Raw genomic sequence first — 53,874 nt, forward strand, 5'->3', positions numbered from 1 at the left:
ATGAAGACAACTCTATGAGCTGAGGAGTTAATGTACAAAAAGAAAAGGTAAAAAGCCCTTGCACCTGAACTTTCCTGCTGATTACATGTCCACAGAGAACAACTTTTGGAGAGGTTTGAGGTAATATGGCCCCAGCATACATGATTATGTTTAGTGGGGAAATACTGGCCTCTAAAAGGGTGAACAGTGGAAATGAAAAATAAAATAGGTGAAATATGTATGATGATCTCAAACAATCACCCAGATATACTAAGATGGGGGTATCAGCTGCATAACAGAAGGTAATATGTTTGCATATGATCTCACCTAATGAGAGCATAGTTAGTGAAGTGATGTGAAACCAACTCAGGAATGTGGGTCTAATGACTATCACCCAATTTACATAGCTCACCTAATGAGCCTATTTGGACTAGGGGTGGCGTGAAACCAACCTGAAGGATAAATTAAGAGTTTTCATACCAGCTTTCTCTTAAACTGATGAAGCTACTCAGATGGGTAGTGAAACATTTCAACCTAAAAACTAGAAGTCCAGTTGCCATGAATCCACCTCTAGATAACTTCCCCTGGACGACTGAGAATCTCCACAGATATATAGTTAAAAGAAAGTGCTGAGTACTGACCCCTGTATATCTAATGCCAAATTAAGTCCAAAAAAATTAAAATGCAATACTAACATCAGCAATAAATAATCTAAAATCCTAATTAGGAACATTTCCATTCTAAGGTTAGTGCAAAAAACACAGAGTTTTTCAATAATATTATCATTATTAATATGCAAGGTATTGGAATAGCAAAGGCCTTTTCTACAGTTTTAAATAAAAAGTGTACATTCGCAACTGGTCTAATATTTTCTAGGAGACCAGGATTAAATGTGTTTTTTCATGACAGGTCTGACAATGGCATGTTTACGACTAGATGGAAAAAGCCAGTTAAAGAGTGGTTTAGAATAGATAAGTTGTGAAGCAACAGTCTGAAACACCTCTTTCAAGAATCCATCTGGAAAAACGGCATAGCATGTGGTTGCATTAGCACAAGAGAAATATGTTGGAACTGAGACATGAAGTTAGGGCACTCTACAGATATTTACCAGCTCTTGATAGATGAGTGATACGAAGCATGTTTATTCTTATTGATAAAGTGGTGAAGAAATTGTTCACATTTGTCACTAATGCCTACACATGATGACTTGTGAGTGGACTGATCACAGGTTTGACATAAAATTCTAGGGTTCTGGAAGGTATTTGAAATCAGCAGTGAAAAGTATCTGGTTCTAGCTACTTTAATTGAATCCTGACTGTATAACACAATAACAGTGTTTCCAAACACTGAAATTATGAGTTTGTCTTTGTTTGCAATTCTTAAAGAAGACATGAGGGAACAAAAAAAAAAAAAATTTGTTCTGCAGCAATTGTTTGAGACTCTTGTCTTGTCTCTTGTCTCTGGTGAGGCAGGGTCCTAAGGCCAGCAGCAGCCAAAATGTAGGCCACAGCACACAGTCAGTGAGTCTGGGATTGGGGTTGTGGAGCACATTATTTTCGGTCCATCTGTCTCTATATGTTCCAACCCCCCAACTCTGGCCTTTCCTTCCCCATCTCAGTTTAAAGGCTTACTATCTAGCACTGGTCTAGATCTAATCTGCCTTTAAGCCAGTCTGAGCAGCTCTCTCGCGCTCTCTTTCTCGGTCTTCTTCCGCCTGAAGACTGGCCTGCAGCTTTACAAAGACACAAGCGTCACCATTCCGTAGAGCCTGAAGAAAGAGTTCTGTATGTTCTTTCAGCCGGTCTATGTCGTTTTGGGTACGACGGTTCTGCCTGAGGAGCTCCTTGGTGCGGAGTGTGATGTCTAGTAGGCCAGATTTACTTAAGATGTTGTAGGTGTTGCAGAAGCGCTTCCTTCTTACATCAGCATCACTGTCACTGTGGTGATTTTCTTGTGATTCGAGGTTCTCATCTGTAACCATGTTTCCTGGGCAGTCTTGACTTTCCCTTGCAAGACCATTGTTACTACTGGTTTCTGTTGTGGGTAGAGAAAGTTGGCTCTGTAGCAAAGGAGACATGGGACTGGGGGTAGCAGGAAGACTAGAAGTGGTTGAGTCAGAGTTACTAACGCTACCACACAGACTTTTTGGCTGCTTCTCTCTTTGACAGTGTTCCAAGTGATTGGAGGTCAGAGTGCTACCTAAGTCTGATCCTGAAGAACAGGAGGAGGAAGAGGTTGAGGAAGATGAAGATGAAGAAGCAGTTCCTCTCCCTGAGGAACTAGAACTGTCTCCAGGATGTGGAGCAATCTTGGGATAGGATTTCAGGATTGGAAGATATTTCTTTGGGCGTCGGTGTCTAGCAGTGGCTTCCTTGGAAGCAGGGGAAGCTTGACGAGAGACCACTGGCTGAAGGAAGACCACCTGAGGCTGCTGGACCACAGGCTGAACCACCTCCACTGCGGGACTAAACCCCCAGGGTTTCAGAGCAGGAGGATTGTCTCCAGGCTATAAATGCAAGAGTCAAAATTGACAGCTTTAAAATGTGGGTCCCTATTTGAAATGTTTCTTTCACTTAAAAAAACAACAACAAACAAATAAATTTAACTGCAACACTACAGACATACAAAGTATCAATAAAACCAACCAATAAAACCGTGTGCCCTGTAAAAGGTTTCTCCACTTTATGTGTACAAAATAACTAAAATTAGGGCTAGTATTTTAACCCCCTTTTTGACCCTTCAGTCAGCTTACCTTTTGCTGCTACTTTTTACCATTTTAAGCCACTATCTTTGAGGTCTCTTAAAGATACTGTGGCCCATTTGAAACCCTCTGCCTGTCCCACTGACATCATTCCACCTCGGCTTTTTAAAGAGGTTTGGGACACAACTGGGACTAGCGTTCTGGAGATTATAAATAGAAGTTTGTCAGTTGCTGTTGTTCCCTCATATTTTAAACAGACTGTGGTGCAGCCTCTAATGAAAAAACCCAGTTTGGATCCTTCTGTGCTGTCAGACTACTGGCCCATCTCTAAGCTCCCTTTTGTATCCAAGATCCTAGAAAAAGCTGTCCTTCTACAATTGCAGCTTTTTCTAGCTATTCATAGCATCCTTGAGGTGTTCCAGTCAGGTTTTAAAGCTTTTAAGAGTTTTTAATGACCTTTTAATTACAACAGACTCTAGTGACCATGCACTTTTCCTGCTTTTAGATTTGTCCTCAGCAGTTGACTGTGTGGACCATGATATATTGAACTCTCGCTTGGAACATTGTGTGGAGATCAAAGATGCAGCCTTGAAGTGGTTCAGGTCATAGCTATCTAAGAGGAGTTTTAGAGTAAGCCTCGGGGGCTCCACCTCATCTCCCGTGCCACTCCTGTGGTGTTGCCCAAGGCTCGAGTCTTAGGCTCATTCTGTTTTCTTTATACCTGCTTCCCCTTGGCTCCATTTTAAGAAACTATGGCACCTCTTTTCATTTTTATGCTGACGATGCTCCCCTGAATGATGGGAGCTCTTTTAAAATGCTTTTAGATTGCTTTCATGATATTAAAGCCTGGCTAGCCCCTAACTCTTTAAAATTTAATGAGAGTAAAACAGAGTTAACTGTTTTTAGCCCTAACAACACCTCATCTGTCTTTCTTTTGGACCTGGGCCCACTTAAGCCAAATGTCAAGCCTGTGGTGACAAACCTTGGTGTGAAAATTGACCCTCATTTTAAACTGGATAAACAGATTATCAATGTTGTATAAGCTGTTTTTTATCAACTGCAACCAAAGTAAAACCATGTTTATCTGTCAAATTTAATCGGTCATACACGCTTTTATCACAACACGGTTCGACTATTGTAAAGCCCTGCTTACAGGTGTCAGTCAGTCCTCACTCTCTCGCTTACAACTGGTACAGAATGCCTCAGCCCGACTCTTAACTGGTACCCATAAGCGTGAGCATATTACACCTGTCCTAGCTTCACTTGTTTCTGGTTCATTTCAGAGTTGATTTTAAGATTTTGTTGTTTGTTTTTAAAGCTCTTAATGGTCTTTCCCCCTTTTATATCTTTAAATCCCAATACCCCTGCTCGGTCCCCCAGGTAAACTGATCAGCTGCTCCTGGAGTTTCCAAAGACCAGACTCAGGAGCACAGGAGATTGTGGGGCCTATGCTTTGGAATAAACTTCCAAGCTATGTACAGCACTTTAGTCAACCTGGTGGTTTTTAAATGTGCACTAAAAATAAAGTGGATTGGATTATTTATCTTAATTTCAGTCAGGTTTCAGCACCACCAACCACAGAATACTGTTATGGCCTCAGTACAAACAAATGAATTGGTCTATGAAAAATAACTCCCTTTTCAGAGACTGGTGTGCTATACTGGTCTACTGACTACATGTCAAACCCGCCCTGAACAAACTCATTAGACAGCTATTCCAGGTCACTTTCTGGTTGTCACCATTATCAGAGACTCCTATCTGCAGTGTAGTTCAACACACTTTGCTGTTAAACCACATAAATTTTATTACATAATTACCAAAGAATGGATTGCTATTATCTCTCTTTAGCTTGTTTGCATTCTCTTGCTTTTCCACTTGTGTGCATATTAATTCCCATTCATAAAGTACAAGTCACCAAAAACAGACAGTGTGACCCATTTTCTACCCAAGTCTGGGGGAGTGCTGGATGATGTGCTCCAACACCCAGTCAGTTCCATTAAGCAAGAGAACACTGCAGATGCAGGATTGACCTATCATCTGTCAGGATAGAATAGAACTAATACCACTGTAAAATACTAAATAAAAACAACATAATGCTTGAGAAACACTGTCTATTCAAGTGGCAATTTAATGACATGGAAGCCAATTAGAGGACATGTTACAACTGGATTTTAATGGTGCAGAATTGTTTGGATGTGTCAGAATGGCAGTACGCTATGTGTTTAAATCAAAGAAAATAAAAAGGTTTAACACTAGAGTGATACCAATGAATTTAATTCATTAAAAGTTTAAAAAAAATGCTCTGCTCAAACTGTAACAACCTCTTTTATACAACCTTAAATTAAACCACTACAAAAATATAAATCAACAATTTGGGTTTGCCTATATTTATTTTTAGGTAAAACTTATTTAATTTTGAGTCATGTCTACTTTTCTATCTCTTCTGTCACTCAGCAAGAATTTGCAAGCCAATTTGAATGGTCAGTCTATTTTTGGTGACAAATTCCAGAGAGCTGTGACTGTGAAGATTCATTCAAAGTTAAATGCTGGATTCTGCAGGCATAGTCTAGAGTTCATACGTGAAAATGGTTTTAGAATTAAGGTTTTACAGTGTACCTGCTTAAGGAGGACATTGTTCATGATGATCATGGGAGAAAGGTTGGAGTAGGAGCCTCCCACCACAGCCACGCGAGATGGCTGGGGACCTGAACGAGAAGGCTGTGACCCCTGCTGCACAACAGGGTGGGGCGAATCCTCTGAGTCTGTGGTGTCCATTGTGCTCATATACTCTGAGCTTGCATCTATGGAGTGAAACAAAAGAACACCTGAGGTTCAGTTATGTGGCATCTTATAAACAAAACACATATAACTGAGGCAAGGGCAGGGTCGCACCTGAGAACCCAGAGTCTTTCTCCGATTCAGCCCGGGAGCCTGCAGACTTCATGATGAGTGGTCTGTTTGCTACCCTTGAATGACTCTCTGCCTTCCTTTTGGTGGTCATCTTCTTTGCTTGGTAATGTCCTTGGCCCAAAAAGCTCATAGAACTACCTCATCAGCATATCAAAGGATAAATCTGGAAATCAAATAACACCAACTACAGTTTACATCAAGAACAGAATATGGAATTGTGTACTGATATATTGAGATGTATAATAAATTATTTCACCCAGGTAAGGCATAACTTTCTGACTTTACTGTAAAGCTGCAGATGAGTGTAATGAACAATGACAGGCTATTATTATTATTATTATTATACATCATCATCATTATTATCATACTAGTCAAGTGTGCTTTACACAGACAGCACTCATTATACGTTACTAGTTTTGTAAGATTAACATAGTTTTATGTAAAGACCAAATATAATAAAATACCTATGTTAGAGCATTAGTTACAATAAGACAGCTAAAAATATAACGTCCCTAAATGTTGTTAGCATAAGGCTAACGTAGCTAATATTCTTAACTTGGTTACCACGAAAAATGAGTCTGCAGGGCATAAGAAGGAGAAGCTAATGTGAGTTAAATAGCGTAAACATTTAGTAGTTAGCTGGCCTAACTAGCCAAACGCAAATGAACACTTCAGGAAGGCAAACAAGACGCACAGTGCAGCGTTAAGTTAGCACTGTTGTTAGCTGCGTTACACGCTAATGCTAAAGTTAACAGCGGTTAAATGGAAAACCGTCGTTAGCTCAGTAACTGAGAGTAAATAAACAAGCGGCTGAGAAAAGACAAAAGAAATGTGCGTACCTTGTCACTGGCGCTGCTCCACCGACTCTGTTGTCGAAAGTGAATGATAACAACCGGTGCGAGGTGTCCGTGCGATCCCTGCTCCTCGGTGTGGCCGTCTCTGCTGCCCAGCGACGTTAACTAGAACTCGATGTTCCACGGTACTATACACGAGACAGACCGCCCCTCCCCTGTCTGCTCGGTCACATGCGGAGCACGGTGGCAACAGCCGTGACTCGCTGCGGTTGAACTGTCTTCCACCAGCGTCAACACCGCAAATAAAACACCGACTGCCCGTGGGGTTTCACTTGTTGACAGACGATCACTCCTGGTCGACGAAGAACTGAAAAGACCAGATCCTCGATAGAGACCCACTGCCATATTTGGGCATGGGGCGTGGTTTGTGTATCGTTTAGCCAACGTCACGCAATGTGACCCGCCCACTGCCCGACTTTCTAGTCTCTAATTGGTCGGTGCAGCCAGCAGCTAAAAAACGTGACCGCTGCCAAATGTGTGGCAAGTTAAGGACATTGTGTTCAGCTGCGAGGTGTAGCATACACTACAGTACAGTGTACACATCTCAACTATATCGTCGGGAAATCCAGTGACGTGAGGTTTCAATGTTCTGCTCTGCTGTATTACATAATAGGCCGGTTGGCCCACAGCTAACCTAAGCTGAGCAAGTCTCCTCTGCTGCATGTTTGAAGAAATAAACAAAAAGAACAAAAATGTCCTCACGTGCAGGCATACTGCTCTTAACTACATGATTTTTCATCCCCCCACAGCTCATTGCCATGCAACACACATGGAGGATGAGATGGTATGGTTTCTGATTATATGTTCTTAGGAAGAGAAATAAAAGTCCTGTTTTGTGAAATCCTATAGTGCAGAAGTTTTGCTGTTGAATCTAACCACAGCTCTGCCATCTCACATGTCTCCATCCAGAATGCAATATGAGTCAATGGGTAACAGTAACCACTTGTGCTTTAAAATGTGCTTACTACAGAGCATTGCCAATTGTAATAGATCCTAATGGTCTGCACATGTAAATGGAGATATTATAAATGGAGAGGTTCTTTGTAGTAGGAGTAAGTTTTATTTTCATTCATTTAAACACACACACAAAACAATTACAGCGTGGAATCAGGGTTTGCTGCTACAAAATAAAAATGTTACATAGCAATATGTATTTTTCCATGCCTGCTGCAGAAAGAAGCAGTTTCAAATTAATTATAGCGATATGATTCATGGAGCAGGCTTATCTTTGTAACAGTTGCTATTGATCTGACAGTAAATCACTGACTTTACTTCAGGATAGATGGAGGCTCTAGTTATTTCTACTAGTAAATGATAAGCTCAAAGGATTGTGGCAATTATCTTTATGCCTAATCTGTATTCTAAGCCTATTTTTACAACCACACACAGTTAATTTGCAGATATGGAGTTTACAGATATAGTTGTTTTTATATTGCATCCATCCAGAAAAATCATGACAGGCAGGGGGAGAACATACAATCTCCACACAGCAAGGCCCCGGGTCAAACAGAGGTTCATCCCATAACCTTCTTACTGTGAAGCAAACCTCCACCATGCCGCCATTTGCAACACAGAAAAAAAGTAATGGATCAGGACACCAAGATTGCACAGAAGAGCAGGGTTGATTAATTCACATATACTGTTGTTTCCCTCTGGACAGACGTGTAATTCAGTGAAGAGTTATCTTATTCTGAGACAACTGGCACCTGAAAAGATACACAAAAAGTAAGTTAATTTGATGTTTATGAAGAACATCTGTTTCCATCTTTCTTTTTTCAGACATTGTTTACATTTCAGATCTTCCAATGCAACCAGGGTAAAAGCCTAAACATTCACTTTGAGGTTGTCACAAGAATGAAGCCATCATGACATGAGAAGGAGTGTTTATCCTCTCAGCTCTTATGTAGGAAGTTAATTCCAGTTTAGTTTATGTTCAGTACTGACATCATACAATTTATGCCCCCTGAAGCTGCTGGAAGAAATTAAAACTCATCTGCAACAGTGTGGTCCTTTGACGATAAATACAATGTACACGGGTTATGAGATAAAGGGCCTATGACTCTAAACTATCATTTACGAGGGAACAGGGGCCAGTACGATTCATGGTGTAGCCTTAACATTACACTTGACCAACATCATCACACAGGTTCATACACAGTTCCAAACCGACAGACCACCACCAAACACAACCTTCTCCCGGAATGACCCCAAGTCCAAGATCTGGCTTTTAACTGGGCTGATTCAGTGAATACATTTCTTTCCAAGTCTGCAGGATAAGCTGTCCTTTCACACTCCTTAACAGAGGACAATTATACCCAAAACCCTATTATCACTGCTTCAAACAGCTGACCTACGTTTTAACCAGATCTCACCTATTTCAAATTACTCATTGGCCTTTGTTCATATATCAGTGCTTCAATAACTGAGCCACCAGTGACGGTTTGGTTACTGAACATGAGGATCTTTGCTGAGGGCTTAATGGGGTATTTCTATAATGTCAGTCCTATGAGACAGGCTGAACAAAGGATGCCAAAACAATGGCATAATAGAGGCTCAGCTTTTCTGCTGTTTAGTCCAAAAGCCCTGTCTCCTACAATACCCATAATGCAACTGGACTACAGTATTCATGAGACACTACCCTGAGACCTTCATCACTGTTTCACAGTCTCCTAGAGGAGTACGTCTAAGAAATAAGTTAACTGATCTTTATTTCTAGCATTTTCAGTGCTTTACTTTAACATCTTAATTTTTTTCTGAAATCTTTTAGTTGCATTTTAATTCACACATGCTTATACAACATCCAGGTCAAATAAAAAAAGGGAACAAACACTGAGACACACATGTTGCTCTTTTGACCTGTCCAGTATATAAAAAAAAACAACAATTTCAACAACATTTACAGCAGCAGATGCAGGAGCAGGGCTATAGACTATTCTCACATACAATAACAACTTCATACTACAGGTATTACTACTACTACTAATACTTTAATACTTATACTTGTATCAGTGCACATCTGCACTTTCTCTGTAATTTGAAGTTTTTTAAAATTCCTGCTTAATTTTGCGATTCTATTGTTATTTGTTTTATTTTTGCTTAGTTTTAGATCCCAGTGTTTTTATTTCATTGCTGTTTTTACTACAGCCTCAGTAGGGCCTTAAGTCTCACATTTTAAAAAGAGACCAAAGACAAATACCTCAGTCTCTGCACAGATAACCCTTGCTCCTGTCTATAAATAAGGCACCTGATTTTTCTCTGGAAGTGCACTGTCAGAGCCTAAAGGTTCATTGGGTTCTAACTCAAAAAGGTTTTGTCACATACACACAATAGATTTAACTGCACCACGAATGTCCAAAAATGATGAAATTGTGTGTGTTTGAGCACCGCCGGGGGGCAATCCATCACTTACTTGTCACAGCTGTTCGCTGTCTTCTTGCGTTTCATCCTCCGAGGTTTGTTCTTGATTGACTCGCCTCTTCTGTGGAGGCAGAGAAAAGTGCAGTGAAGATACTGATGTGTTTGAGTGTCAGAGAGACGATGTCTTACTACTGACCGTTTATGTACTTTGACTTTCGGAAGGAGTCTAAAAACAGGAGGGGGAAAAAAACAACAGGAACAGCTCACAGTTAGATGTAATGCACAGTTCAGTGTTGAATGAGAAAGAACTGGCGATCAGTCATTTACCTGCATTCACATTTCAGGTGCTCCTCGAACACGAGTTCCACATTGGTTATAGACCTTAAGGGAACAATCCTCATCACCTGACAAACAAAGGAAAGACTAAAACTTAATATAGGACCTTGTGTTTAATGTAAGGAGAACCAGCATTTTTTAACATCTCTCTTTAGGTATATCTTTTTAGAGATCTTGCTGCACCTCTGCAGTGATGTTGCGTTTAAGGGTAGGATGGCATTCCATGTTTTCATCCCCACAGCAACCAGAGCATCGCCGAAGCGCGACACAAGGAGGCATGTACATGTACTCCACTTCTCCAGGGAACTCTTGCTCCACATCCACCAACATCTCCATAGGCTGGCACATGCTCTTTGTCCACACCTCTTGGAAAGTGATTACTGTGCGACAAGTTGAATTGTTAGTGCAGCTTTCACCTGTGGGAGAACTCTCCTCCGGAATGGGTGAAATCTGCAAAATACATGGGAGAACGGGTAAAATGTGATATCAACAGAAATGGGTTCTTCAGTTTCAGCCGATGTAATAAAATAACAATGCTAAACATGTCTGTAATGATGCAGAACCTGCTATGAGACAATAAGAATCTGATTTAATTAAGGACTGAGCTGGATGAAAGTGGTTCCAAATAGCAGAGGGCTCATTCAGTATTTACACAGCACCCTCTTGTGGCAGAGAAAAAGTCCTGCACAGAAAATGATCCAGTAAAAACAGTGATGTAGCAGGAGTACACCAGGGTGCCACTTTTTGCAGATCAGCACAAAAAAAAAAAAACAAAGGAAAATAAGCTGGCCAACAACAAAAGCACTTTTGATTTCTCAATTTGTTGTAATACAATACGGTTTATTTTCACAAGAAGCAAAAACCTCAGAACTACGCAAAGAATAACAGGACAGAAGAGCTGCTGCATCGACCCATGGGGGTTTAACACACAATAAACACAGATAAAACAAAGGCAGTACTGAGAAGTATCATGACACAGCATGAATGTTGTTCAGTTCTCACAACACAGCCTTCAGTCTCACAGTGGCAACATTCCCCATCCCTCAATGACAAATTGAGCAGAAACACAACTCCAGAGTTGATCTTGGCTATTTCTCTCTTTTGAAGATCAGCTATCTCTTTCTGACTCCTCACATCCCTCCTGCTTTCCTCTCACTCAGAGAACACTGATGGGAACATTGTCATCCAAGGCAACGGTACGTCTAACTGTGGGATTTTAATGTTTACTGTACGTGTTTTTACATCTGCCAAATCCAGCACACATCCAGAATCCATAAATACAAGAACAGAACCTGATGCAAAACCAGATTTTCTTTTGTTGGAAATAATGACTTTTTATAATAACTATCTGATGCATTTAGTGCTTTTATAGCAGAGGGGTGGCAGGAGGCAGGTGAGAGAGAGAGATGCAATAAAGGTCCCTAACCCAGATCCAAACCGGGGTCTACTGGAAAACATTTGTATGGTCACAATAAGTTATTTTTCTTTTTTGCATATCTGCAAGGGCTAAAGTTTTCATTCCTTAGGCTGTGTAACTTTAAACCTTCACATACACAGGGAAATATATTCTGGATAATAAAAAATACATTTCTAAGTATCAGTAAGCTCACCAGAAGAAGATGAAGAGTATTATATCCACATCACTTTTACATGAACAGGACCTGGAGCTGCAGCGTCTCTGAAACCCAACTGCTGTCTCATGTCAGGCAGCAGCTGCATGTGAGACCGTCTGTACACATGACTGTAAACACTGTAACCCCTAGATGCAGACGGTGCCTTCATGGTGGGGCACAGCCAGTCAAAATACACATCGTGCATAGAAAGGCTGGAGTGAGGATCAGATGTGACCCCTCAAACTGAGACATGACACATATTGTCATGTTGTTGCACAACATGGCAACAAATGCAGCATAAAACAGGATGGAAATTCAAATTCTATAGAAATAAGGTGGACCTATTTAAAATCAGCTCCACCTTTACCAGTGTAGAATAATGCATCAATAATCCACTAACATGATATACATTAATGTGAAACATAATGCCTACTTTTCTGTTCTGGCACCTAAAGTAGATTTGATGCTGATACTTTTGTACTTAAGAGTTTGAAAGCAGGACACGTTACCAACATCCCATGGTGTCTGGTGAAATTACCTGCGCAGGTGCCAACTGCAGCAAAAGAATCAATAAAAGATGCGAGAGTCCGATGAAACGCTGCATAGTAGCGAGGATGAGTTACCTGCTGGCGTCTGTCAGAGAGGAATGAAAAGTTTAAGACGCAGAGACAGATAGAGAGAGAGAGACAGAGAGCGAGAGAGAGAGAGAGCGAGAGAGAGAGAGATAGTTATGGTCTGGAAGCGACTAGTGCTTAGATTGGCGCGTCCTGCAGCTGTGCCAAGACGAGCTGGGATGAAGAACGCACGACTGCAAACGTGAATATATACCCACGGGTGGTGATCAATAGGAAACACTTGCAACACTTATTCAACCGAAATGATTATGTCAGCGACAAATGTGTGTGACGCTCTCTCACGCACGCAGCCGTCTATCCACCACTGCGGAGGACTTTACATTGACCTCAACTCATTTCTGGGACTTACCATAAACACTTGACTAACGTTAAACTTTACCCGACTTTAATTCCAATAGTCAGCTAATTAAATTTCACAATATACAGAATATACTGAATAGACAAAGATTTTTCTAAGTTCCTACATTTTTTGTCCTATCCTGATGAACATTACACAGATATGCTGCCTTTCAGGAACTCAGAGTATTTCCACAGTGTGATTGCTGCATACTGTAACTATATACATTTATCCCTAGTAAACATAACAACTGGTCTCTTATGGTTTTTATCTGCAGTTAATGCCAATTTCTGATCATGATCGCTTCCCAAAATGACAGACCAAAGCATATACAGCAGCAATATTGCAATTCTAGTTTTCTGACTTTGGAGAGCATGGACGACAAGCACCCAGGTGCCCTCACATTTATTAGGAGGGCTCAGATGTGTTTCCACAGTCACTGTGATTTATGGGACAATTGGAAATACAGCCAGGAAGACCAAGACAGATAATGCTTTCCCTCTCAGCACATTGTCCTCTAGTTTGCTGCTTGTGTAGGACAAATCTTTTCATATCCTTGTACATGATGTAAGATTGGACATTCATCACCATTCACGCTGCTGTGGTACATTTAGCTCCGAAAATACTGCAAGAAAAAAAGAGCTTGCACAAATCCATAAGAATGATCCTGTAATCTAATATGAAATACAACTATCACCTCTGACCTCAGCATTTAATCTCACACCAACAAAGAGTGATTATTCTGATAGAATAAAAAATAAAGAAAAAAAAAATCTGCCAGCATTCCTTACAGACAGGGCCCACCCATTGTTCAGGCTCCCAGACTGATAGCCTGAGGTCAGATTGACAGCTGCAGCTTCTTGCCGCCTCATTGGTACTGCAGTCCCAGTCTCCATTGAGGGAGGATGGAGTTTCCCTCAGCTGGAGCAGAGGCAGCAGGTGGGAATGCACAGCTCAACAGTAGACTGCAAAACAGGGTCACTCAACATGTACGACTGCTCCGATGTGGCCACGGCTCTAAATGTCTTGTATTTAACTGTTTAGAAAAGAACAATCTAAGTACATAGTCAACTGGTAAGATGTAATAAAAACACTAAACTGCATCCATTGTCATCTGACTAACAAAACATTTATTTTCCTTCAAAAATGCTAAATAAATACATTTTTTCACTCTGCATCACATGGAAACAGACGTAAGTGAAATGTAGCCAGACTGTACCATTGAAACCAAAATGATTCACCTACAAACTACCAAAATCACATGTACTATGAAAATGCTTCCAAGAAGAATATTAAGATTTTTGAGACATTGTTTGGCCTTGAGGTTTGCTGGGGTTATTGTTAACACTGAAGATAATAAAAACACATAAGCATCACAATTAGTCCAGTTGCTTTTAAGTTATGGAAATAGTGCTGTGGACTGTTTCATCACTGATCAAAAGGGAGTACTGTTCTACGTTTAGGGTTGTGTCAGTTTACACAACAGCTGTTGTCTTGGCTATTTCTATAAAAAAAAAAAAAAAAAAAAAAACCCATCTGTGTTATCAGTTTTTATTCTAGGATAAAAGTGACTGAAAAGCATGTCTGATTCAAATTGAAATATTTATTTGTTGTAACAGCTGAATTTGAGGCTTACAGAGAGAAAAAAATGTCATTGATGTTTTTGGGATGTTTTAAAGCACAGACACAACAGGTGTTTTCAGTTATTTAGTTTGATTAAACCTCTTCTCAGGACTGTATGTGTCTCTTCATGTAATCATCGTGGCCTAACCCTCTTATCAGATTTGATGCATCTGCTAGAGTGGGACACACCTACACATCTGTTGCTCATTTAACTTCAACCTGAGAAGATGCTAATTAGCATGAACTGAGAATACCTGTGGGACTGTAAAGAGCCGTTCACACATTTAAAACCACTTTACACAGGTGAATGCAAACAATAAATACATAAAAAAAAAAATCTCCTTTGGGAAAACTCCAGGGTGCATTAATGTCAATATGGTGTTTCCAAACTTCATAATCACATGGGGCATGACATTAACCTTCTCTAAAGCTTAGCAATGTTTTCTGTAGAACAGTGAAAAATAGGTGACTAAAACTTAAGTCATCTGAAACATTTCTGCTGAGCACATTGTGTTTTTTCCATAAAATCCACAACAAACTGGAGTGACAGTGAGAGTAAACACGTAAAGGTTCAGTGTCTTACCCAGTGAAAGCTCAACATGGCTGCATTTAAGCACAGAGACTATTTGACAATTTAACACAAAATGTCAGTGTAAATGCCTACATGCCAATTTCTGCTCAGTCTGTTATGGCCAAAAATCAGCTCATCCCATCATCAAACAGTCCACAATCATGCACACAAACACGTAGGTGTGACTAGGCATTAAGAGACATTAGTATAGTGAGGTTAACACAGTAATAAGATTTGTGTTCAGATGTTACATTAAAGATTACTGAGCTGTTCCATTAGGTAGAGGAGTGGAGAGTACATCGTTTGAATTATACTAAAACATGTTCTACTTCTCTGTGGAGAAAGCTCTCTTCATAAGTGGAGGAGGGGTCTTTCCTGCTTCATATAGGGACTCCGGTGGAGGGGAGCTTAAGCAGCACCAGTCTGGGATGCGACCTGTCTGGTTGTAGTAGTCCCGTGATACAGACCTACTGCCCAGGATGTCCTGAAGGGCCCCAAAGATTGCACCTGTTGTGCAGACGACAATATGAAAATACAGCGAGGGATTTCCAAATAATATAATATAATACTTTTTTATTGTTTGGGGGTTTTAAAGCGTACCGATGTAGGAGAAATGCTTATTAACAATGCTGTTTTTCAAAAAGCCTTCAATCCTGCAGGTAATAACAAATATTTCATATTTCATTAAAATCTGACATCTGACCTCCGAGCCACGCGGTGCAGTTGGGCTTGGCAGGTGGAGCGTGTATACGGAAGTTCTTGCTGGCCAGCACGTTACTGTATTTAGGTTTCTCCACCAGGAGGCGTATCTCGGCCAGCAGTCGGTGCAGGAAACCCGGCAGCATGGCCGTGCCGCCAATCACCACCAGGTTCTCAGAGAGCACCTTACGGGTGTCAATGGGGCACTAAAAGAGAAACACAAACAAACATTGTGTAAATTAAATAATTTGCATTGGTATTGCCTGCTTTTATAATCCTGACATGACAGACGAGAGGGACTTCAATGACTACAGCCTGCTGTTTCTGTGCAGTAAATTGGTGCAATGGATTAAGTCTTTCTGCCATATATTTCGTGCAGGAAGACAGTATTTTCTGGTTATCAGGACAGTTGCAGAGAAAAAGTTGCTGTGGACAGCTTTACTGCAGACTTATCTGTGCATAAGGAAACTGGAGGAAGCTGGCTTGTTTCAGTACATCCTACATAGAACCCTGCACAGACGTACTGCTGTTTCAGTCAAAGTCTGAGTGTGTGTAATGTCTGCTAGTGCTGTACTTTCTGAGCTTAATTAGGCTGCTCTTGGCTGACTACATCCCCACATGAAACAACAAAATTGCTGTCAGGGAGAAGGCGAGTGTCGCCATAGCAACCACTCTGAATAAAACTACACTCAACACCATAATATGGAGATGAAAACTGGAGTAATCACACAAACACTAGCTGTTAGTTTATTATGACTGCAGTAGTTTAGGTATGTATAGCTTTCTACCTTGACCAGAGCATCAAGTATCAGAGAGGCCACACTCTTTTCCTCGTTGTCTTGTTCAAAAAGCATCTCCATCACAGAGTCCCTGAAAAAAGGAGAAACTTTCAAGTCACAATCAAATTTTCTCCAACATGGATAGTTCAGGGAAGAGATGAGCAAATATTCTACAATGGCATGAAAATCATCAGAGTGGAGGAGCAACGAGAAACATGGCTCATATTTAAATTCAAACACACCTACATTCAAATGTTAACACACAATTTGGAAAGGACAAGTGGAAAAATAAGGAATAACATCAAATTGAACATGTATGTTTTGAAGAACTACCTGATTGGTCCTTTGACATGTAGGATTTTCTCTCCATCCAGAGGGTAATCAACATCTGGAGGAGGAGCTGGACGCTACAAACAGAATACATTCTATGATGCAAAAGTCGGTTTACAGGATACCTGACGTTAATAACCTGTGTATAAACAACTCACCTCTGCTGTACCATCCAGGTTAAATTTGGCTTCCTGGATCTTGAAGCCTCTCTGAAGGTCACTGACAAAGCATGTTCTGACTGCAGGAAACAAAACCAAGCCATATTCATACATCTTGGGTTTGAAACATCCACAAGGGAGTGCTGTAAATCCTTGTGAATAAAACATGCATATGTCACTTCTGCTAGGACAATATTCTATGATGAAGAATGATAAATGAGGAAGCAGCCACAGAGAGATGGTAAAATCATGAGGGCTTTTTCTGTTTAGATGAGTGCAAATTCTGATGTCATTGTCTCAATAATATTTTGAATTTGTTTATGCTACGTTCATGTTTTGGGGGGCAATAACAACAACAAAAAGAAAAAAGATCCGTTACCCTCACAGGAACAGAGAGATCAGTCATGACCTGAAGTCTAGAAACTCAGTGAAACCTACCCTTGACATCCTCTACAGTCTCTTCTGGGATGATCCCTGAAGAAAAGATTAAACAGACTTAAGAAAAGTTACCCTTCTTTGGTTCACTTATGTACAAATCGATCATTTCCTTTATTTCACTTCCAAGTTGGCTTTATGTTGAGGCTCATGAGGAAAGTATAAGCTGATACTGCAGCAAAGTACTGCTCTGGCTGCTTGGTTTCAAACAAATCCAGGTCCAATCCAGATCCCAGCTGTTCTGAGCTTAGTGGAGAGATGCAGTTCGTTCAACAGTACAGTCAACTGGTTGTCTGTCTTAATTATTGATGTACACAAGTGTAGCTTCTCTCACTTGGCTGCAGCTGTAGATCTCACTACATAACACTATGATCCAGTTTCCTCCATCAGGAAAGAGTTTGGAGGAAACTAAAATAGACTGTATGCATATGTATAATTCACAAACAGAAATTTCACATTGAAACAGTTCTTCTTATGAATAGTACATGATGCATACTGGAATAAAGCCACTATGTTTTCTGCTCTTGGATTTGCAAAGCATATGATAAGGGCACATCAAAATTACAAGTTTAACCATTACTAAGACTAAGGCACACAGTGCACCATGTTTTTCTGTAATTACCAATGGCAGCTGGAATACTCTGGCCAGTGGTGGTGTCTGTGTCCACAGTGCATTGCTCCATGAGAAGTCCATCTAGTTCCCTACAATAATTACACACGTGCGGTTATGGGAAGAAACAATATCTATGGGTTCTAGTTTACAGCCACAAATTTATGATCAGTACCAATGTGAAATACAAATGTTGTTAAATAAATATTATTTATTTATTTAAATATAAACAAAATATGACAGTGACAGTACTTACTTATGGATAGCTTTCCCTCCTAAAGGCAAAGCCTCCCAAGCAGGCAGAATAGGAGTGCACTCATAAACCTTATTTCACTGTTAAGGTGGTAATATATAAATCCCAAAGTTAAAACACTATAACATACCTTCTGTTTTCAATTACAAATTGACAAGCGTCACATAAATCTGTCGGCAGTAAGAAAAACGTTTGTATTCCAGTGTCCATTTATCAGTGCTGTGGCTGCTGCTTCTCAAAGGTGAGGTAAGCACCTCAGAAAAGGATACAGGCAACACCAGTGTCTCTGTGTATCCACAATCCATCACCAGAGCAGAGTTGATGCCCAAAGTCATGATGGCCATGAGGTGACTTGGGGCAAACAACACAGAGGGCACCTGGAAATGCCAAAGGAGACTGATAGGTATATTTGAATAATAAACTTGTCCTGTTATGTGACAGACATGTTTCACCATGAGACTTTTTTCAAACATATTTTCTTTTATAAAACACAGACTTGTTTTGCTGTACTACCTCAAACTGTTTGAAGAAAACCTTGGTGAGAGTCTCCCTGAAGTGAGATGGGCATAGGATGGACTCGATGATGACCACTCTTCTGTCGCGAGGGTTCACCAGCAGGTGCCTGGTTGAGACAAATTCAAAGACAAACTTTGATTTGATAAGTCTGAATCACTGCTTTCAGCTCACGGTAGTATATCTTCAGTATACAGGGCATCTATTCATTCATTACAATATCAACATATAGAATTACTGAACCTTTTTCAAGATGAGAAACACGTGTATTGTTTTTAACAGTAACGATGACCAGTAAATCCAGCTGAGTCTTACCTGAAGTACAGTATATGGATAAACTCTTTGAGGATGACATAGAGCTCTTCTGTGTTGATGTTGTACTGAACCACTTTGATGGCCTGAGAGGAAGACATTGCATACAGGTCAACAACATTTTGTGTTTTGCAGATCCACATGATTACATTTGCTAGAGCGCACACACACAGACACACACAGACCTGTTGCTGTCCCGGTTTCTGGATCTCGCTCGGAATTATGAACCTGGGCCCCGTTTCCCCTGCAAAGCCACATCTGCAAGAAAAGCAAACTGTCAGCTGAGCTGAGTATGTGCAGAAAAGATAAAGATTCCTCAGCAACACCAATATAAAATGTGTAATGCTGTTACACCAACTACACCAAGTTAACTTATTACTTACATTTTGTATTGCTTAAAGGAACAGCTTTTATTTGCAGACAAAACATTTTTAATCAATGGAGAAGGCACAGTTGCACATATTCATGTGCAACTTTATATGTGCAATGGTAGACAAAAACACCATTATTAAAAGAGAGAACAACAGTCCTCTTGATCTTCATGTGACTAACCTCAGGCCAGTTTCTCTCTCTTATCTTTACTATACCATAACTTTAAAATTTCTGCAAGATGACAGACATTATGTAGCACTGAAACCATATACACTTCCAGTGAAATGTACAGTATGGTTATTTATGGTTAATGTCCAGTAACAGTGGAATAATTAAAGGCTTAGTGACTTTTTGTATCAGACAGATCTGATGTTACCAGCTGGTTAGAGAAAGCCAGTTTTCATGGAGGAAATTTTCCAGTCACTGTCTGGTCTGATGAAACTACATTTAGAGCTTGGTCCCTTTGAGGTTTAACTTTAGCCTTCCATGGGCTAATAGTGTGAACTCTATTCAATGAAGCACACTCAGACTGCTCAGAAACTTGGCTATAATGCTGCTGGAGTTTCCTTGCCTTATTGGATTTGATGCTAGCTCTAATTTGGCATTAACCTAGCTAACGCTAGCTCAACGCTCCTTTAGCAGGTTAGCATTGACTGAGTGGCTTAATGTTACTAACAAACAGCCCTGTAGTCTTTGCTAACAGTGTATACAACTATGTTTCATGTGTTCGTGAGGTGTGACACCGGTGTTAAAACCCAAAGAGCCAAAAGTCGAGCGGTTAGTTTGGAAAACAAACAGACACGTTAGCATGCTAAGCTAAGGTAAGCTAATAGGTGCGTTCTTGCTAAGGACTGGTACTCACTTTGTGTATGCTGCTCCTAAATCAATGACAATCGCAGTCTTCTCTCCTCCGCTTCCCAGCCCATCGAATAAGGGCATTTTATCACCTTTACCGCCTCGAGGCGAGAAAAAGTCAGGAACTAGCGTTAACAGTCGCAAAACTGCATCGTCTCCAGAGGTGTACAAATCTGTTGTCTTCCTGCAGGGCTGGGCCACAGCGTCAGAAACGCGTTGACGTCACTTAAGGTTGACCTATAATATGTACATACGTCATCACAGCCGCCATGTTGGGACAGGTAACGTCCCGCCTCGAATGCATTAAGGCTGGAGGTCTGTCCAGAATTGAAATAACCATAACACCCTGAATTTACAAACGATCTTCCTGCAGCGTGTTTCTCACAAATGCCAGAAAAGTATTTATAGCATAGGATAATAAAAAATAGATAATTGCTTGTTCTTATTCTACTATATAGAAACAGTTGGAAATATGGAAATAAAACTGACTAAAGATTCTGCTTTAAAAATTCTTCCTTAAAATAGTGACTGTCTAGATGCTAATGGTGTAACTACACTGTGTCACCACACGGGGTCACTGGAACTCAAACTACACAGCTAGCACTAGTAATAACTCTTTCTTTTGCCATGTTGTTTTCCACAGGTTTTCATCGATCTATTCATTATCTATGTATTTAGGGTCACGGGGAACATCCTGGACAGGTCACCAGTCATAGGTTTACATATTAAGGCTGATATCTCTGTCCACACTAGAGTCACATTTCTTTGATGCAAACACAAGCAAAGTTATTATATCATTTGGTATATAATTGCTGTCTGTGAGTCCTTCCTCATCATTACTCAGCTATAGCAGTGAATGAGTTAAGTCCTATTTCGCTTTATCATTTTTAGCAGTGTGACTGTTTCAGAGCTGATTTCCTAGAGACACAGTCAGGAGGTAGCATACACTTCAGACCACGCAGTTATGCAGACCCAGTGGTCGGCTTTTTAGTCGCTCATGTGTGCAACTGCTTGGATGCCATGCCATTTAGAGATAAAGACAAATAAGATGCATATGGAACACATAACTCATACAGAAATAAATCTTCTGTCCACCAAAGTTTCTACAGGTTCTATTATAATCTATACAGGCTCAAAAACCCATAGCATGTAAATGTTCAGCTTACATAGAGGCCTATTGAGCTCTTACACCAAGTTTACATAGAAACTTGAACACATCCCATGACGCCTTTACTCAAAGTGGATTTTATTATTATACATTCCTATTATTATCCACAAGCAGTAAGCTATGGCATATTTACTGAAAAATTCAATTTTTATAATAGTAGCCTAACCAATATTAATTTACCAACAGTCCATGGCCTATGCATTTATGGTATTTAACACTACATTAGCTAATTTACTTTGACAGTCTCAGTGAACGATGTTTATTTGACAGTCGTATCCAGCCCTGGTCTCCCCTGCTCTGTGACCTTTAACTTTAAGGAGCTGTCTATTCAGCACCACCAGCCGCCCGATGCAACCCTTCGGGAAAGACAATGAAAAATATACATATGTAATATTAAGCGATACAGGCGAAATATAAACTAGTGTTTTTACACCCTGGTATAGACGATCCTGAAAGGAAATGCAGGGTTATCATCAACCCGTCAGTTTGAATAAATCCTGCAGATTTGTAGCATGTGGTGGCAGCACTTCAGTGTATAGCAGGCGGACATACGTAGAGAAGACTGAGACTTTCAGCCAGTGACGCTGAGCTGCACAACAAGCAGCCTCTCTTTCAGCTTGCTTTGCTTTCCACACTAGTCTACTCTGAATTTGTCTCCGTACCACTTGTTTTTTTTTTCCTTTTTGCACACTGCAAGAAAATCTCCACGTCCTCCAGGCACAGCAATCCGTCATGAACTCTGCAAGGTAAAGGCAGCTTTATTTTTAGCACTATGCGACTTCAGTTGTTACCTTACGTAAAATTTCGCTTTTAGTGGTAGAATTTGATGGTTGATGCAATTTGGGGGATCTATTCTAATCTATAAAAAGGCTACGATAAATCTGTGCAAGCAAGACTGGACGGCGTGAATTTGTTTACAATCCAAATGCTCGAGCTATAATGTTGTCAGGTGGTGGACTGCATGAGAATACTGGGTGAGTGCATTAACTGTATTGATCACAGGGGAGGGGCGCAGTCAGAAAAGTGGGTTATATTGGGGCATTGTTGGACTGTGCATCATCAGGGGCTCGATGATGATCCCTCTCAGATGCACGTCTGACTCAGTCAATATGTAAAAGGGTGTCAGCCTGATAATACCAGACATGTCGTTTTTCTACTCCTTCTTCAGCAGTGATATTTGACATCACATTATGTGAAGCACCTATTGCTGCACACATAGTTGCCTGATTGGTTTTTTTTATCCAAGTGTAACATTTGAGAATGTGTACACCCTGTTTGTAAATTTTAGAGAAATGCAGCTCTGTGTAATGCAAAAATGTAAGATTCATAGCTCATGGTAGAGGATTCTAGAGGCTGGAAAGGATGGTGCTATTTATAGGTGCTGAGGGGTGCTAAGGATTGCTGTGTCAGATTCTCACTCTCTCTCTCTCTGTCACTTTCCTTTTGTGTGTGTGTGTGTGTGTGTGTGGGTGCCCAGCATTTCCCTCTGTTTATATAAAATGAAAATAGGAGAGAGATTAAAAAGAATTTCATCCAAATTATTCAAAACAGTGCAACTACAGCATCAAAGCAAAGGGAAGCAGAAATGCTGAGTTAATCCTGTTCTCTGTGGTCTCCACAGGCTGTCTGAAGTCCTCATATTAAATAGCGTGTACTCTGCATTCCAGCCATTTAATCTGCTCTTGTTCCTTGACACCTATCCTCCAAACACCATCACCTCTCTCTGTCTCTCTGTCTGACTGTCTGCAAAGTGTAGAAATTGCAGGCAGGGACTGTTGACACATTTAAAATGATCAGTATTTTTCATATGCATCCACACTCAGCAGGCGCTGAGAGGAGACAGAGATGCTGATGTCTGAGGTGCTCCATCGCCTCCTCCTGGCTGGGATCTGTCTCTGTGTCTATGGAACCCCTGTCCGTCTCCCAAACTTCACTCCCACGCATGATAGACAGTGTGATGCACAGTGTGCCGGCACGATACCAACCGTGGTGTCAATGCACGCCACTGATGTAAAGCCTGAGCTGTCAGATAGAGAACATGTGACTGGTCTGATGCTGGATGTAGGAGCGGCTGGCCCACATGGACGACCTGAGGGGATAGATCCAGTGACGCAGATAGAAAATGGGGACAGCCTCGATGGAAGAGCTGGGCCAAGTGAGGCTGGCAGAGAGGCATGGAGCCAAAGGAGCAGGGGAAAGAAGGTCCGGAGCACATCTGAGACAGGAGATGCTGAAAAACAGTCAGAGCCTGCTTCAGTACTGTCTGTGGAATCAGAGAGTACCACTGAAGACAAAACTGTCATCAGTGAGTATAAATCAACAGCTACAGGTGAAAGAAAGCAGCTGGACATAGACATGAATACACCAAGGCTGACTGCAGATGGGTTTTCGACCCCCTCTACAGTGCTACCACAGCTGAGCATCACAGCCAGGGGGAGCAAAGACCAAGGTGGGGAGGACAGAACAAGACTCTCTGGCGAAGATAATTCCCACTGGGATAAAGACCCAGAAACAAGCCTGCCATTTTCAATAGAGCCTCCCAATCCTTCTGCTCAGATCCATAGACTGACCTCGCACAGTCCCAGCCCGCTTCCTGTCTTTGTCCCCCCTCGGACCTCCACACCTTTGACAATTTGGGGTCATGATGGAGCTACAGTACCCTCCCTCCCAGACCCCCTGTTGCCTGAAATAGGACCAAACCTGATGCCCAGAGAGGATGGACCAGAAAGCCTGTGGACTGAGGCAGCAACACCTGGAGGAGGTAAGTGAGAAAAATTAGAAATGCATAATTAGTGCTGACTGAAAATGGGAAAAATTAGACACATGGACTTGTACTGGGGTGAAAGTCTGCCCCCCTTCTACTTGTCATTACTTCCCTTCATGCAAACTTAAGTGGTGTAATGGTAATGTTCTGAAGTCATGACCACCCTATTCAAATTCCTGCCATAACAAACCATATTTTGTGGCTTGCTGGGTTTCAGGAGGCTTCATTAAAAAGTGCAGTGGAAATGAAAACGGCATGTCTAGTGGCAGAGATTGCCTTTGATGATTGGAAAAGAAGGCGCCCGCTTTTCCACGCTCCACTTTGAACCCCAGCTGGGACCTGTGGCAGTCTAATTACTTTCTATTCCTGACTTGAGCTTGAAAAAAAAAAAAAAAAAAAAGTACACACACAACTGCCAGGAAAAGGCTGGTGGCAGGGCGTGTTTTAGGTCTTTAGAGGATTTAACCTCTCTCTCTCTCTCTCTCTCTCTATCTATATACTTGCCCCCCCAAACCTCTTCCCTTTCTTTCCCACCCTTCACACTCCCCATCCAGACTATTGTAACCAAGCAGGTTATTATGCAGTGAGGCAGGAGGAGGAATGGATTAAAGGAGTCTGCCTGAGCCAATATGTGTTCCTGCCGTCCGTATGGGGATTCTGTTTGATGAAGCTTCCTCCCAATAGAAAGGAAGCTGACAAAAAACTCAATTCCATAACGGTATTATATAAAAGGATTGCAGTTTTTATAAGCATTTTCAAGCCTAGTTTAGAAACCCTTTGGACTAAAGGAAATGCTTGAGATATGCAGAAACTGTTTCTCCTGTGACAGGGTCCTCTGTGGTAGCTTCTTATCTAGAAAGAACTGTTTTTTTTCCCCAAACAATCCCACTTTCATTGTGTCTCAGCTGCACTGTGAACTCAGCTCAGAGAGAGTGCTTCTAATGAGCCACATATCCAAAGAGCTACCTGTTTCAAAAAAATTGTATACTGTCATAAATACTAAATAAGCTATGTATATAAGAGCTGCTGCTATGCAATAGAAAACGTATACATTTTTCATTTTACTTGTCAGCAGAGGCATTTGTAAAGAAACTGCTACTCCTTAATGACTTGGTCATCATTGGTTTGCACCAGTTTCCTAACTGGATGCCATCTAAAGGAGCTGGAGTATTTCACTGACTTTTACCAGAAGGACCAAACAAATAAGTCCTTTGGAAATTATATTCTTATGCAACAAAGCCTATCATGACCTTTATTCTGTCTCCTTGCTTGTGTTGACACAAACTGCAGCAGACACTGTGGTCCCACTATCTCAAGATGAAGCCACAGAGGGCACCATGTCATCTGAGGCCCTCCCTCTAATTTTTGAGCCTTTTGAAGATGTCGCACCAGAGGGGGCGGCGGCGGGAGCAGCGGTCACACTGATGCCCGGCAGCGCACAGCCTCCTGCTGCTATGGCGACCAGAGGACTGCTTCTGTCAGAGGTGGACCTGAATCAGCTGGTCACCGTGGAGACAGACAGCGATGATCCATCGCACGCCCCACCCCTGCTGATGCCAGACTGGGCGTCACCTTGGCAAACATCCGGCGCAGAGCTCCTGGAGCCAGTCAGCTCTTCAGGTCCGTCTGTTTCACAGCAACATCGTGAAACTGAACCTGAGGATCATTCTGAGAGGGGTGAGGTGTCAGGACTTACCACCTACCTGTGCGCTATTTTAAAAATGCATTGGTATAATGGAACTACAGCATTAATTTAAAAGAGGGATCAGTCATCAAAACATTTAGTACTTTGCATGCTGCATATTTGTACGTAAATTGCATAAGAATATGCTTTTAAAATCCAATTTTAGAAAGTACAATGATGTAGTCACAATGCAAAGTGCTATTAATCCACTAACACAATTCCTACAAAATATATTGGCAGCATTCCCGCACAGCACTACCATAAATATATAGAGTTTGCCACTTGTTGTTCAGGACTGTAGGTAATCCATCAAAGTGAACATTTCATCAGTGTGACGATTGGCAGTTTGTGTGTTGAACCATCTTAAACAATTAGTAATGTTTTTTTGGACAAAGCTACAACATCCTTATGAGCAATGATGATAAAAACATAAACAATAAAAGCATGAACTTTTTCAAAAGTCATCTGGTCGGTGGGTTTAAGTACTGTGGAAAAAGTCTATGACTTAAGAGGGAGGCAGCTAGCATCAACCAGTGTTCGTGTCTTATTGGTTCATTTTAAATTGTAATTTGACACAGATTGAAAGGCAACTGGAAGCTTATTTTAATTGTAAAGTGTTTCCCACCAGCTCTTGCACACATCAGCCAGATGTCCTTCGAAGACAATTAGTTTGCAAGGATATTGGAAGAAAACATATTGCTGACTAAAAGGTCCATGTAACAGGTTACTTATTGTTGCCAAGTCTTTCACATCACTTTGACATTAACAGGCCAACAGTTGTAGCAGATACACAGTCACTGACCTAGGAAATGGCAACACTGTTTGTATTGTATGGACACTGGATAAACTTTGTGAATGATTACAACAAATAGAAGCAATACATGTTCACCCTATGACTAATAAGGGACCTCTCATGTTTAAATAGGACATGTAAAGCTGCAGCTGTACACTGTGTGACCATCTACTCTCTTGCTTTCTCACTGCACTATATGCTTTGTGACATGTAGCTGCTGTAAAGATGCCAAACCTTGAAGAGAAACTGCCCACTGCTGGTCCCTCCCGTTCATCCTTCCAGCACGCTAGGACAGCTGTTACCATGGCAACCCATCAGCCTGTGCACAAATTCAGATCAGGGTTAGAGGAGATGTCTGAGGGTAAGATGAGTTTTATTACCCCGTGTACAATTAAAAATGTTTTTTTTTTTTTTTCATTTTCTTAAATGTGAGTCTTTGTTGCTGCTGAGTAGGTCATTTTGTTTCCTGCAGAGGAACCTGACGAAGATGAAGAAGATGAGAACTCAGACGAATCGGTGGAAGAAGAAAGCGACGAGGACTTAACAGAAACTCCTAAAACATCCTCAACGCAACCTCCATACAGCCTCATCCCTCCACCCCCTGTGTGGGTCCAGCGTAACCAGGGGCTGAGTACGAGAACATGGTTTTCATTTAAATAGTGCTCATCCTTTAACTTCCTGGCAAAATAAAAAGCCACACACACACACATTTAAACTACTACCAGTTTGTAGGATGTTGGCTTGCTAAATCTATGACTCTGTCCTTGCAGTGCGCAGCTGGGTAGAACTGATCAGAGAAAAGGTAAGACTGCCCCCTGCTGTCCTTCACAAGTCTTAGATGTCAATCAAAACCAGAGTTTCTTGGCTCCTTCACTAAATAGTGTTGACACTAAAGCTGGTCACATTATTTCTTTTTCATATCATCAACAATCCCATCAACAGGCCAAAACTAAATTTTTACTGATCCAGTTCTTCAAAGTCGGATGTGGTTTATTGTGTAGTGTATTTTCACCAAATGTTTGAGTAACATTTGGTAAAGCCTACAGTGACCAGCTGAGTAGGAAAACTGTTGATCATTTTAAAAATGAATGATAAATTGGTAGCCTGCTTTCAAAGATGAGCATAATGTCAGATGGGCTTGGTGCTGAGAGCCACAGACTGGGTTGGCAAGTCAGAAAGTTTTGAGAGAATTTGTTTCTTTTATGGAATTTGTTGACAATAAGTGTAGACATTTTTCGTTCTTCAAATTAGCCATCAGTATGTTTGATATTTTGGGTTATAATGGATTTACCTGGATTACATGTTTTTGTCTTCCCCCTCGGCAGGCGGGTTATGTGTCGGGGATGTTGGCCCCTGTGGGCATTGGCATCACAGGGGCCCTACTAATTGTCGGTGCCCTCTACAGCATCAGGATGATTCACCGCAAGAGGAGGAACAGCTTCAAACACCAGAGGAGGAAGGTCAGACAGCCAGAGGTCAATAACCCTACTTATATTAATAACTCATTATTTCACTTATTATACATTCAGCAGCTACATCTTTAATTTGATGTTTCTATCAAATGCATTAAAGTTTTATGTTCTTTGTTTTTTCCTCCCCAGCAACCTCGAGAGCCCAGCACAAGCCGCCAGGACCAGGCCATGCTGCTGGCCGACAGCTCTGAGGATGAATTCTGAGAAGACCTTTTTGGGGCTTCTTTTGTCAGTGACCTACGATCGGGGCACGGCAAACATCACCATTACTATGAGTACCGCATCTCCAACCACTGAGGGCGGTTCGGCTATGACTCATCTGATCCACACAGTGTGACTGAGTATAGGGCAGAATTCGCTCAGGCTGCACAATGGCAGGCTTTGTTTCCCCCCTCTTTTCTAGCAACATGAGCACTTTATTGAATGTTGTCAGGTGACTCTAATGGCCTGGCAGTGCTGGTGTGATGCACTTTGTCATCAGAAGTAATATCACTGCTCGTAACCACAAAATGCATTAGCAGAGTACTGGCAGGATGAAAGTGTTGCTGGTAAACAGGATATTGCTTTGTGTGGTAGAGAGGGGAGTGTAGATCAGAAGGTGTACTGTCAAGTACTAAAAGGGCTGTAGAAGAGTTACATTACATTCACAATGTAAATACATGTACTGTATATGTATCTGACTTGGGCTCAGTAGTGTCACTGTAAATAAAGCGTTATCTATTGCTAAAAATCTGGATTTGAAAAGGAATCATTGGACAGTGTGGACAGACCAGTTCAACACCACTACTGTACTTACCCATTAGTTGGAGCCTGCAGCCAGATAGCTTATCTTAGCAGCAAGCCTGAAACAAATAGTTACAAAACTCTAAAACTGTGTATTTAATTTACCCTATCATATGTAGTTTTGCCTTTCTATTGATTTGCACAGCCTGTCACACTTCTATGCTATTTGAGATTTTTAGTGTGACACCCTAAGATTTTCACTGCCCTCCCTTAAGAAATATTTTCTGCAGGTGCCACTGCCAACTAACAAACCAGCAAGATGTGACATGTTATATAAGTTTTAGAGGTGCTGCTAGGAAGAGTTTGTTACCATAAAACAGATCCAGGCTAGCTCTTTTACACGTCCCCAGTTTTTATATGTTAAACTGAGCTAATTGCCTTCTGGGCGTTGACGTATTAGTTTCATGTTTATTTGATAGGTATGACAGTGGCATCATTTAACTCTCAGCAAGAAAATGAATAAGCATATTCCCCAAAAAGTAAAACTATTCTCCAGGCAAGTTTTCCATACACTTTTGGAAACCGTCATGTATGAGCCATTTGCATTAACATTTGGTTTAAATGTGAATTTTGTGAAATGTTAATGACCAATCATTTGTTCAGAGGTTACTGCAAAATACCATCATCCTATAAACATATGTAGCACCATATAATTGATATGAACCTATTTCTTAGACACTTGCTAAATATTTCTTTTTTTTTCCCCTAAGTGCATGACCTCTATTCATACACCTGTTGCTGAGATTAATTTTTTTTTTTTTTTTTTTTTGAATACTTGATTCTTCGGGATGGAAAAGCACAAATATGGAAGTCACTGAGGCAGAAGTTAACTCAGCTCAGTTTGCACAATAGTGGGTTTTATGTCTCAATCTGCTTCAGACACTGGCAGACAAATATTTTTCCCAACAGGTTTGGCTTAAAACATCACATTATTCAGATGTCATGACTTGTAGCCAGATCAAGTATTAAGTCTTTGCTTTTATAGAGAAAATAAGAGGAATTACTTCATATCTACAAAACATCTTTGCTGTAGTCTAGACTGAAAAGATACAAGTGTTTGAACATTAACCATTTGAGCAATGTTTGTAAAACCAATGACGTTAACACAAGGTCACGTGTTGTTTAAAGAAAATATATTTTCTGTAACTTTATGGGCCATCTGATATGCGTAATGAAAAAAATGCCTGTTTATATGTAACAATACTATTTTAGGGTGTAATGTAAAATAGTGATACTTTTTTGTCTCTTTCTGTAGAAATAACACAGGATGTGATCAAATAATTGTTTTCGATGTCTGATTCTGACTTCAGTGTGCATAAGGTTTTGAAAACCACTTGTCTTCACACAAGATAACCCAAGTTTACAGCATTAAAAAAATCAAATAATTTATTTCTGTGTTCTTTTTTCCACATTAAATAAAAGCTATTGGACACTTCCAGATTAAAATCAAAAGAGGGGACAAGGAAGAGGAATGGGGGGGACAGAAATCTGACATGCAAAAAAAAAAACTTTTGATCTCCTCTTTGCACACTTCATGGATGGTGGTGGAGGCAGTGCTCCAAAAAAAAAAAAAAAACAAACAAACAAAAAAAAAAAAAAAAGCCCACAAAAATGCCCCTTGGTGTTGGTTGTGGGGACTACAGCACATTGTGGTGCAGCACAAATGTTTACTTGACCAGCCAACAGGTGTCTAAGGGAAATTAGACTCACAAATGCAAAATAGTCGACATCCCAGAGAAGTGGGGTTGGGATAGTTAGAATAAACTACCTGGAGAGCACAACAGCTTTCCAGAATAAGGAAGAGGGAAAAACTGCTTCTAACATCTGTGAACACTGAACTGGCATGTGAAGTCAAACCTGATTCCAAATGCAGAGGAGTCACTGCCAGAGAAAGATGGGTAAAATTATGTAACACCACAAGCCATGGCTGCAAACTGATAGATGACAAAGCCCTTCAGTCCATGATGGTCTAAACTGAGCCCTCTGCTTCAAAGTGACAGGCTGTAATGTAAGCACGGGATCCGTGGCCAGAGCTTGACAGAATTAATGCAACAGAAAAACAAAGCCAGCAGGTTTTTTCCTTCAAAATCGGAAACACTCAACATGGTGACAACTGGTTTTAAAGAACAAGTTAAGTTAATTTGTTATGGTTCAACCCATCCAGTCCACCATTTAGCAGTAAAAGAAGACCTAGACAGTGAAAGGACACAGAAAAATGGAAATAAACCCTTCAGAACCAGGGAGAGTTTGATATCTGAAATCTAATCGGTGTCAGACGAGCAGCAAAGACAACAGCTGGGTCACCTGAGCTGTTCAAGGTCTAGATAGCTTTCAGATGCTCATCATTCTCATTACACCTCTGGATGGGCTAAAGTAGCACAGAAATTAACAATACAACTCAAACCTGATAAACCAAACCCAAACCCTTTCCCAACATGTGATTCAGAAAAAAAACATGCTCTCAAAATATCCAATGAATAGAACAACATTCATATACAAATCTGTGGAAAAAAATGAAGGAAAATAGGTCATATGATCCACTGCTCTGAATGCACAGACACAAACGTACATACACAGGCTGCTATGTGGGTGATAACTCTGTAAACATCTACTTTCACTTCCAGTCCTGGACTCCTGGGATGAAATATCTCAGCTGAAAGGGGAAATAAAAGGGGAATAAACCTAAAACATGAACAAGGTCCTGTAGTGTCATTCATGGAGACTAAGTCGTCTATCCTTAAAAACTTGAAACGTGAAAGTGGAGATGTGGTTTGCACTTAATATTCTGTAGCTGATTTCCCTCTGATTTTCAACCACATGCAGTGATTTCTCGTTTGAATAGTGTATGTATGGTAAAAACGCATAGATATCTAACGGCATAAAGAAAAAGAAAACTGCATTTACAACTAGTGATGTAGTTTTTTTTGTTTTTTTTTTGGGCCAAATTGACTAATTGGCTTTTTCTCCCCATAACTATCATCCAATATGTCTCTTGCCTTGTCTATCACACCGAGCAATATCTTAGAAACTGGAAAACTAAAATATGTGTGTAGTTTTTATCCCATCACTAACACTGTTGTCCTATCAAAGCCTGAACAAAAGACAGCACCAAAAAGATTCTGGTTTTCCTGTAGGGGGCCTCTGAAAGTAGAGAAATAAAGATATATCAGAACAGATCCACACCACTGTCAAAATAAGACACATTCACTCATAAATGGCAGTAATCTCCAAAGAAGTGCATCTGACCTTTGTTCATTTTACTTTTAAGAAAAAACCAAAAGTAGATGAAACAAGCTTTCGTTGCCATAATTTGTAAAACCTTGTGGTGCATATGTGACATGTTCCAGACTTTAGATCTTAAAATTTCAGTGAGGCTGGATGTGCATCATATTAGGGCACCTGGGAAGTGCACAGTGGACTGAGCTGCTCACAGCGGCACGATCTGATACAGCTCTAAATTATACTTAAACAAACTGAAAGCAAACAAAAGAATAAAATCTAATTTGCTAAGAATACTTGTCTATTTTCCTTTTTTTAATCAAGAGATAAACACACACAGCATACTCAAACAGGAATCCAGCATATGTAACACTTCGTCTCCGGTCTGGTGCCATGGCCAGGCCAGAGACGGGCCGAGGCAGCAGCCTGTCGCCTGCCGCTGCAGCAGTGGCTGACAGTGCTGAAGGATTGAGTGGCACTTGCAATGAGAAGAAACAGACAAATAATGTAAGAGTAGTAAACTGAGACAGCTAGGACGTGTTTGTCTGCACCGTAATTGGCAAGGAGTCTCTCTGAAGACATTTTCTCCTTTCGGGGAATTTCGCAGCAGCCGGCAGTGCATTTGGGGAAAAAGTTCAGATCTGCAAAAATAGTATTATTAAAAAAAAAAAAAAAAGCCTCACCCATACGCTGTCAGGATTTGATGAGCTATTTAGTGAAAAACAGTGAAGCAAAAAGGTGGCAGATCCACCGGTTGGGCAAAGTTTGAGGTGCTAATGGAGTGATTTGTTTGGATCAACTGCTCTGCACCAACATGCTTACACCAGAGAGAAAAAAGGGTTGGGAGAGTTAGCCTCAGACTGGGTTAGTCAGCACACACTCTCCACGCTTATTCCCACACTCACATTAAAATAAATGCATGCATATCTTTACAGGTTTCAGTCCTGGAGGCTGGGGTAGGTGATGGAAACAGCAGCATGGTGGCGCTGCGCCTGCTGGACAGGATGGGAAACAAAAACACACACACAACTGTACTCACAATTCCAGCCAAGCATGCACTCACACAATCACACAAACACATCCACTTGCTCACAGTGCAACCAACCACGCCACATACATATGCACACAAAAACAAGGCAAACACCCACTTTCCAAAAGAACATGAGGCGGTACAAACACAGTCATACTATAGCTTTTTTTTCATCCACCGTCCAGCTTCCAAAGTTAAAAAAGAAACACAAAAATAAACTCCACAAATATTTTCTTCCCAGTCTGTTTTTGCCGCCCCGCTTCCTTGTATCACGTGGTGTCGTCTTAGTCACGTTTTGTCCTGTATTCTGAGGGAGGATTTGGTGTGGTGTTTGGACACACGTCCTCACCTCAGCTGCCTCACACCGCACATCCCGGTCCCGATGCAGCATCCAATCTTGAAGGTCAAAAGGTCATCCAGTCCCAAGTCAAGGTCATCCCAGAGACCGCCCTCGCTCGCCCCTTCCTCGTCATAGAAAGTATCAGGGGCCCCTTCATGAAAACCTCAGGTGGGATTTCAGTCCCTTTCTGCCTAAACAACAGTTGTTCAGAGGTCAAAGACAAAAAGGATGTGTGTGTTCACGTGTCTATGCATATCTATGTGCATACTCCTTATGTGTGTGTATACTGTATGTGAGTGTGTGTTTGTGTATATAGGAGTGAAATGACCAGGCTGTGGCTGTCAGGCTGATAGAGTTCGAGATGAACAGCACCCGCTGTCCTCTCTTCCCCCCTCCCCTCTTCTTTCCTTTAGCGGAGCCACAGTTTGAGCCGCAGCGCGTCCACACCATTCAGGTAGTATCTGAACAGCCGCTTGTCTCTGACAAAACCCAAGTTCTCATACAGCTTCAGGGCTGATTTGTTGGTGATCTCAGTCTCCAGCACAACCTAGGGACACACATATGGGCATGTGAGCGATTCGATTGATCATCAGAAGGTTAACTACTTTTTCAGAACCTGACACAAAATCTGTATTTGGTTCTTCTTGACTGTTTGTGGAGACCCGCGGTAGCATGGCAGTACAGTCACAGCTCTGGTCATTATCTCAGGGTACGGGATTCACTAAAACAAATAGTGTAATAAAATGTGCGTACATCCAGTGTGACTCATACCCGAGATAGGTGTTCCCTTAAAGTGCATGTCAGAAAGATATTTTTTGTGTAACATCATTAATGCAGTTGCAAACGGGGAACTGCAACAATCTTTTGGTGTTGAAAGCACAAATTTAACTGCAGTTTAAAAGAAAAACAGCTGCAAAGTTTCACTCAGAAGTAGAGCCCGACCGATATATTGTTTTGCAGATTTTATTGGCCGATATGAGCCTATCGCAGATATATTATATATTTTTAATGTGCGTTTACAATGCGATTAGGTGTATATATTCTGTTTATGTATACTGTGTTCTATACACAGTACCAGTCAAACGTTGACTGACACACAAATTGAAATGCCATTGCCTGTGCAAGTGTATCCAAACTTTTGACTGGTACTGTACTATAATATACACATAAATAATATAGTCCATTTTATTTTTTTTTTACTTCATAATATCAGTATTGGCATCAGCCCCAAAAAACCCAGATTGGTTGGGCTCTACTCAGAAGACAAAATGAATTTGATAGTCGATGACTACAAATACTGGAAAGCACCAAGAAAGCTACAATAAATAGTTCGGAACAGCAGATATTTGATCAATCATTCAAAAACTTACTGTGGACTATAGCAGACAACTGGCAGTAGTATAAAGTTATGTATTTTGATCAGACATTGGCATCTGTATGATATTTAGGTCTTAGACAATGTCAGTAATTGCAGCTGATAAAAGACATGTCATAGATACTCTTGCATGTATTAAATTCCACCAACAAAAATATTACTACTGTGGTGAATCACATTCTCAGTCCTCTGGTTTCAGTCAGCAGAGACTTTTAAAGGTTCAAAACTGAAACTCATTTCCACCTCAAGCGTCTTCTCTCTCTGGAGATCTCAAATTAACAACAATTTTAAAAAACTGTATGTGTGTATGAAGCAGGTGAGAGACAATGTGGCTATTGAGGGAAAAGCAGAGCAAGTGAAATAGTTTGTAGTAGAGGGAGAATCAAGGTTACCAGTGAACTTGGATAAATGAAGGACGGAGCAGGAAGACAACCTTGAAATACGAGCAGCATTCTTTTTTTCCTTTTGTATGTTTTTTTTTCTTGGTTTGTCACAAAGAGGCTAACTGTTGAGCAGGAAGAGACATTCACTAGCACTGGAGTTGGGCCAAAACAGACCTAAAATAACACCCAAGAACCAAACACCAAATGTATTCATATAGTTTGTTCTAATTATTTAATGTAATACTTTCAGTACAACATATATATTTTCTGTACAATCTGGTCTAGTAAAAGAGGGACTGTCCTCTACCACATATGTTAACATTACAAGTGAAGAAGCTGGCACAAGGCTTGCGAATGTGCGCCAACATCAGGCATGAACACACACAGTAGGTTTGTTTTAGGCTTTAAGAAGAAATGTTTCAATTCTCTGGATCAATTCTCTGGATCCATTAGCTGATATTAAAACATAGATTTCTGCATCTTACCTCATCACAGTCGCCCTCCACCATGGCATAAATGGCCTTTTTCACCAGATTAGTACCTGGAACAGAGGAGTCCAAGTCAGTGACAACACACAGACTGTACAACCTATCTAGATGTTGCATTTGCATAAACAGATTTGGTCGTCTAAGAGAGCACAAAAGACGCTGTAGCTCACTTCGTCTATGTGATGGATAATCTTTATGAACTACAGACATCTCACCAATACTTTTCCTTCTGTGTTTCGAGTCCACAGCCAGCATGGCGATGTAGCCACGACGGAACATCTTCTTGTGCATGTCAAGCTTACATACGATGGCTCCAACACACTCCTGCTCCACCATGGCCTATGACAAACACACAAATAAGTTGGGTCTCCTGAGTATCTTATTGATAATGTGGCCAGTCAAAGCCTAGCAAGTGTCTCACTTCTACACTTCATGGCATGTTGCCAGTTCAGCGGGCTCTCTGAGCTGACCCGGAACCTTTTTTAATGACACCTCATCTCCTCATATGTCACATGTGGCCCTATTTTTCAAAGTAGACAATGCTGACTGGACACTGCATGAACAGCTGGAAACCTGCTTTAAAACATGTCACAAGACTTTTAAAATAATGCTCCTACAATCCAGTACACAGACAAATGGACAGAAGAACAACTATCATGAACTCTTTGGACAGACATTACTTCACAACACTGACATGCAGTAGTTGTACCTTAGCAATAACTAAACTACAACTACACAAGCTACAAACCTGTCAGTCATTTACATGTGTGTGTTAAAGAGTCCCCAGTAAATATGAGTGCTGTGCTTGTCTGCCTTGAGGCACACTGAAAGCTGTGATGTAACTTCAGGTGACCTCAGTCTGTGTGTAGGGTGGGGGGGGACCACAGTGACTGTAGGAACAAATTAACACGTGTGTTTTCTCTAAATGACACGGTTTCAGTTTCATACTCACCAGAAAGCAAAGCTGCGGCCAGTTGTGGATGAAGTACCTGTACGTATAAATGGAATAAGGCTCAGACAAGTCCTTGGTGATCAGTCTCATGATCCACGGCATCTGCAGCTCGGACTCGTAGCGGACATATCGGATCCCGTGGTTCTCCTCGTCCCCTCGACCTGTGGAGCTGCTCAGGTCTAGTCGGGCCAGCTCCGCGGCTGGTGGCTGCTGTGGGTCACCGTGGCTGTCCTCTGCGCCGGTCCCAGCTACAGCCGGAGACTCGTCGCTGGGCGGTCTAGGTGGCTCCGTGTGGTCGAAGTCCTCTTTCCCTCCGTCCTCGGTTCTCGTGAAAACGGGGATCCCGTTCATGCTACTGTTGACGAGGGGAGAGTGGCTGCCGTTTTCGGAGAAGGGGCCGTGGCCTTCGTGTTGGCAATGCTCACTATTGTTTCTAGCGGCCGGGGTCCCTTCGCTGCTGTCACAGTTGTCCACGGACGGTCTCGGGTTGTCAGGCCGGTTTCCTGCGTGCTGGTGGCCGTCAGCGTCCTCTGAGGGGCTGGCCAAGCCGTTTAGCTGCTGCTGCTCCCGGGCTTGCATTTTGAGGTGCAACGCCGCCGGGCTAGCTCGAGCTAGCATGTTTTTCTGCTTCTTCTTCACCGACCTTTTGACTTCGCTTATCGGCTGCGACTTCTGCCCTGTCCCGGCAGGTACACAGTCCTCCCCGTGGCAGGCCGGCTGTCCGTCTCCCGCCGCCAGCTCCCCGTCCCCAGCCCCGGTGAAAGGAGGAATTTCAACCGGGGATGCAGGCAGTGCGCTACTAGGCCCAGACGGCACTGTGGCCATCCCACCGCATTAAGGTGGAGATTCACGTCTGAAACACGTTGAACACAATCTCATCCACAAGGCCAAGGGGTATACAAACAATATACAAGTTACTTCGCCGAATATTGCATAAATCCGAGTATTTCTGAGGCGGTAACGAATCCGCTGGCGACGTTTGTCGCTGCTTTCTCCTCGATTTCCCTGCTGCCGCAAAGTGCTGTCGCAGCAAACGCCATTGCAACAGCACGCCGATACGTTTTACGACAGCGCTGTAACGCATGACAGATACAGGTTTTTCCAGACAAGAGTGTGAACCAATGACTTATATAACTACATTCAACAAGCACAAAGCCATCACCAAAATGAGTCCGTTATTTACAAAAGAGATTACATCGCTAATTCCAGTTCCGCTGAAAGGTGGTTCTACGCACAACCTACATGTTGCCGGACCATGTCATTTTAGATTTGTATAATAACCTTATATATGTTGGAGCGCTTAAACATGTAGAATTACGCATCAATAATGTCGCCAGCGGTGGTCTAGGACTAAAGGTCAGTATCTGTTGATTTTGGTCTGATTTCTGACCAGCAGAGGGCGCCAGGATGAAAAGGTTTTATCCACCACCACCACAACACTGCTGTCACTCCAGTAGATGTCGCAAGCAGATAAGCTTTGTTGGCTTTATCTTATTTAATTTGGACTACAGTATGGGCGTTTATCTCTAGTAACATCAAGGTTATTAATGAATCACAAATAAAAATTGTACCTCTCACTTCACTGCATATCTGACAGGTTATTGGCATAAAAAGGGCAATGTTTAGTAAGGTGTCTGACCAAATTAACTGTTCACAAAAATGACCTTTCCAGACAAAAGTGTTCAGTGTGGTAACTAAAGACAGCAGAAGTGGGTTTTAAATAATGATTGACTTGTACAAACCTTACTTAAAACTCAATTTGTGCTTTTTTAGCTATATGTGATTTTCTATGGACAAGTTTGTTTGTAAATAGACTATGTTACAGGGAAAGAGTAGATTTGGGGGGGGGGGGCTATTTGAAAGCTAAGCCTTGGGGCTGAAAACTCTCTGAAGAGCTGGAATCAGACGTGCACAATCAGTTCCCCTCTTCAAATCTCCTTCACAGGCCTATCTACTTGAGCAGCCTTCTCTTAATTACTTTCTCTATCACTTAGTGAACCGGGCCTGGGACTAGGAGGAGCAGCGGCTTGCCAGAAACACTTGGCTCGTTTGAACCCATATTTATATATCTTCTTTCTCACAGTCCCGTCCCATACCTTTTCTCTCCCCCTTCCTTCTTTTTGTCCCTCCTGCTTTCATTCTTCACTGCTCTTTTCTCTCAGTGGTTCTCTGTCCTTCCTGTCTCTACCCTTTTCCAAATTTCTCCAGGGTGTCAGTTGCATCATGTGACTGGTGTGCTTGTGATTACAGCAGTTGGCAGCCATGTTCATCTGTGCAGAAGCACACAAAATACCTTGTTTAAGACAGAATTTAAAGAAGTATGAGGTCTGTATGGAGCTTAGGAGAGAGTAACAACATGCTCAGGACAACACAGGTTGACAATGACACTCAAATAGCCCCCCCTTTCAAATCTCTCCCTGCTTCTGTCTGTCTGAACCAGTCTCAGGGGCTGGAGGCCAAGCTTTAGATCCCCCCCAACCTCTTTCCTACTCCTGCCTGTCACATTGGCTCGCTCCTCTGACTCTGCTCACTTCCCTCTGTCCTCCTTCTCCTTCTTCGTCTTTTTTTGACTGGCATCTGGTCCACTAGAGCTGTATTTAATTAGTTTCTGTTGGGTTAATTAGGGGCTAAAGTTAGGGGGTCGGGCCAGAACAAAAGCGGGTCAGGCTGGACGGGACGGATGCAGGTGCTATGGAGTGGTTGCCAGATTCCACCGTTCAGATTAAGATGGCTGCAAATTATCTGGAGTATTGGAGAGAGAGAGAGAGTGAGAGCCACTAGTGAGTGACAAAGGAAGGGGTTTTCCACCATATATGGGATGGCAACTCCTTATACTCCCATGCTGGCATTATTTTACTTACTATTTAATAATTTACATTATGTTTTCTTTGTCATTTCCACAAGAAAAACATTAAATTAAAATTTTCAGCTCCTTTCATGTCTTGTCCCTCTCATGTTACACTGGCACACAGAGCTGTAATGTATGGTGTGTGCAAGCAATGTGTTTGCCAGTGTGGTTCCCATACAAGGTGCTGTGTTGTATGTTCTCATTCATATGGCTCCCAGCACTTCTGTTTCATCTTCGAGTGGCAGCTATACCCTTTCTCTTTGCTTTGTTAGTTGGCTGCCTGAAATGAAAAAACAATTGACCAGCACATCAAATGACCAGTGGAGGTAAGTGAAGTATACTTAAAATGAGCAATTCAAGCCTGTGAAGTGCACATCAATTGCTCAAATGTAGAGATCACGTAATTAAAACAAATGAAAACTGTAAATGTGAGTCTGAAAAAAAAAAAATCTTCAGACATCACTTTCACGGTTAACTATTTGTGTACTGTTTGTTTACAGCTTTTACAACATATTAATGCAGCTTCCTCTAAATATATATGTCAAATAGGTGTGCACATACAGTAGATGCGAATCAAATATGTAACCTTGATTACAGAAAGGAGGAAGAAGCGCAGAAAAGAACCAACTTGACCTTACCTACCCACCCTACCCTGCGGAGATGGAAAGCGACTATAGATAAAGTGATATGAATTGGAGAGGAGAGCAGAGAAGAGGAGGAGAGGGCATCTCTGGCATGGTTGGAGCCCCATCAGTGTGTGAGGGTCCTGGGGCCCTTTAGACAGGCGCCAGCCCAGCAGGGAAGCAGAGACAATCACGCAGCACCAGATTCAATGCAGAGAGATGGAAGGATGGAGAGAGATGAGGAGACACACAGGGGAGGATTGAGGGGGAGTGGGTGGTGGGACAAAGAGCCATGCTGAGGAAAGGTGGAGGACGTGACAAGGAGACTGGCAGAAAAGTCCAGGTAGAAATGGAAGCAACTGCTGAATAAAAGAGTTGAAAAGGGATGGATGGAGAAGAAGAAATGACAGTGCAGATCAAGAGGAGGTGAGAAGGAGTAAAAGGAAGATAGAGCAAGCTAGAGAGAGATATCATATATTCCCTCTGTAACAGTCTTTATCACCAGCGCAGATCGTGGCGTATGAACAGTGATCCAAGTCAACCATCTGCTGAGGCTAGATAAGCCTGGGAGAGCTGGGTATTGAGCTGTCACTCAGGGAGGAGTGCAAAAAAGAAAGAGAGGAGAGGAAGGAGAAACAGAAGAGAAATAAAGAGTAAATGCACAGAGAGAGATCAGTAGAGAAGTAGGGAGGAGTCAGTTCAAGGTAGGAATATTCAAAGAAGATTTTTGCAGGCTGGAAAGCATTCGTCTTGTTAGAAAAAGACTTAACGTCAAATAGATGTCCAACCTTGTCCTGGCTAATCTTGAAATACTCATTCAGAACAACAAAACAAAGCTTTTTATTGGTTTTCGTTTTTGTCAAACCATACAAATACACAAACACACATAAACACACTAACACACATATTCACATATATCACCTTATTCAGTCACTTGTACACAATTAGGCTGTTTTCATTTCCTTCACAATTTAACACACACACAAGAAATCATGAAATATGTGTGTAGGGTGGGTGTCTAAGTCGATTTGACTCCTCTTCTGGTGGGGAGGACCAGAGTGGAAAGATGGCTTACTAGTTGCTTGTGCAGGTAAAATCCTACTGAAACATTACCCTGTAAACACTTACTGGAAACTGTTTCCAAATGTTTATTCTATATGTGTGTTTGAAAAAGAGACGGAGTGACACATTGCAGGTGATTTGTTTCATTATTCACCCAATTTTGTGTTTTTAAGCCCAGCTCTACATTTATGAATCGTGTTTATAGTTTGATACTGTGGTAGTACAGGGGCATGAATTACGGCTGGGGGGGGGGGGGGGGGTCAGGCTTGGGAGTGGGGGTTAGGAGGGGATTAGCTGAGGCCAGTTGGATCATTTTACAGCCGGAGGACCCACCACCCCTCCACCCTCATGCTCTGCAGTCTCCTGGACAATGAGGATTAAACTCCTCTTGTTCCTCAACTCCGAAAAACGGCAGGACGACAAAGACACTATTCCTCCTGGGTCTCCTGGCTGTGGCTGGGAGCTGCATTTGAGAAGAGGAGGGAGGGAAGGAGTAAAGAGGAGGAGGGAGGCAGGAGGAGGCAGGGGGTCCATCATAAAATTAATCCCTTCACAGTTTCCTCTGGGTGCAAAGTGAGATATGAGGCAGACATGTCTAATGAAACGCTACTGTCATCTAAGGGCACAGCGATAAAAGCATATATTAAACTAATAGCGCTTGTCATTAGTGCCTCTATTAAGTGGATCGAGAGGGTCGGTGATTGGCACGGAAGATTAATCTGTTCCAATAAAATTCCACCTTCCCAAATTCTCCTATTTCATTGCTTGTAGAGTACTTGTGTGGAAATATCTAAAGCTTACTTACTCATAATCTTGAGGGTGAAACTAAGACTAGACTTATGTCATCACAGCTTTCTAGTTTACATTACATGGATAACCTGACATTTAGGAAAATATGCTTCTTTGTATTCTGACAAGACTTAGATTTGAAGACTGATACCACTCTCATGTCTTTTTGGTAAGTACAAATCTACAGTGAGGGGTTAACGTATCATAAACACTGATTTTCTGTAAAGTATTTCTAAGTGGTGTTGTTACCTTTAGACAGAAGTTAAGCTAATCACATGTTGCCTGTAGCTTCATATCTAACTCCTTGTAATAAAGTTATTAAACATATTTCACAAGAGTACTGTTATTCCTTTAATAAGCAAGTTTTTGGCGTGTTTTATACTCATTTTCTTCCTTTAGTTTGAGCAAGACTAGCTGTACCTTTAGTGTATACTAAGCTACGCTGTTGCAAAAATGTCAAAACTTTCCCTTTAAAATACAATTGCATATATCTGCTTATAAATATATCACTTAGGAAGTGAATAAGAAGTATCACAAGCTCAGCAAATTGAAAGATAAGTGTTGTTGATATGCCCTGTGTTGAGTAGTGTATGATCATTGCCTGAGGCATTGTAATGTGGTAAAGTGTCCACTAAAAGAGGCAATATTGGGCTCAGTATGTGGCCAAGAGTCAGGCTTAGGGAAGGAGATGGATTTGGTTACCCTTAATGTTTGGAGTTACAAGTAACAACTACTGTTGCTTATAGGGACAGAGGACAAAAGTTTTTTTTTTTTTTTGGATGTTGTGATGCAGAGGATCAGATCTACTGCATCCAACATCCAACTGAGCCGGACAATAAAAGAGGAAGACAAAAGAAACAGAAGTCCACTGGTTTTAATCTTAGAATAAAAAATGAGGGAGTCAATATAGGAGAGGACTGAAAGAAAAACCGAGGAGGGCAAGCAGAGCAACAGAACCGGGGGAGTTAGAGGAGCGAGGAGAGGAGTGAGCCTTTCATACACAAAAAAAAAAAAGGCTCTCTTTTACTTATAAGAGAAAAAAAGAGCAAAAGAAAAGCTTCTTCTCGCCTCCTGGATGCAGTGTCAAACCCAATCAGTGTCTGGTTTGGCAGTGCTGCTCGTCTCCCAGGCACCAGCTAACAATGGAGGCGAGCCTCGGCCGCCACACCTCTCACTTCCAATCTGCATCCTTCAGGACAGGCCTGAGAGCAGGGGCCATAGGGAGCGACAACAATGCCCCGCAAATGTTCAAATTCTCATAAAAAGTCCTTGTGTGGCAAGAATTGGATTAGCTAGTAGAAGTAAAAAGCACTCTTCAAGTAGCTTTAGATCAGTTCATGTTGATTTGGACAGTTAATATCAGTTTTTATTGTTGAAGAGCTGGCATAAGTGTGGCTTAGGATAAATGGCTGGGTGTAGGTAGGGGTTTTGTTCTTAAAGGTTTACAATACAGGTGGAAAGAATAGGACTTAGTGTCAGGGTGCATGTATGTAAAGCCAAACACAAACATGGATAAACTGCTACACGATTACGACCCCACAATCCCTGAGCTGCAGAGTCCCGTGCTAATAAACGTGAGTAACAAGGCTTGATCCTTAAAATAAAAACCTCACCACTCAAAAAAGAAAAATGTCTACCTTGAATAGACCCCCCCCTCCCCTCCCCAAATCACATTGTCAAGCAAATCCTGCATTTAACAGGAAAGAGTTATTCTGCATTTATAGTCTTGGGAGACTTACGTTAAAGACCTCAGTTAAGCCAGTGCCTCTGCCACTTTGCAGTGCAGGCTTCATCGAGACTGAGCAAATCCGTCTCTCAATGGCGACTGGCTGAAGCCGAAGGGGCCATCTTTTTCACAGGCTTCTTCGCCCCCTACCCCACCCCTCAGCTAGTGTTTACCCATCACCAAACAATAGCTGGATACTGGCAATTAAACAGCATTTTTCTGAAGAATCCGTGGCACTGGTCTAATGGCATTACTGTTGGATGATTCAATCCTTGAATAGTCAACAGGATTTTGCCTCTCACCAGGAAAATACTGCTTCATCGAATTACCCGTATTACATAGATTTACCCAAAGCTTATGATTCAGGGTTCACAGATTACTGTTCTTCTAAAGATGGCGGGAGAAAGGAGTGATAGGCCATGAGAGTGATGACTCCAACGCCTTAAAGCTGGCCGCTGCTTTCACTGGCACACTCTTCCCTTGAGAGGCTAAAGCAAAGCGAGGATTTATATAAAACCTTTTGCAGATTTGGAAAGATTACTAATTTACCTGAATGCAAACACTTCTTTTTTTTTTTTAAACTGTTTTTTGCTTTAAGGCGTGTGCTTCAACATTATATGATGCAAGTCTTGAAAAATGGTTTACAGAACAACATTTACAGTCACACAAGTACATGTATACACACAAACACATAGCAGCCAAACTGCACATTGTGCCCTTTGACCTTCCATGGGTCGAGTCAGGCTGGGCAGCTCGAGGAACCAGGAAGACCGGCCAACTCCATTATCTCACAATGAAGGGCTAATTACTGGGTCTGCAAGCCTCAAATCACACAGCAACAGACCGCCTGTCTCTGTCCTCCGCTCACCCAACATCTTAATTGCTCTTTTATTCTCTCTCTGTTTTTACTGTGCCTCTCTCCCCGACTTGCTCCTTCTCTTGCCTCAGCCATTTTCACACATAAAAGCAAGATGCTAATTGCCTGCTATGGAAATATTGGGCCTGTGATTAGCCAGGCAGAAGGTTTGGCTGGCCTGTGTCTGTTTGAGGGTGTGTTGAGCCAGCACAACAGGCGTAAAAATAGGAAACTGCGGCCGTTGCTGCTGAAAGGAAATTCATTTTGCAAAAGTGTGTGGATTGTCATTGTGCTCCGGTGGCTATTTGTCAGCCGTGTTGGCAAAAATGTTTATAGAAAAGCTACTTGAACAAAATTAGTTCAGTTACTTTCAGGCAGAGTTGGAGCGTTGTTATCGTTAGCACTGACATTATTATGCCCCATTATACTTTAAATATCTTGACTAATCGTCTGGACCACTAAATATCAACCTGGATAATAAAAAACAGGATTGCTTAAATAAACAGGACTGCAGTTGGGCTGATGCATGTGACTGGTTGATGAATTATTACCCAGGTATTGTGTTTCTGTCAATGATGAGTAATTTATCAAAACCCTCATCATGTTCTCCTCCCTGACCCCTTATTATCTCAATCTGTGGGTAATTTACTAATAATGGCTGCACATACTCATTTAACAAGGCAACAAGGGTTTGTCTTAATAGACTCCATCTTGAGATGCACATACATATGGAAATGAGGCCCAGTGGGGGAATTTGCAGCATCCACTTTTCAGCTTCTGCTCTTTTCAACTGTACCCTCTAACCTGCTCTTTTAATGAAGAACTGCTTGTTCTAAAAGACTAATGTTCTCTATTTCAATTGAGAAATTGTTAAATTATTACATATCTGTGACTTTGGTTACTTTTTCATCCAGACAGAAAGTAAAGGCGTTACAGATGTTAATCTATTCTATAATTATATTTACATTTTAAACTTTCCACCCAATAAATCTAAAACCAGCAAATCTTCTACTCGGTTTTTCTAGTAAAGTGGTTCCTTTGTAATCTTTGATGCTTTTACATACACTTCAGATGTTAGACAGTTATTTTAGTAACTTTTCTTCACTCAGTCATGTGTCATTTGACCTCGGCCTTCCTGCACTATCAAGTCAAAGCTTTTTGCGACGCGTAGCTGGAATTGAAATGCTCTTTCAGACATTTTGCAGTGGTCTCCCAAAGTGCTTTGTCCAAGATGCTGGAAAAGATGGAGAAGCCTGGTTTTCCCAGTGGTGGGAGCAGTGGAGTGACTGGGCAGCACAGTGATTGGAAGTGGTGGTGGGGGGTGTTTCAGGGCCAAAGAGGGGTGCAGGTCGGCTGTTCAAAGGCTGGCTTTTTGCATTGTTGGTCAGTTGGGGATTAAGGTCTTCTGTGCAGTAGAATAGCCCCTCTAATTAAAAAGGATAAGAAGGCAGAAAAATAGCGAGAGGCACGGGAGGAAGCAAAAAGAGAGGGAGAAGGGAGAGCAAATTTGCAGAGAAAAGAAAGAAAAGAAAAACTGTTTTCAGTGTCACTCCTGCAGCCGGGCCCATGGATTCAAACTGGATTAACTTTACACTCCCCCTCCCTGTTTTTTGCTGTTACTCTGTCCCGCAGTGTCTTTCTTTCTATCTTGAAATTTCCAAACTTTGTTGTCCACATGCACTTCATTCTTTGAAAGTACAGTTGAGCTCTGCATTCAAATAATTTAGATGGCCCTGAGAAAGCTACAGCTACATCATTTAGAGGTTACTGTTTTTACGAAACCATGATTGTTTACAACTACAGACTTATAACAGCTAATTTTAAGGATATTTTTCAACTATTCTCACTCGCAGAACCATAGAATTTATCACTTTGAATTTGTGTGTAATGTTTCCCTAGCCATGTTGCAGAATGAAAACAGCCAACTGCACCAGTCATTTAACAGGAAGGAGTGTGTGTGCATGAGTGTGTGGGCCTGTGTCTGTGTGTGTGTGCTGCTCAGTATTTGCCGTCATCAGAATGTGAATAGAGGGCCTGTGTGCTATGCCCCAGATGCTTGCTGACAGTAGGTGGGCTGTTTGCCGTGGGGATGCCAGGTTGTGTTTTTGTTTGACCCTCCTCTGTCCCGCCTGCCTCCCTCCCCTCCACCAGTGGGGGGTCCAGGGCTCCTGGGGCTGGTCCCTGCTGACCAATACCCAGGTATAAGGCCTTTCAGTTTGGCTAACACTAGCCGCAGGCTGTGGGAGGTTAACGAGGTACCAGCAGGGACAAGACATTTAACCCTCCCATGGGCAAACCACAAGTGGTGGATGTATGTCAATGAAGTGCATGAATATGATATGATGTCAGCTATGTGATAGTGAGCACAAAGAGAGTTGAATGGTAATAATACTGCAGGTGCATTATAAAGCACATAATATTAACACCCAGCTGCAAAAACACACATTCTTCAACCAATGTCAGTTCAATGAGGCCCAGTCACATTAGCATCTAAACTTTGCAGCAGCATTATGTCATTTTAATGTAATCCTTATATTCCTTCTCTGTCAGAAGTGGCGTGGTTTTAGACAGGAATCAACAAAAGAAATGTAACTCCTGAATAAATAATGTTTAGTTACTGTGTCTTTAACAACCTAGCTAGCTCAAAACACTTTTATTCCCTACTTTATCTAAAGAAATGTACAAATCCAAGAAGAAAATGGAGAGAGTAAGCAGAAAATAGAAAGCAACTGACTTACGCTAGCATGTTTCCCTAGCCTTGAAACTAATACTTCGTCACTATCTAATTCTCAAAGGATTTCACTGTCCCACTTGGTGTGACCAGACCCTTGAGGTGCCTGTAAACTACAACTCACACTGCAAAAATTACAGCTGGTTTGGCTGTGTTGCTGCCCTCAAAAACACCTGCTGTCCAAAGCTCATACAGACTCTTGTGACGCACACTTTGGTTTCTTGTAGAATCAATACATGTATCGTTTCTTTCACCGGGGTTATCAATCAATCTATCAATGTGTGGTCTACAGTGCAGATGGCAAAAAGCAGTCATGCCATGTCCAGTGCAGTTCAGTGTGTGTCAGCGTGTAACAGATGGGGCTGGTAGAATGGGCCAAGTCATTGATTTGACCTTGAGATCGACAGCTGAAGTGAACTGGGATGGTTGGTGCAAAAACTGAGGATTAAAGAATAAAGCATAGACAAATCAGTGGAATACCCCTTTACAGGGTTAAGATACAAAAAGACAGTAGGCAATTAGATTAGATTAGATTAGATTAGATTAGATTAGATAGATAGATAGATAGATAGATAGATAGATAGATAGATAGATAGATAGATAGATAGATAGATAGATAGATAGATAGATAGATAGATAGATAGATAGATAGATAGATAGATAGATTCTATAAATGAGGAAAGACGTATAGACATATTTCCACGGACAGACTATTAATATTCTATAAATATTTTATTCCAAATATGAATTTTAAATACGTGATGTAAAGAACAATAAAAAAACACACTGCTGCAAATTACTTTTTATGTTTACTGTAATTATTTATGCTGGGTTGCCATGTTAACCAGTCCTATGGAGAGTAAACAAAGGAGGTATACTTTCCTCATGCCAGCCAGTATTACCCAGTACACTGTGAGAGAGTATCACAGTCCCACGATTCTTAGCCTTCAATTCGTCTCCCTAACAGCAGGAGAAACCGTGACTTCGTCAATTGGCCCGGAGACAGGGGGAGGGCGTATTGCCACAGACATTAACAAACGACTTCACCTTTTTACAACCACAGCCCCGTTTAGCTGAAACGCTCCCCAGGGCTATTAGATATTTTCCGATGAATTATATATCAGAGCTGAAGATGAAAGGACTCTGCGTGAGCCAAGAACATGGCTGTGGGACAACAAGGGGACCAGATACTTAAACCCAGTTAGGCTGTTTGTTTTATTACGATCGCTCAGGGAAAACGGGAAAACTCCAGTTGCATAAAATTGCAAAAGGAAGTGAGCTTTAAAAACTCTTTTAGCCCATTAAAACAAGGAACATAAAATAAAATTAGGAGCATTTAGACATGGAGCAAGGAAGTACTAAGTGAAAAAAACCATCCTGCTTTACAGTTCATTATTGACATGGATGAAGATGATGTAACTGCACTTAATCGTAAACAATGATTTTATTGATTTGAGGCTTGTGTGCCTCACAGTCTGTTGTCTGGCATGTAGACTCCTAATTAGTCCTCTAACCTGCTGCTTGTTTGGGAGCATCAATCAAACCCTTGAGTCAGAACTACTGAGGCCAGCTTTTGTCGGAAGGAGACGGAATCAGTTAAAAAAATATCTAAATTTTACGCCTCACTGCCATCGGGATTAAATGTGAGTAGCCTATTACATCTCTATTGATAATGCCATGTGCCCATTTGGACACAAACTGAAGCTGCACAAGGATGGGGGGATGTAAGAAGTGGAGGTCTTTGCATAAAAGTAAATCATTCTCGAGGAGTTCGCGGTGTAATCCAGAAAATGAGATAAAGTGCGCAAAACTCAGGCTGATGTTATTTGTTTTAAAAAGAAGAAGAAGAAGTAGAAGGGAAGTATCCTGGTGGTGGTGGGGGGTGCAAAGCTTAACGGGCCGCCATTTTCTTTTCTTAAATCTCCTTTATACGGTTACACAGAATCAAACCGTGACAGATCCCCAAGAAGTTATTTTCACCTCCCGCTACAAAACGAATCAGAGCTTCAATAAATGTTGCTCGCTTATTCTGACAATTAAGGCAGTCCTTTTAGCTGCAGCTCTGCTGTTTGGTTCCTATTATAAACCGGATCGAAACCCGGATTTTTCTTATAGCGTGCCTGACTGTAATAATAATAATTATTATAACAATAATAATAATAATACTAATAATAATAATAGTTATTCCATCCTGATTGGCTGCAGCACACCTGTACCTGTGACCACTTGGTCTGTTACTAAGAATAATACCATATAAATAGACTTTATCGCTGCATTAGAAACACGGGCATTTTACATATTTGCTTTATTGATAAAGATATGTCAGCTCTGGGCACATGGTGCTTTGGAGCTGATGTTGCTGCCACCAGGCCACTTTCCTCCAGCTGCTGCATCCTTTCACACCTCTGCCCATCACGTTTCCTCTCATTTTCATTGGCTGCTAAAGTCCCTGGCATCTCTCTCCCTGCATAAATACTGAGCATCTCCTGGTATTATCCGCACCCAACAAGCTGATTTTATACGGAGAGGAAACTAATCACAGCTGCTCTGCTGAAGAGAAGGCGTTTAGTAAAAGCTGTTTCAAAAACCAGGCGTCTGACACCACTGAAGTAAGTGGCTTATTTAACTTTCGCTGTTTAACGTGTCTCAGGTAAATTGTGTTTAAGTTGTTTTTTTGTTTTTTTTTAAGCGACAGTGAAAGCCACCGGGAGCTGCGATGAAAACGCAGATAGCCTGCAGGGAGATAATTGGGGAGGCGGGTTTAAAAGGAAACTTTTCTCCCTGTCGCCCCTGTGGACTGTGCGCTCGGAGCAAAGAGCCATTCAACCGGTTAATAGCAGGACAGTGGACCGGTCCACGACTTCAGATAATAGACTACACCCAGCTGAATGTCTGACTATAGAGACTTTGGCTGTCGAGTCAAGTTCTCAGTTGTTTTTCCTTAAATCACATACAGTATAATTCAAGCTGAGATAAAGTATTAAAACAAAATAAATTGTATTTCTCTGCTATTTTAATATTTAAAAAAACGTTTATAGGCTAGTGACCTTTCACATAATAATCACATGTTCATTTTCATTAGTGAAATTCTTGTTTTGTATTATTTATTTTATAACTACACGAGAAACGCAAACAAATTAGCAATAATAATAATAATGGTTAATATTATTATTATAATAATGAGTTGTGGGGTAGGTTGAGGGACTGGGGGGGCCTGGTGGTCTGGCAGTCAGCTGGTCTGATAAATACAATGCCAGTCTTTGTTTAATTTTCGTGACGCAGAAAATTAAGGAGACCTGAATGCGGAGTCGTGGCTGGCGTCCTGTAATCAGGCCAGCGCGTGCCGTCCGGATTATCTCGTTAATTTCTTACAGAAAAAAAAAATCTCTCGTAGCCAGTAATAATTAATGGCTGGCCTGGGTTTTCCTTATTAGACGGATGTGGAGCAACCAGTAACCGGGGGTGAAAAGTGACAGATTGGGTATAGGAGTGGCCGTTATTGGCTCTATAAAAACCAGGGTCCGCATTGGAAAGAGGAGCAACTTTATTCTACAGGTAGGTGTCAATGTAAAAAGACAGCAGCATATGGTGGTTATCTTACAGTCAATGGTTACTAAAATTAGATATTACTAAAAAATAAAATTAAATATTTAGGCCAACTACATATTGGAAAGTTTTAGTGCGTTTAAAAAAAAAGGTTCAGTAGTTTCTTGTGGTTTTAGGCCTCACAATGGCCTTAAAGACAAAAAAAAACATAATATAAACATAAATATATTACGGGATTATAATTCTTCTATAACGTTAATATTGTGCCTATAAAACTAAAATGAATCAATAACGGCTGTGTGATTATTTTTACAATAATCAATAATAATAATAGGTTAAAAAAAAACAAAAAACGTGAAACTGAAATTCACGTTTTTCCTGTATAACTCCCCCCCACCCCACTGGGCATGAAGAGAAATTTCGTGGGCCATCTCCTTGTCTATTTAGATTAAGTGCTATTCTCTAATCAACACTTTGGGACAGTCTCACCTTCTAAATCTAATTACCGGGAGCAATTCATTAGTGAAGATGGGGGAATCTCCCCGAGGATGGTCAATAATATGTCAGTACTGGCCTTCCCTGTGCTGGGCATCTCTCCGTTTATCTAGTTATTGCTTAAGTTGTTTCATTTCGTCCCATTTGAATGTACAAGGGTTTTGTGGGGAAACAAACAATAGGCCCAAGATATAGAAATGAAGATGCTGAGTTGTATTTGAATGAGCGCTCAGTTTGCAGTATTGGCTTCTTTGTTTGTTCCCTAAAGTCTTTTGTTATCAGCATTACTTATCGGTCAACAGTGGGCTTTGTTTCTGCAAATGGCCCCCCAATCAGCTGTCTATTTAGCTTCGTCTAACCTGTGGGTATATGCTAATTGAGCTCCCGGTTGGGGCCCAACGAGTGTGCGCATTTTAACGACAATGTTTTGTTTTGGTGGTAGTAGGAGAGGAGGAGTGTGTTTGTGGGTGGGGTGGGGGGTGAGAAGGAGGCGGGGCTATAGTAGCAGTTAGTGTGTGTGTTTGGTGTTGGGGGGTGGTGACGGCGTAAACGCCTGTCAGCCTGAGAGAGCATCCTCAGTCCTGCAGGGACAGCTGGGGGTCTCCACTCGGCTTTAAGAGCCGTGCCAGTCCGAGGACGCCCACTTCATAAAACGGACCGCGGTGCGTAAAGGCTGCGCGTAAAAATCAGCGGAGAGAGACAAACCTATACACCCTTAAGTCAGCGCTTATTTTTTCCTACCGTTTTATCTCTCGCTTCAGGTTGACCTGGACGAGGTAAGATCCCACACGGAGAGAAGGGAGGATTAAAACACCATCTTCTGAGCTACATTTAAATTTTTTACCATCGGTCCTGCCGCCAGCATGATGTCCTATCTGAAGCAGCCGCCGTACACGGTGAACGGACTGAGCTTATCTACCTCAGGAGTGGACCTGCTGCATCCTTCAGTGGGATACCAAGGTAATATCCCCCAGGCTGCCACTATATTCAAACATCAATAATTTAAATGTATTAACAAAGAACATATTCTTTCTAAAACAACCGGAAAATATCCAGACTCATTTCCAATAATTTGCATTAATCATCCACGCTCTGATTTACATGTTTACAACGACAGGCCTATAATCATTGTTTTCCCTTCTTCTGAACAGCAACCCCTCGCAAACAGAGGAGAGAGAGGACGACTTTCACTCGGGCCCAGCTCGACGTGCTGGAGAACCTGTTCGCCAAGACTCGGTACCCTGACATCTTCATGAGGGAGGAGGTTGCCTTAAAGATTAACCTGCCCGAATCCCGAGTCCAGGTGAGCCTCCAGTACAAACATCTGGGCCCCACCGTCTCCATTCATGGCAGGTCGATAACTAATAATTTGACCCGGAAAATTCCTCTTCATTCTTGGAGAATTGTTTAACACCAACAGCCATTTATAGGGACGTTTTTATTTTTTCTGTATTTTCTTCCTATTGTGAATAGCTAAGCCACTCTTCTTTATTCAGAATGAAATGTAGTCTGACAAAACATAAAGTCTGTAAGACTATTAGGCCCATTAGAAAACTGGTTTTCAGCCTGAATAATTTGGGGAAATAACATAACTGGCTGATATGTTTTTTGTATTTATGTTTAGTTTGCCTTTTGATTGGGCTATATTTGCATTTAACTTAGCATTTTTAATTTTTTCTTTAATCATCAACAGTAAAAAGAACATTTCCAAACCTCAAGTTCTGTTATAGCTAAATATTTATAATATAAACATATTTTCTTCCAGGTATGGTTCAAAAACCGGCGAGCCAAACATCGCCAGCAGGCCCAGCAAACCCAAAGTGGAGCGCAGACCAAAACTGTCAGCAGACCGGTGAAAAAGAAAGGCTCTCCGGTCAGAGAAGCCAGTTCAGAGAGCGGAGCCAGTGGGCAATTTACACCGCCCTCGAGCACCTCACTCCCGGCTGTGAGCAGCAGTGCGGCCCCGGTCTCTATCTGGAGCCCGGCCTCCATCTCTCCACTTTCTGACCCGCTGTCTACCTCCTCCTCCTCCTCCTGCATGCAGCGATCTTACCCGATGACCTACACCCAAGCGTCCGGCTACAACCAGGGATACACAGGATCCTCGTCCTATTTCACCGGGATGGACTGCAGCTCCTACCTTTCACCTATGCACCACCAGTTATCCGCCGGGGGCCCCGCTATGAGTCCGATGGGCAGCAACGGGGTTTCCAGCCACCTAAGCCCCGCGTCGTCCCTCTCCTCGTCGGCGTACGGAGCGGGACTCGGCTTCAGCGGCGCGGCAGACTGCCTGGACTATAAAGACCAAACAGCTTCCTCATGGAAGCTCAATTTCAACGCGGACTGTTTGGATTATAAAGACCAAGCAGCGTGGAAATTTCAAGTGTTGTGAGAGCAGAAAATCAAAAGGGACAATTTTCACACACTATATACTTTACACAGGCAAATTGAAGCCCGAGGCTGGGAACAGCAAGTGCGTCGTTTTTCCACGACTACAGGCCCTAACTTCTACCTC

At 41.7% G+C, this 53,874-nt stretch overlaps 6 protein-coding genes across 11 annotated transcripts; 2 read left to right on the forward strand and 4 right to left on the reverse strand.

Annotated features, from left to right (window-relative positions):
* Positions 1 to 464: 464 nt before the first annotated feature.
* cipcb (CLOCK-interacting pacemaker b) lies at positions 465 to 6,789 on the reverse strand. Its single transcript, XM_026318609.2, has 4 exons — positions 6,430 to 6,789; positions 5,573 to 5,753; positions 5,297 to 5,481; positions 465 to 2,485 (listed from the first exon to the last, which is right to left on the reverse strand). Exons 2-4 carry the CDS (start codon positions 5,718 to 5,720, stop codon positions 1,631 to 1,633), a joined length of 1,188 nt encoding a protein of 395 aa, XP_026174394.1. The 5' UTR covers positions 5,721 to 5,753; positions 6,430 to 6,789; the 3' UTR covers positions 465 to 1,630.
* A 763-nt stretch (positions 6,790 to 7,552) lies between these two features.
* On the reverse strand, positions 7,553 to 12,520 carry LOC113137366 (snake venom vascular endothelial growth factor toxin apiscin-like). 3 transcript variants are annotated; one of them, XM_026318970.1, is made up of 6 exons: positions 12,289 to 12,520; positions 10,321 to 10,587; positions 10,129 to 10,205; positions 9,998 to 10,027; positions 9,854 to 9,922; positions 7,553 to 8,150 (listed from the first exon to the last, which is right to left on the reverse strand). In XM_026318970.1, the coding sequence occupies exons 1-6, from the start codon at positions 12,352 to 12,354 to the stop codon at positions 8,114 to 8,116; spliced, it is 546 nt and encodes a 181-aa protein (XP_026174755.1). In that variant the 5' UTR covers positions 12,355 to 12,520; the 3' UTR covers positions 7,553 to 8,113. The 3 variants fall into 3 exon arrangements, with proteins under 3 accessions (XP_026174755.1, XP_026174756.1, XP_026174754.1); XM_026318971.1 differs by lacking the exon at positions 9,998 to 10,027; XM_026318969.1 differs by having other exon boundaries at positions 9,854 to 10,027.
* A 1,785-nt stretch (positions 12,521 to 14,305) lies between these two features.
* actr10 (actin related protein 10) lies at positions 14,306 to 20,429 on the reverse strand. The gene is made up of 13 exons (XM_026319371.1): positions 20,240 to 20,429; positions 19,191 to 19,263; positions 19,009 to 19,091; positions 18,694 to 18,802; positions 18,450 to 18,557; positions 18,184 to 18,251; positions 17,940 to 18,019; positions 17,321 to 17,356; positions 16,883 to 16,962; positions 16,728 to 16,801; positions 16,404 to 16,485; positions 15,620 to 15,821; positions 14,306 to 15,423 (listed from the first exon to the last, which is right to left on the reverse strand). Exons 1-13 carry the CDS (start codon positions 20,314 to 20,316, stop codon positions 15,242 to 15,244), a joined length of 1,254 nt encoding a protein of 417 aa, XP_026175156.1. The 5' UTR covers positions 20,317 to 20,429; the 3' UTR covers positions 14,306 to 15,241.
* A 1,411-nt stretch (positions 20,430 to 21,840) lies between these two features.
* armh4 (armadillo like helical domain containing 4) lies at positions 21,841 to 29,247 on the forward strand. The gene is made up of 8 exons (XM_026318838.1): positions 21,841 to 22,146; positions 23,224 to 24,161; positions 25,458 to 25,841; positions 26,856 to 27,002; positions 27,114 to 27,272; positions 27,412 to 27,443; positions 27,967 to 28,116; positions 28,243 to 29,247. Exons 2-8 carry the CDS (start codon positions 23,246 to 23,248, stop codon positions 28,315 to 28,317), a joined length of 1,863 nt encoding a protein of 620 aa, XP_026174623.1. The 5' UTR covers positions 21,841 to 22,146; positions 23,224 to 23,245; the 3' UTR covers positions 28,318 to 29,247.
* Positions 29,248 to 30,984: 1,737 nt separating this feature from the next.
* Positions 30,985 to 37,715, reverse strand: naa30 (N-alpha-acetyltransferase 30, NatC catalytic subunit). 3 transcript variants are annotated; one of them, XR_003296356.1, is made up of 5 exons: positions 36,684 to 37,715; positions 35,947 to 36,070; positions 35,729 to 35,784; positions 32,461 to 34,032; positions 30,985 to 32,037 (listed from the first exon to the last, which is right to left on the reverse strand). XR_003296356.1 is itself a non-coding variant. In XM_026318890.1 (4 exons), exons 1-4 carry the CDS (start codon positions 37,506 to 37,508, stop codon positions 33,895 to 33,897), a joined length of 1,143 nt encoding a protein of 380 aa, XP_026174675.1. In that variant the 5' UTR covers positions 37,509 to 37,715; the 3' UTR covers positions 30,985 to 33,894. The 3 variants fall into 3 exon arrangements, 2 of the variants coding, with proteins under 2 accessions (XP_026174675.1, XP_026174676.1); XM_026318890.1 differs by having other exon boundaries at positions 30,985 to 34,032; XM_026318891.1 differs by lacking the exons at positions 30,985 to 32,037; positions 32,461 to 34,032 and adding an exon at positions 34,593 to 35,365.
* A 14,507-nt stretch (positions 37,716 to 52,222) lies between these two features.
* Positions 52,223 to 53,751, forward strand: LOC113137214 (homeobox protein OTX2-like). Of its 2 annotated transcripts, none has more exons than XM_026318715.1 (3): positions 52,223 to 52,343; positions 52,505 to 52,662; positions 53,125 to 53,751. In XM_026318715.1, exons 1-3 carry the CDS (start codon positions 52,223 to 52,225, stop codon positions 53,749 to 53,751), a joined length of 906 nt encoding a protein of 301 aa, XP_026174500.1. The 2 variants fall into 2 exon arrangements, with proteins under 2 accessions (XP_026174500.1, XP_026174501.1); XM_026318716.1 differs by having other exon boundaries at positions 52,223 to 52,319; positions 52,511 to 52,662.
* The last annotated feature ends 123 nt before the right edge of the window (positions 53,752 to 53,874 follow it).

Source organism: Mastacembelus armatus, chromosome 24, assembly GCF_900324485.2.
Source record: "Mastacembelus armatus chromosome 24, fMasArm1.2, whole genome shotgun sequence".
Taxonomy (NCBI): domain Eukaryota; kingdom Metazoa; phylum Chordata; class Actinopteri; order Synbranchiformes; family Mastacembelidae; genus Mastacembelus; species Mastacembelus armatus.

Bases quoted from the DNA above. Each gene is read 5' to 3' on its own strand.
- LOC113137214 (XM_026318715.1), top strand. From the start codon at position 52,223: ATGATGTCCTATCTGAAGCAGCCGCCGTACACGGTGAACGGACTGAGC. The intron at 52,344-52,504 runs TATTCAAACATC...TTCCCTTCTTCT, and splicing joins TATCCCCCAGGCTGCCACTA to GAACAGCAACCCCTCGCAAA. The intron at 52,663-53,124 runs GTGAGCCTCCAG...ATTTTCTTCCAG, and splicing joins TGCCCGAATCCCGAGTCCAG to GTATGGTTCAAAAACCGGCG.
- naa30 (XM_026318890.1), bottom strand. From the start codon at position 37,508: ATGGCCACAGTGCCGTCTGGGCCTAGTAGCGCACTGCCTGCATCCCCG. The intron at 36,071-36,683 runs GTGAGTATGAAA...TGTTTGTCATAG, and splicing joins GGCCGCAGCTTTGCTTTCTG to GCCATGGTGGAGCAGGAGTG. The intron at 35,785-35,946 runs GTGAGATGTCTG...CCTCTGTTCCAG, and splicing joins ACACAGAAGGAAAAGTATTG to GTACTAATCTGGTGAAAAAG.
- actr10 (XM_026319371.1), bottom strand. From the start codon at position 20,316: ATGCCCTTATTCGATGGGCTGGGAAGCGGAGGAGAGAAGACTGCGATT. The intron at 19,092-19,190 runs GTCTGTGTGTGT...TCTTCCTCTCAG, and splicing joins AGAAACCGGGACAGCAACAG to GCCATCAAAGTGGTTCAGTA. The intron at 16,802-16,882 runs GTGAGTTGTTTA...TTCTGTTTGTAG, and splicing joins ACCTGGATGGTACAGCAGAG to CGTCCAGCTCCTCCTCCAGA.
- armh4 (XM_026318838.1), top strand. From the start codon at position 23,246: ATGCTGATGTCTGAGGTGCTCCATCGCCTCCTCCTGGCTGGGATCTGT. The intron at 27,003-27,113 runs GTAAGATGAGTT...TGTTTCCTGCAG, and splicing joins GTTAGAGGAGATGTCTGAGG to AGGAACCTGACGAAGATGAA. The intron at 27,273-27,411 runs GTACGAGAACAT...CTGTCCTTGCAG, and splicing joins CCAGCGTAACCAGGGGCTGA to TGCGCAGCTGGGTAGAACTG.
- cipcb (XM_026318609.2), bottom strand. From the start codon at position 5,720: ATGAGCTTTTTGGGCCAAGGACATTACCAAGCAAAGAAGATGACCACC. The intron at 5,482-5,572 runs GTGCGACCCTGC...TTCACTCCATAG, and splicing joins GAAAGACTCTGGGTTCTCAG to ATGCAAGCTCAGAGTATATG. The intron at 2,486-5,296 runs GTACACTGTAAA...TTGCATTTATAG, and splicing joins ACAATGTCCTCCTTAAGCAG to CCTGGAGACAATCCTCCTGC.
- LOC113137366 (XM_026318969.1), bottom strand. From the start codon at position 12,354: ATGCAGCGTTTCATCGGACTCTCGCATCTTTTATTGATTCTTTTGCTG. The intron at 10,028-10,128 runs GTAAATGACTGA...TCCTGTTTTTAG, and splicing joins CACCTGAAATGTGAATGCAG to ACTCCTTCCGAAAGTCAAAG. The intron at 8,151-9,853 runs GTAAGTGATGGA...GTATCTTTTCAG, and splicing joins ACAGCGAACAGCTGTGACAA to GTGCCAGTTGTCTCAGAATA.